The sequence below is a fragment of the Rhinichthys klamathensis genome, unplaced genomic scaffold (assembly GCF_029890125.1).
Source record: "Rhinichthys klamathensis goyatoka isolate OS25496 unplaced genomic scaffold, OSU_Roscu_1.1 h1tg000065l_1, whole genome shotgun sequence".
NCBI classification, from domain to species: domain Eukaryota; kingdom Metazoa; phylum Chordata; class Actinopteri; order Cypriniformes; family Leuciscidae; genus Rhinichthys; species Rhinichthys klamathensis.
The window spans coordinates 3,370,301-3,442,389 of record NW_026606608.1 but is presented as its reverse complement, the minus strand read 5'-3'; the positions used below and the strand labels follow the sequence as shown (position 1 = coordinate 3,442,389).

At 40.9% G+C, this 72,089-nt stretch overlaps 1 protein-coding gene and 2 long non-coding RNA genes across 3 annotated transcripts; 2 read left to right on the top strand and 1 right to left on the bottom strand.

Moving 5' to 3' along the window:
* Nucleotides 1-27,396: 27,396 nt before the first annotated feature.
* Nucleotides 27,397-28,268, top strand: LOC130084480 (uncharacterized). Its single transcript, XR_008806940.1, has 2 exons — nucleotides 27,397-27,453; nucleotides 27,649-28,268. It is a non-coding gene; the product is annotated as an uncharacterized LOC130084480 (long non-coding RNA).
* A 12,602-nt stretch (nucleotides 28,269-40,870) lies between these two features.
* On the bottom strand, nucleotides 40,871-41,553 carry LOC130084479 (uncharacterized). The gene is made up of 3 exons (XR_008806939.1): nucleotides 41,362-41,553; nucleotides 41,137-41,270; nucleotides 40,871-41,054 (listed from the first exon to the last, which is right to left on the bottom strand). It is a non-coding gene; the product is annotated as an uncharacterized LOC130084479 (long non-coding RNA).
* Nucleotides 41,554-53,933: 12,380 nt separating this feature from the next.
* On the top strand, nucleotides 53,934-62,119 carry LOC130084492 (uncharacterized). Its single transcript, XM_056249951.1, has 8 exons — nucleotides 53,934-54,066; nucleotides 54,119-54,258; nucleotides 54,385-54,502; nucleotides 54,615-54,706; nucleotides 54,811-54,925; nucleotides 61,162-61,434; nucleotides 61,577-61,750; nucleotides 61,834-62,119. Exons 1-8 carry the CDS (start codon nucleotides 53,934-53,936, stop codon nucleotides 62,019-62,021), a joined length of 1,233 nt encoding a protein of 410 aa, XP_056105926.1. The 3' UTR covers nucleotides 62,022-62,119.
* The last annotated feature ends 9,970 nt before the right edge of the window (nucleotides 62,120-72,089 follow it).

Below are 72,089 nucleotides of genomic sequence, written 5' to 3'. Positions count from 1 at the left end.
AGTCAATGCTAGGTAGGCATCCATGTTTAGCGATGTCCACATGTCAGAGGTAAGGCTTATAGCCTGAACTTTCTGCAACTGCTCTCTTGCCTTCTCCTTAGCCTCCTTGTACTTATGATCAACCATGACCTTCAAAGCCTGTGGATAGAAATAAATGCAGTTACTCTTACTTTTAACTTCTTAAAAAATGATGAACCACTTTATTAATCACATACCTTTCGAGTTGGGATCGCATAAGTGGGATCCAACACATGCAGGAGCTCCCTAAATCCATCATCATCCACAATGGAAAAGGCTCGGGAGTCCTTGATGACCATGTTCACCAGGGCCTCATTCAACATTTCTTTTTTGGAATCTATAATAAAATAAAATGCAGGTGTATTGTAGGAGCCTAAAACATTATTTAAATAATGTTTTTTAATGATTATTATCAATTACTTTGACTACTGTGTGGATTGTTAATAGTCTGTGCATGCTTGTGCAGTGCTCGATAATGCCTGAGCATAGAGGAGGTGTTATTGCTGTATGTCAGCTCCTTTAGGCACAGCAAGCATTTCACCTTGAAACATAAATGAATAGACATTAAATATAATACAGCCATATAGTGAGGATTATTATATAAAGACAGTAAAATTATAATAATAACAAAAATAATACAAATTGTGTTTGTACCTTATTGTGAGCAACCATTTCAAAAAACTCCCAGACAGGGGAGGATTTCCTCTTTCTTGCTGGCTCCATTACAAGGAAAAAGGAAGAGGTCACAAAAGGCAAACAATTCCAAAAGGGCTATCCAAAACAAAAAGCAGTCCAGTCCAAAATCCAAAAATCCAAAGCAATCCAAATAATCGTATCTAATTAATATAACAATACTATAATATAGCTACTATAATTAATACTAACAATACACTATAACTAATCTAACCTGATATAATGTAATAATATACAGCCCTAACACATATATTGCACAATAACGACGATGAAACAACTCTCTAACTCTAACTCTCTGACTCGCTGACGCTACTACAACTGATTCTACTACTCCTGCAACACCCACAAGGAGGCGCGAGTTTCGAACCCCCTTTATCCGGAAACGACACTCAGACCGAACCGATGACGTATCCACACAAACCGAGGCCTCGTTTGTCATTAGTCACGTGATTTTCACGTTAACAACACAAGCCTCGAATCGCGGCTTCATCTGGCACGCCCCTTTTTGCTCGACACAAGCTCCGACGCCTCGCATCAAATGTCACATCACTAGTGACAGTTATTCAATTGAATATTCAATATTATCAATATTCTTTTAAATCTAAGGCTACGTGTAAGGCAGTGTAGGGAGAAGGATAAAGCCATGCAAGCCAATCAAAATCCTCAGAATCGACAAGAGAGAACCTAAAACCCCGTTTCTCCCAGTTTACACGGCTACACATAACCGGCGTTTTCAGAAATCTCCACTTTGCCCGGAGTTTTTAGAAATAATCGTTTTCTGTGATAAAAACGGCGTTTTCGTGTAAATGAGAGGGCAAAACCCAGAGAAATATCTGCGTTTTCCCATCTTGTAAACGGGGCCTAATTTAGATCTGTGTCTGCCGTTTCATGACACGACAAGCATTAGTAACTGGGTTTTTCTCAGAACTAACTCTGCCACTATTTTGAAGTAAACATTGTTTAAAGTTGGATCCTACCAAATATACACAGATGGGATTTTCATGTCAGTATGGGTCTTAACAGTCTTTGACATTCCTACTAAAGAAAACGTTTCTAATATTTATTCTGCCTTTAGATGTCTTAACAATTATGTCTGTAGCACGTCTTTAATTGACATCTAAACAATGTCCAGAAAAGACGTATAAAAAAACGTTCATTCTGGCTCCTGTGAGGACGTCTTCTGGATGTCTAACAATTACGTCTTTTAGACGTATTCTAGACGACTTTTTGCTCGCTGGGTAATTTCAGGATTTCATGGATCTTTTAATTTCAGCACTACTGGCACATCTTTTTGCAAAAGCAAGCAATGTTTCCATAGCTGGATCGAAAACCAGGGTGCTGTAGGTCTTGGGGTCTACAATCTGAAGCTCTGCTATTGGTGCTGTTGCTATTCCTCGGTCAACATTATGCCGATGGAATGCCTCTGACATGGTGCGAACTTTCCTGAAGGTTTTGAGGACTTGATGGTAGCGGCTGATGACCTCCTCTGGACCTTTAACTTTGCAAAAATAATAAAGAAATATATATTAAATCATTATTAAATGTAAGTAAGTAAGTAAGTAAGTAAATTTTATTTATAAAGCACATTTAACCATAGCGAAGCTATCCAAAGTGCTGAACAAAGTAATGAAAAATAAATAAATAAAAACACAGAAGCATAAAACCAAACAGAAACAAAACAATGAAAACAAAACAATGAAACTGGATATCAAGTATCAAACGCCAGGCGATAGAGATATGTTTTCAATTTTGATTTAAAAGTACAAATGGAAGGTGCAAGGCGGATGTCCAGAGGCAATTTATTCCATAGACGGGGGGCGGCAACTGAGAAAGCTCTGTCTCCCTTAGTTTTTAAACGGGAGCGGGGAACTGATAATAGAGCCTTGTCTGCAGATCTTAATCTGGATGGTGGCAGAGGAGTAAGAAGATCGATAATATAAAATGGAGCATGATTATTAAGAGCTTTAAAAACAAACAACAAGATTTTAAACTGAATTCTAAAACGGATCGGGAGCCAATGAAGGGACGCTAAAATTGGGGTGACATGATCAAATTTCTTTGTCCCGGTCAGCAGCCTTGCAGCTGCATTTTGTACCAACTGGAGTCGAGCAAGTGATGACTGAGGAAGACCCAGATACAAAGAATTACAATAATCTAAGCGTGAGGTAATAAAAGCATGAATAACCTTCTCCAAGTCTTGTGCTGACAGAAACGATTTAATATTTGAGATAATCCGCAATTGATAAAAACTATTCCTAACAACAGAATTTATTTGTTTAGTTAAGCACAATTCTGAGTCCATGATGACGCCAAGGTTCCTAACCTGGGAGGAAACAGAAGGAAAATAATTGCTTAGCTCCATAATAGTACTGCTCCTCAATTTTGGGGAACCAAAAACAATTGTTTCCGTTTTGTCGTCATTAATTTGGAGAAAGTTAAGCGCTAACCATTTCTTAATGTCCCCAATGCATTCCAACAAAGGTTGAATTGAATCACCAGCTTTCAACGGCAGGTACAGCTGTGAATCGTCTGCATAAAAATGAAATGATACATTGTGCTTTCTAATAATATCCCCCAATGGACGCATATACAAATTAAAAAGAATGGGACCCAAAATAGAGCCCTGCGGAACTCCACTAATAATAGGAGCAGACGATGAAGAAAATTTACCCATCTCCACTGAAAAAGACCTGTTTTCAAGATAAGATCTAAACCACTGTAAGGCCGTACCCTTGATACCGAAGTAATGCTCCAAACGCCAAAAAAGAATACTATGGTCTACAGTATCGAAGGCAGCCGTCAGATCAAGTAGGATCAAAACGGCATTTTTACCGGCATCAACTGCGAGTAGAATGTCATTGAACACTTTTAGCAATGCAGACTCTGTGCTGTGATGGGCAGTAAAACCAGATTGAAAAGGTTCAAGTAAGTTTGCAGCATTTAAAAACGAGTGCAATTGAGACAGGACAACTTGTTCTAAAAGTTTTGATAAAAATGATAGCTTAGAGATAGGCCGAAAATTATTAAAGCAACCCTCATCCAAACCTTGTTTCTTAAGCAAAGGCTGAACAACCGCATGCTTGAAACTATTCGGAACTATCCCAGTGTCCAAAGACGAATTAATCAACGCTTGGACACTGGGGCCAATTATAGGAAAAGCCTCTTTTAAAATATCAGAAGGTATTACATCAATTGTGGAGGTAGTTGTTTTCATCTTGTTAACCACTTCACAGAGTTCCATTAAAGAGACATGCGCAAAATTATAAAAGAAAAACGGACTTAACAGCGAATTTGAAGACTGATCTGGAAGCTGTAAAGTGAAAGATGAACGAATAGCTAACACTTTATTAGCAAAAAACGTTAAAAATGTCTCACAACGTTCAGCTGAGGGTTCCCCGCGAAATTGACACCTTGGACTAATTACAGAGTTTATCGCAGAAAATAAAATCTTAGGTCTATGACAGTGTTTATCAATTAAATCAGAGAAATATTTAGATCTAGCTAACTTAGCAGCACTCTGAAACTTAACCAAACACTCCTTGAAAATCTCAAATGATGCAGTTAAACGATCATGCTTCCATTTCCTCTCTGCTTTACGACACGCCTGTCTGAGACAGCGAGTATCATTATCCAGCCAATAGTACGATTTTTGCTTTGGTTGTTTTATCTTAAAAGGGGCAATAGAATCTAAAATATCAGAACAAGATGCATAAAAAAGAGAGATTAAATCGTCGGGCCCGATGGAAGGCTCAGCATTCAAGATCAATCCTTCAATGGCATTAGCTAAATATTCCTCACTAAACTGAGAGGCTGTAAGCGAGTTTATGAAGCGAGAATAAGAGCCTACAGATCTATTCACTGCAACAGAGCTCACAACGGGAATCGTAAAAACAATGGGCTTATGATCAGAAAAGGATTGATTTTCGATACATACATTATCGACAGAGAACCCAGATGACATGATAAGGTCTAGAGTATGGCCAAGGACGTGTGTTGGTTGGTTCATATGTTGAATGAAACCAAATGAGTCCAGGACATTACAAAACTCAGCAACCAGGGGACGCCCGGGGCAGCAAACATGCACATTAAAATCACCTAATAATAACATATAGTCATACAACGGAACAACAGAAGTTAAAAAATCTGAAAAATCATTTACAAAAGCACTGCCCGAATTAGGTGGCCTGTAAATAAGAGCACAGAATAGCGCAAAGGAGGCAGACTGTAATGTAACACACTGTACCTCAAACGACGAGTAGCTCTGAACAGAAACAGTGTTAATTTTAACTGTTTGTTTAAAAATCATAGCAACACCACCACCCCTACCAGCCGATCTTGGGGTACTAATAAAGCAACAGTTTGAAGGACAAAGTTCCTCAAAGACTGACAACTCACCAACGGCGGCCCAGGTCTCCGTCAGGAATAAAATATCCAAGTTACGTCTGGTGAAAAAGTCATTTAGAATAAAAGTTTTGTTGCATATGGACCTAGCATTGACTAGGGCCATGTTCATAGGTGGGTGTGATGACAAAGCCGAATCCCAATGAATCCAGTCCAGTTGACGTAGATTTTGACAGTTCACTCCTCTCTGGCGAATCCGTAAACGCGGGGGAGCAGAGTAGGTAGATGAGTGAGTGAAGGCCGGGAAAACAGGAAGATGAAAAGCATATCTATAATCCCATGAGCGACGCATCAGATGAAGGCCCTCCAAGCTTATAGTAGCCGAGGGAAACTCCAACGTAGATTGTCTGGAAGAAACGATCGCCCGTCTGATTCTCACCCGTACACCACCACGACTACCTCTCTTCCTGCGGCGCTTCCTTGGAGGAACGCAGCAAGGTAGCCGGCGAGCGCACTCAACCACAGGATGGGTGGACGAGGATTGAGAACAAAAATGCAGAGCAGGACAAAATCCACGGCAATCTCCCATGCGGCTTTGAATATTAAATAAGTCTTGACGATCATAAGTCAACACTGAGACTACATGATACCAGTGTAACACTGTGTAAAATACAAACAGTACAGATGTCAGACGAACAGGTACCATAGGTACAACAAACTGAGACAAACGAGAGAGACGGCAAGCCGAGTGCACTGGCGCCATCTTTGATCATCTTCGTGTATATTATGTATATTATGTATATATGTAAATGTATATTAAATAAACATAATTAAATGAAATATATAAAGAAAAACAGTAAACAGAAACACAAAAAGTCTTGCATTTCTTACATATTGTGACGGTAACTGATAATGCAGTTCGTTAGGACTAGTTGTATTTATTTGGAATTAATTTAAAAATGTGAATGCAAAAACACACCCTTGTTTTATATGTAATATCATTTCTTTTCTTTTTTTTAGATCATATATTTCAGAGATAATTTTAGTCAAAAGAATACTAAAAAAATAGATAATAAATGATTTACTCACTCTTATGCTGTTTAACTTGTATATTTCATTTCTTCAGCAAAATCCAAACCATGAAATTTTGATGGAGATGTGATGATATTATTTCTATACAACACAAGTCAAGTCAAGTCAAGTCAAGTCACATTTATTTATATAGCGCTTTTCACAATACAGATTGCATCAAAGCAGCTTCACAGTGATAACATGAAAGTAGTACAACACAGTTCAATAATATTGTTGAATATTAAATATCCCCAACTAAGCAAGCCAAAAGCAAGGCGACAGTGGCAAGGAACCAAAACTCCATCAGATTGGATGGAGAAAAAAACCTTGGGAGAACCCAGGCTAGTCAGGGGCCAGTTCTCCTCTGGCTAACAATCATAGGGTTTTAAAGAAGCTTTACAGTAAGTGCATATCAGAGAGTACCTGGAAAAAATACATTTAGTTAATCATGTAATATTTAGGGGATAACATATCGCCGGCGTTGAGTCGTCTCTTCGCAGGCGTTGAGTCGTCTCTTCACAGGCGTTGGTCTTCTCATCACAGGCGTTGAGGCATCCGAAATCCCCGTGAGAGGCAGGATACCAAACTGGAGCCTACGAACGCCATTTTTCTCGGGACAAGCGGCCCGAGATAACAGCAGAAAGGCAGATGGGAAATAATTAGCATAGCTGATGTTTATAATGATTTCCATTACACGGGAGTAGGTGTTAGAAAACCATAATCTCACAACTCTCCGCAACCCAAACTCACCGCAACCCAACCGCAACCATACGGACCGACCCGTTTGTCTATAAGGCTGTCGAGCCCCACTGGTGCGTTAAGCAGTTTCAGTGGCAAACGGTTCCGTATGGCATAGCAGAGGACTAAAAGGTAAGCATTATGTGAATGCTTGACTAAAGAGACACGTCTTTAGTCTACTTTTAAACTGTGTCAGCGAGTCAGAGCATCGGACCGTATCGGGAAGGCTATTCCAGAGTTTTGGAGCTAAATGCGAGAATGCCCTCCCTCCTTTCGTGGACTTCGATATCCTAGGAATGACCAGAAGCCTTGAATTTAGTGATCTTAGAGAACGCGGTGGATTGTAGGGCGAAAGAAGGTCCGTTAAGTACATAGGAGCTAAACCATTAAGGGCTTTATAGGTCAGTAGTAGTACTTTGTAATTGATACGGAACTTAATAGGTAACCAGTGCAGAGATGATAAAATCGGTGTTATATGATCATATTTTCTTGATCTAGTAAGAACTCTAGCGGCTGCATTTTGCACTAACTGTAGCTTGTTTATTGAGGATGCAGGACAACCAGCTAATAAAGCATTACAGTAATCTAGTCTCGAGGTCATGAATGCATGAACTAACTTTTCTGCATCAGAAACAGATAGCAGTTACGTAATTTAGCAATGTTTCTAAGGTGGAAAAAGGCTGTTCTTGTAACAGATGAAATATGATTTTCGAAAGACAAGTTGCGGTCTAGTATAACACCCAGGTCTTTTACTGTAGTGGAAAAAGTAACAGGGCATCCTTCTATATTAAAGTCGTATTGTAAGAGGTTTTGTGTGTAGTTTTTTGGACCAATAAGTAATACCTCCGTTTTATCTGAATTTAATAGCAGGAAATTACGCGTCATCCAGCATTTTATATCTTTGAGACATTCTGTCAATTTAGATGAGGTAATGTTTTCATCTGGTCGTGATGAAATATATAATTGAGTGTCGTCAGCATAACAGTGGAAATTAATTCCATGTTTTCTTATAATATTACCAAGTGGCAGCATATATATTGAGAATAGCAGAGGGCCTAGCACCGATCCTTGCGGTACTCCGTAGTCTACTGACGTTAACTTTGATTTTCCCCCGTGTAAAGAGACAAAATGATAACGGTCAGATAAGTACGATCTAAACCAGCAAGTCAATGAGTACTAAAACTTTAAAACCCCAAAAAGAATATTAAGGCAGTAGAAAACGATTTTGTTCAGTACGTCTCAAGTAATTTAATCCATATGGTATCTGGTGTAGGTTGCAGTCTCCTAGTTGGATCATTAATTGAAACTCACGTACAACTGCCTCATACTTAATCCATGCATTGTGCTAAGAACACTGTAGAATTTATAATGTTTGCAAAAACACTGGCGATGTCAAGAAGGAAAGTGTTTCTCAACCAACTCCAATCACATTTCTTCAGAAGAAATGACTTGAACCACTTATTCTAACCTGTATGATGTAGTGTTGTCACGATACTAGAATTTCTAACTTCGATACGATACCTTGAAAAATATCGATATTCGATACAATTTTCGATACCACAGAGAAAAAAACTGCCACAATATTAAGGGGGTATTTTTTTTATATAAAGCTAAATATAACAAGTCTAGAACATGACAATGAGGTATATTTTACATGAACAAAAATGTCCTGAGGTATATTTGGTTAATATTTTTTAATTGGACCAGAGCTAACATGATGTATTTTTATTACCTACTGTTATCAAATATTAAAATATACTGTACAAAAAAATCACTTAACAGTATCAAATTGGAGGATAGAGTGTCAGTAATGTATAATAATAAGATTAAACATTCAATTTTCAGTTAAAGGCATTTCATTATTGAATTCAGAGATGCCATTGTCTAGCTGTTTAGTTTAATTAATATCTGTGTAATCAAATTGATGATAATCGCTAATGAAAGCAAATTGCAGAATTAAATAATAATTTTTGAATAATAGGCACAAGTTAATTTACATTTGACCACAGTTACAATATTTACTTGTCTAAGATTCCTCAGTCAGATTATGTTAACTTTAAGAATTACGGTGAAAAAAAAGAGACAACACAGAGTCATACATTAAAGGTTGGGTAGGTCGTTTTTGGTCTAAAAAACTTTTTCCCAAATTTGTTTAAACTTTCTATATATATCAATGCATAATTAAAATGTAAGTACTCTGATAAAAAGAGTATAAAAATCGAGTGACTCTAGACCGTTTAATCTGCACTAAACACAGCTCATTATTTCCTTCCGGGACGAAACAAAGGATTGGCTTAGGCGACTGTCACTCTCTCGCAACCATGGCAACACCCCCGCTGCTACATGCGCTGCCCACATGCGCGCACTCGTTTGACTCGAGGAGGGTAAGAGACTAGTAAGAGACACAATTACATGCAAAACACGGCGTCTATGTTATGAATCTTACACAAAATTCACCTTCATCACAGTGTAACTGATTGTAATGGGAAAACGTGTATCAATGCAACCTGTTTTTAGCTTTGCTTTATGTTACTAGCTCGTTAACGAATCAAACTCAATATATTTTAAACTTTAACAGTATCGATATGCTAGCTTGATAGTGAGTATTAACAGCCATGTTAGTTGTTTATATTCATAATGATAAAGTTAGGTATTTTATTACATGTGAGTCTGACATGATGTCACTACATGCACTGCTCCTCTCCGCTCGGCGCTGGTAAGCGCGTCCTCCAGCTGTGAGCTGTCGGCATCGCACGTTCATGTGTTTTGGGGGCGTGGTTTTGGAAGGAGCCCAGAATGGAGGGGGTGGAAGTGAATGGAGATAAGTAGCTGTGTTTATTACAGCCCTGAGAGGACTACAGACACTCGATTTTTATACTCTCTTTTCCAGAGTACTTACATTTTAATTATGCATTGATATATATAGAAAGTTTAAACAAATTTGGCAAAAAGTTTTAAAAAAAAATTCTACCTACAATACCTTTAAAGGTGCCCTAGAATTGTGAAATTGAATTTATTTTGGCATTGTTAAATAACAAGAGTTCAGTAGATGGACATGACACACAGTAAGTCTCAAACACCATTGTTTTCTCCTTCTTATTTAAATCTCGTTTTTGAAAAACACCCCTGAAAAATAGGCGAATCTCCACATAACACGACTGTGACGTGTTATTGAATTTATTTTGGCATAGTTAAATAACAAGAGTTCAGTACATGGACATGACACACAGTGAGTCTCAAACACCATTGTTTTCTCCTTCTTATTTAAATCTCGTTTTTTGAAAAACACCCCTGAAAAATAGGCGAATCTCCACATAACACGACTGTGACAAGAGTTCAGTACATGGACATGACACACAGTGAGTCTCAAACCCCATTGTTTTCTCCTTCTTATTTAAATCTCGTTTTTGAAAAACACCCCTGAAAAATAGGCGAATCTCCACATAACACCGACTGTGACGCAACAGTCGGGATCATTAATATGTACGCCTCCAAACATTTGCATATGCCAGCCCATGATCAATGACAGGCGGAACTGCGCAGCCGAAGCATAGCAGTTGCTCAGTGTTTGGATGTAGTACACATGAACACAAAAGTATTCTTTAGTTCCTTCATCCGAGCCTCTGAAGAAACAATGGCTTAATTTTATTTTCTCTGGAAATGCGCCGACACAACTCCCAAAGTTGTGTATGGTCCAAACATTTCACCGACGACTGTTTCCTCAACTTGGGCCAAAACAGAGCTGGCCTCGATGAACGTCTGAAAATAAATCGATCGAGCTACCAAGCAACAATTTCTGATGTGTAGCCTAATTGATCAAGTTCAGACAGTTAATCTTTCTCTCAAAATCGTTCAATACTGTTTATGCATCAAGTCAAGCCAGTGACTAAAATCAACTTCACATCGTTTCTTTTAGTAGGATGAAAAAAACTTATTTAATTGTGAATAAATTATATACTGAAAGCGATCAAAGAACAATCTTTCCACACAGCGCGAGTTTATCTAGACAACTCATTATGAAATCAATGACGCACATTACACTGCACAACGAAGCTCTTACTGTATGTACATCATCGTGTTTGCATTGGTGAAAGCATTAGAGAGAGTGCAGAAACTGCGTTGCAAAGATAAGATCTTCATTCTCGCGATCAACACACTGTCATCTGCTTGCTCAATGCTCATTACGGCAACATTGTATGTGATGGGAATAGATCTAAATACTTTAAAACTTCTCACGATTCGTTAATTTCGATAGCTGTAATAGTAGAAACGTATAATAGCAGTAGTAAAAGTATTCGGGAGAGAGTTTCACATGTAATGTAGCTATTTCATATGCAAGCATGTCAGCCAATCACAGCAGTGGCCGCGGTTACACTGAATCCCACAGCAGACACGCCCCTTCAAACAGAGTGTTCAAATCAGAGGCTAAAAGCAGGCTAGGAAAAATGCCTTTTATTTCGAAAAGATGACTATTTTTGATCTAAAAAATATACTAACATTATAAGGGTAACCCAGGAAACATAAAATAATAAAATAACCCCATTCTAGGGCACCTTTAACTCATGATTATCTGTTCATTAGTCAAGTATGAATTAATGCATATCAGTGCACCCGTTGTCACGGGTGGGTGTGTAGATAGGAAGCACAAGGAGACGAGGAAATAACTATGAACAGGAATTTAATGAACAAGGCACTCAGGAGATGCACACATACCATAAGAACGTAACATATACAATAACCGACCAGGAGTGAGGGAGAACACTGGGTTTACATACACAGGGAATGGGTCATGGCAACAAGACACAGCTGGGGCAAATTAACTAGACACAGGTGGAGGAACTGAATACAAACGAGGAGCGGGAAAACTGAGACACAGGACTAAACCAAAACACAGAGACGGGGAAAACTAAGAAACACAGGTCATACTTGTGACATTACTCCCCCCTCCAAAAAAGGCGCGTCCTCGCGCCGTACAATATCCAAAGGGGTGGGAGGGTGGGCGCCCTGGAGGCTGACGAGGGTATAGTTCCACGGGAATAGAAAGCCTCCAGGGCGGACTAGGCTGTGGGTCTTGCCAAGGGGGAGCTGGACATGGACGTGGGCGTGGCCAAGGCGGAGCTGGACGTGGGCGTGGCCAAGGCGGAGCTGGATGTGGGCGTGGCCAAGGCGGAGCTCTCGGGTACCCGGGAGTCCAAGGCGGAGCTGGACGAGGGCATGACCACGGCGGAGCTTTCGGAACCTCTGGAGTCCAAGGCGGAGCTGGACGATGGCGTGACCATGGCGGAGCTTTCGGAACCTCTGGAATCCAAGGCGGAGCTTGACGTGGCCAAGGTGGAGCTTGATGTGGCCGTGACCACGGCGGAGCTTTTGGGACCTCGGGAGTCCAGGGTGGATCTATCCCTTCAGGTGACCATGGCAGTGCTGCCCCTTCGGGTGGCCATGGTGAAGGCGTATAGCCCCCCCCCAAAAATTTTCTTGGGGAGAAGAACGGGTTTCAGCTCAGGCTCAGGAACAGTCTCTGGCTGGGTGATCTCCAGCTGGTTCTCCAGCTGGTTGTGGCAGACGTGAAACACTGTGCCGGACTGGACCAGCGGTGAAGAGGGCTTTGAGCTAAGCAGGACCAGCGGCAAAGGAAACTCAGGGCTAGGTTCATGGGCTGTAGATGTGTGTGCTGCCCACACACACAAAACAGCCACAGACACCACAATGAGCGCCGTGTCTTCCTGAGCAGACTCACGTGCTGCGGTCTCTGGCTGGACGGTCTCTGGCTGGACGGTCTCTGGCTGGACGGTCTCTGGCTGGACGGTCTCTGGCTGGACGGTCTCTGGCTGGACGGTCTCTGGCTGGACGGTCTCTGGCTGGACGGTCTCTGGCTGGACGGTCTCTGGCTGGACGGTCTCTGGCTGGACGGTCTCTGGCTGGACGGTCTCTGGCTGGATTTCGACGGGACGAGGTTTACTTGACTCGGTGGCACTTGACTCTGGGGGGCTGGTCTCGGCGGGACGAGACTCTGGAGGGCTGGTCTCGGCGGGACGAGACTCTGGAGGGCTGGTCTCGGCGGGACGAGACTCTGGAGGGCTGGTCTCGGCGGGACGAGACTCTGGGATAATGGCCCACTTGGCAGCACGTATAGACATCAGCGGGGGTTCGGACACGCTGGAAATCAGCCCTGGATGGCCATAAACGGATCCGGTGTCTGACCTGACAGTTGACACAAGTGCGGCGTTCAGATTCTCAGGCTGGGCGGGCGAGATGTGCACTGGCTCTGGATGGGTGGTTTCCTCTCCGTGAGTGTCGCAGGGCCCGACGGTAAATGGCGACCCATTATGGAGAAGCACCCACTCGACGAAAGTCTCAAAGTTCTCTCGAGGTCCCAAACCGGGTAGGCGTGCCTTAGTCTCTGCATTGAGGCCAGTGTGGAAGAAAACACTCAATGAGCGATCGGGGAAAGAGCTAAGGCATGCCAGGTCGAGATAAGCCGTGGTGTGAGCCTCGAGAGATTGCTGGCCTTGTTCCAGCAACATCAGCTGCATCGAAGCATTCATCGTTGATTTTGGGTCGGTTATTCTGTCACGGGTGGGTGTGTAGATAGGAAGCACAAGGAGACGAGGAAATAACTATGAACAGGAATTTAATGAACAAGGCACTCAGGAGATGCACACATACCATAAGAACGTAACATATACAATAACCGACCAGGAGTGAGGGAGAACACTGGGTTTACATACACAGGGAATGGGTCATGGCAACAAGACACAGCTGGGGCAAATTAACTAGACACAGGTGGAGGAACTGAATACAAACGAGGAGCGGGAAAACTGAGACACAGGACTAAACCAAAACACAGAGACGGGGAAAACTAAGAAACACAGGTCATACTTGTGACACCCGTATTGCAAAGTGTTACCAAATTTGAACACTTTACAATAGTTAACTATAGCATTCTAACAAAAAGTGCATCCTAGCATACAAACCAATGAATGCTTCTCAGGACCAGCTAGCCCTCACCATTAGGTAACGTAGTTCAGACTACTGGCATGAAGTTGGTTGCATCTCTAAAGTTACATGCGGCATTGGTATAAACGTTTCTAACGTCAATAGCATTTGAAGACAATGACTTACAGTCATAAAACACAAAGCTGCTGAACACAAAACGATGAACACTACAGTTGGTTTTATGACCGTAAGACATTGTCTTCAAATGCTATTGAGCTTTAAATAATGTCATATTTTGTGTAAGACCCCATACAGTAGTGAAATACATAGCAATATTTACATATGATTTAACAGTTTATTGTCATTAATATCAAAAATCTAAAAGGTGTGCATCATACTCGACACCTAAATGAACACTTTACAGTTGGTTTTTATGGCTGTAAGTCATTGTCTTTAATGCTAGAAACATCTATATCAATGTCGCATGTAACTTTAGAGACAGTCCTTAAATACGCGAATGTCGAACGTCATACCAACTTCATGCCAGCGTTCAGACTAATGAATTGTCGCATTGTGTGAATCATTCGCTCAAGCTAAATCACCTTCAATTTGCCTAGACACGTTATCGCGTCGCCCAGAGCGAATTTGTGTTGACTTGTATGCAATCGCGTCACCAGAAATATCAGCTTTGTGTTTGGTAACACACTAACACCAACAATTTCCACATTTATAAACACAACTTACCACTTTTTTTGTGTATGGAAACTTCTTCTCCTTCTTTTCCCTTGGTATTTCCTCTCCGTGCATTTGCGCGGGTAAAATGCATGGTACCCGCACTCCCCCCACTGCCAGTGCCAGCTGAGGGGCAGTGTACTGAAGGCGCTTGATCATATCTTGATGCTGAAAAAAAGTGAGATAAAGATATTTTTTCACAAGAATGAAAATAATAAATGACAATATTTCCCAAGGGATTTGATAGGCCCACTTACCATCTCTACAATCAAATGTTCGGACTCGGAGCATACTGCAGAGCAACCTGTAGCTTTAGGCAGTGCTTGGCCTATCAGACTGAAGAAGTGTTCGGTCACGTGTCAACTCTCTGATTCTGATAACATCGTAAGCCAATGAAAAGAAAAGTGCGCCAATTTAAAAAAAAATTTAATCATAAAAACAAAGCATTTATTTCTTACCAGATGTAATGGTTCTTGGACTGGGAGGCAACCATGTTCATTTTATGCCCGCAGTTCTTGCATTTCATTTAGCGTTTCAACAAGCCAATCTTTTGCAACCATTTTATTAACTTTAAAGACGATTTTTTGGTTTCTCTAACATAAACTTTGTTCAAAAGTTTTATCTCCAGTGAATACATCAAGTCAGCAGCTCGAGCCTCGAGCTAGTAATACAGTCTTATGTCCTGAAACTACCAGGGAGTGTCGACGTAAAAGATGTGGACGGTTGAGAAGAAGTGTTCGGACAAATTCACTTTTCTCACAATCACACTGCAGTCTGTTCACATGGATGAAGTATATACATAGGTAAGCAATGCAAATATATTACATAACTACAGTATGTGACATATCACACTTTGTATGGTGTATTTTGAGTCCATATAGCACAATTGCATTACAGCACGTTTTCATAGTTTATGGTGGCATAAAAAAATATGATGATCAATCTATAGCATATCCTATTGGAAAAGTATTTCCTGTAATATACCCCACCATACTTTGCCAGATATCTTACAGTAACCCAAAAACTCTAAAACAAACTATTTTTAAAATTGTATCAAGTTGACTATATTTGGACCATAATTTGAATTAGTATTTAGGATGTCTTATAAAACATCTAACAGAAGCTTCCAACAGAAAATGTTTTCACTGTGATGCTATCAAGTTTAGTCAGTTACTGTACAGCACTACAGTATGTTGTACTGGGCTGCGCTTTCCAAAAGCATCGTAAGCCTAAATTGATCATAGAGACCATTGGTGGCAATTGTTCTACGATCAACTTAAGCTTACGATGCTTTTGGGAAACCCAGCCCTGTTTAGTCAGCTATGTATGTTTGACAGAATGTATTAATATGCTTATGTTTTTTTTATACTTAGTCAATAGTAAAAAAAAAAAAAAAAAAAAACTAGTGTTCAAAATACAGGATACCAGGTACAAATTATGCTTTGTGGCCTGGAGGTTGATAAAGCGCACAATCTCTTTGTGTGAAAATGCAATATTCTGATTTAATGATAATAATTTTTGTTAATCTTTGTAGATTTGCTCAGTTTATATCTACGGCAAGTAGACATGCTTCAAGATGGTATTGCAAAGAGCACAGCAACACTTTCCATGATGTCAAAGAAACTCAGAAGAATTTGTGTACAAAGCCTGGAGAAGCACCGGAAAAAAAGAGATAGAAAGTTGGTGGAGTTAATGTCCTTGTTCACATTGATGAGAGCAAGTTTTGCCACAAACGCAAGGTAGTGTAATCTAAATAAGCAATTTTGACTTTCACTGACATTTATTTTGTTTAACCTAAAGAAGGGTTATCTCATGCTTAAGTAGAATAAAACAGGAATGTGTTCTTAACACAAAAATTAAATGAATATTCAATGTTTAATATAATGGCAAAAATGATCTCAATATTTTGTTACTTGTTTACAATAAATTTTATTAAAGGGTTAGTTCACCCAAAAATGAGAATTCTGAAAAACGTAATAAAAGGGGAATTCGGCACTGGGATATCAAGCAAAACTAAGCGTGAGAATGGGAGAGGATTTGTTTGCAGATCAATGCAGCATTCCCGCTTGTGTCGCGGACCCCGGACGACTGCGAGAGGCGGTGGTATGCGCTACAATCCTTTGTGAATAGGTCTTAGTGAGTTAGGAGTCCTCTCGACTTCTTTTAAAGGTGCCCTAGAATGTTTTTTTTTTGTTTTTTTTTTAATGTTTCCTGGGTTACCCTTATAATGTTAGTATGTTTTTTAGATAAAAAATAATCATAATTTAGAAATAAATGGCATTTTTCCTAGCCTGCTTTTAGCCTCTGATTTGAACACTCTGTTTGAAGGGGCGTGTCTGCTGTGGGATTCAGTGTAACCGCGGCCACTGCTGTGATTGGCTGACATGCTTGCATATGAAATAGCTACGCATTACATGTGAAACTCTCTCCCGAATACTTTTACTACTGCTATTATACGTTTACTTTTTACTATAACAGCTATCGAGATTAACGAATCGTGAGATGTTTTTAAAGTATTTAGATCTATTCCCATCACATAAAATGTTGCCGTAATGAGCATTGAGCAGATGACAGTGTTGATCGCGAGAATGAAGATCTTATCATTGCAAAGCAGTTTCTGCACTCTCTCTGCTTTCACCAATGCAAACACGATGATGTAAATACAGTAAGAGCTTCGTTGTGCAGTAACGTGCGTCATTGATTTCATAACGAGTTTGGCAAGTGTCCAGATAAACTCGCGCTGTGTGGAAAGATTGTTCTTTGATCGCTTTCTGCATATAATTTGTTCACAATTTAAATACGATTATTTTCATCCTACTAAAAGAAACGATGTGAAGCTGATATTTTAGTCACTGGCTTGACTTACTGATGCATAAACAGTATTGAACGATTTTGAGAGAAAGATTACCTGTCTGAACTTGAACAATTACACATCAGAAAGTGTTGCTTGGTCGATCCGAGGCCAGCTCTGTATTGGCCCAAGTTGAGGAAACACTCGGTGAAATGTTTGGAAATTTCCAGAGAAAATAAAATTAACCCATTGTTTCTTCAGAGGCTCAGATGAAGGAACTAAAAAATACTTTTGTGTTCATGTGTACATCCACACTGAGCAACTGCCATGCTTCGGCTGCGCAGTTCCGCCTGGCATTGAGGGCTGGCATTATGCAAATATTTGGAGGCGTACATATTAATGATCCCGACTATTGCGTCACAGTCGGTATTGTGTGGAGAACCGACCATTTTTCAGGGGTGTTTTTCATAAACGTGAATTAAATGAGAACGCGAAAACAGTCCAGTTTGAGATTCACTCTATGTCATGTCCATGCACTGAACTCTTGTTATTTGACTATACCAAGGTAAATTCAATTTTGAATTATAGGTCACCTTTAATATAATCACAATGTCATTTAGACTGATGTAAAAGCTGAATTTTATGTATCATTAGACCTACCCTAGTTTTCGATATCACATGATTCTTCAGAAACCATTATTATTGGTGCTCAGTTAAGAAAGGTTCTTAATTTTGATCAATGTTGATCAACTTTTTATTAATTTATTACTTCCTTGCTATATAAAAGTATTATATTTTAAATCACTTAACCAAAATCTTTGAATTGTTGTATATATTGGTTTTCAGAAGAAGAAAAGAACAACAATAAGCAGCACAACTGTTTTCAACATTGATAATGTTTCTTGAGCATCAAATTCATAACATCCGTAGCTATATAAGAATGTTCCCTTTCGAGGGAGCTCTACACTGCGTCGAGAATCGACACTTTGGGGACGCTCCCTTAGCGTGCACCTCTGAAGTATGAATGAAACTATTCCAATCCTGATTGGTGTTGCGTCATGACGTAACATGTGACGGCATAACCGGATGCATAAAAGCGAAACCGGAACAACACACACTAGCTTTCGCTCTTCAGCAAGCGCTCTCTGTTGTTGTCAGTCTTATTTGGTGTTGTCTGTCTGTGAAAGTGATTTTGAAGGAATGGCGAGTGAACAATTCAAAAAATGTGTGCACCCCTGTCCTAGATTCATCACGGGTGGGGACACGCATAGTTTGTGTGTGGAATGTTTGGGAGTGCAGCACGCCCGGGCAGCTCTTGAGGGAGCTGCTTGCGGTGAATGTGAAGCACTACCTATTAGAGTGCTGCGCTCCCGCCTGGCTTGTTTTGATGAACACGCCCAGGCTCGCGCTCCCCACGGTTCTGGTCCCGCGTCTGTTGAGGCAGCGCGGCGATTGAGATCGTGGGGATCGCAAAAAGATCTTGCAGAGGAGAATGAGACTGCTGAGGCACTTTCTCATTCTTCCTCTGAAGATCATGAGGCTCCTGTTTGTGGTGCAGAATTCCGCGCCGCGGCTTCTTCTGCCCATGATCAGGTCCCGATGCTCGAGCTCTCTGCTTCTGAGGAAGTAGACGTGCTCAGCATCGACGCGGACGATCGTGAATTAGACTCGCCGGTTCACGGTCGTGCGTATGAGGAGCTTATTGAGGTTGTGACTCGTGCTGTGGCCAGACTTAACATCAGCTGGCCACAAGATGAGCAGGAAACGCAAATAAAAAGTAAATTAGATGAGCGTTTCCTGCGGCACAGATCACAGCCTCAGCGCCGGGGTTAACCATTTTTTCCCGATCTTCATAATGAGATTTCGAAATCGTTGGACGCAACGTTCGGTGACGCAGTTACAACTGTCGTCGACAGGTTGCAGGAGACGAAGAAGCAATCTGCGGCGTTCCAGCAGTTCCTCCCCCGACGATCTAGACCCAAATCAAGTAGGGTGGGGCAAAGAGATCAGCCCCAGCCGTCATCAAGCTCCTCATATCGCCAGCAGCAGAGAGAGAGTGTTTCCTCTAGAGCCCCTCCCTTGGGAGCTTGGCAACAGAGGAAACGCTCTCAGGTGAAGTCTTCTGGCCAGAAGGGCGATTTGAGGGACGTCCTTCAGGCTAGGAGGGCTTCGGGAAAGAGGTCCTAACTGGAGTGGTAGGACCTCCGAGGGCTGTCCCCCCCGCTGCAGAGCAACCGAGGTTGTTCTCGCAGCGGAGCCCTCAGGAAATCGATGTCGGGTACCCGCCGTCTCTGACGCTTCGGGCCGCATCAATTTCCAGCGAACACACACCGTGTTGTTCGCGTCAGAAGATAAAAGAGCATCTATTATGGTCACAAAGACCATTGTGACCATAATGATGCATCTGTGCATCATTGCCGGCTATCTTGTGATACATCTATTATGGTCACAAAGACCATCCACCTGATCAGCTCTCAACACTTGATACTAACTGTGCAACTGATACTCTTTTCTCCACTTTAACATCCTGCTTGGACAACTTCTGTCCCCTTTCCTCCAGGCCAGCCCGCGCCACACCCTCTGCCCCCTGGTTAACTGATATTCTTCGCGAACATCGTACTAAACTCAGGGGTGCAGAGAGAAAGTGGCGCAAATCGAAAGATTCGACAGACCTGGGTCTTTATCAATCCCTTCTCTCTTCCTTCTCTGCTAATATCTCTACTGCTAAAATGGCTTACTATCACAACAAAATGTTCAATTCTTCTGACTCTCGCATGCTTTTCAAAACCTTCTCCTCTCTTCTTAACCCTCCTCCTCCTCCTCCTTCATCAACCCTAACAGCTGACGATTTTTCCACATTCTTCATAGAAAAAACAACCACCATCAGCGGCCAATTTACCAATCCACAAACTGACACACACATTTTACCAACAAACGCACACATTCTACCCTCCTTCTCTCTACTTTCAGAGGCGGAAGTCTCTAAACTCCTCCTTTCCAATCGCCCTACTACCTGTCCGCTTGATCCTATCCCCACTAATCTACTTCAAGCCATTTCTTCCTCAGTTGTACCCACACTCACGCACATTATAAACACCTCTCTTCACACTGGTACCTTTCCCACAGCTTTTAAGCAGGCTCGAGTAACCCCACTGCTTAAGAAACCCAATCTAAATCCAGCACATCTAACAAGTTACAGACCGGTATCTCTTCTTCCATTTGTCGCGAAAACACTTGAACGAGTTGTTTTCAACCAGATCTCCTCCTTTCTTACACAGAACAACCTCTTGGACGACAATCAGTCTGGTTTCAAAAGCGGACACTCAACTGAGACTGCCCTGCTCTCAGTAATTGAAGCTCTGAGACTGGCAAGAGCAGCTTCCAAATCCTCAGTCCTCATCCTGCTGGATCTGTCTGCTGCTTTTGACACAGTTAACCACCAGATCCTCCTGTCAATCCTAAAGATGAAGGGCATCTCGGGAACTGCACTCCAATGGTTCGAGTCTTACCTCTCAGGTAGGTCCTTTAGGGTGTCGTGGAGAGGTGTGGCGTCTAAGACCCAACATCTAGCTACTGGGGTGCCTCAGGGCTCAGTGCTTGAACCACTCCTCTTCTCCATCTACATGACATCACTAGGATCTGTGATTCAGAAACATGGCTTTTCCTATCATTGCTACGCTGATGACACGCAACTCTACCTCTCATTCCAGCCTGACGATCCGACGGTAGCTGCTCGTATCTCAGCCTGCCTTACAGACATCTCTGGCTGGATGAAGGACCACCACCTTCAACTAAACCTTGCGAAGACAGAGCTACTTGTGGTCCCGGCTAACCCAACACTTCATCACAACTTCTCCATTCAGCTAGGCTCGTCATCCATAACTCCATCAAGGTCAGCTAAGAACCTTGGGGTTGTAATTGATGATCAGTTGAAATTCACAGACCACATTGCTAGAACTGCCCGGTCCTGCAGATTTGCCTTGCACAACATTAGGAGGATCAGGCCCTTCCTTACAGAGCATGCCACACAACTCCTTGTCCAAGCACTTGTTTTATCCAGACTGGACTATTGTAATGCTCTCCTGGCTGGTCTTCCAGCTTGCTCTGTCAAACCTCTACAATTGATCCAGAATGCTGCAGCCAGAGTAGTCTTCAATGAGCCGAAGAGAGCACACGTCACTCCTCTCCTCACACAATTGCACTGGTTGCCAGTTGCCGCTCGCATTAAATTCAAGGCACTGACGTTTGCCTACAGAACAACCACTGGCACTTCTCCCTCTTACCTAAACTCATTACTTCAGACTTATGTGCCATCCAGAAACCTGCGCTCTGCTAGCGAATGTCGTCTTGTGGTACCATCTCAAAGAGGCACAAAATCTCTTTCTCGGACCTTTACCATGGCTGTTCCCTGTTGGTGGAATGATCTGCCTAACTCAACCAGAGCTTCTGAGTCAGTAGCCACTTTCAAGAAACTGCTGAAGACATATCTTTTTCGGCAGCACTTGATTCAGTAGAATTAAAACTTTCTCTTCTCTTCTATTCTATAAAAAAAAAAAAAAAAAAAAAAACCTGCACTAAAATTAAACTGAGAGGGGTTATAGCACTTACGTATTGTTGTCCTACTGTTAGTTTAACTGCTTCTATTGTTCTCATTTGTAAGTCGCTTTGGATAAAAGCGTCTGCTAAATGAATAAATGTAAATGTAAATGTAATGTAATATCGACTAATTCCTGCCGGTCTTCCGCTTCAGGAAGTCGGGAACAGTGCTTGAGAAACACCCGAGGCCAGCCTCGAGAGGCTGGTTCCCTTAGTAGATTTTGTAGAGGCATGGTGTCATCTTCCCAACATATCTGCATGGGTCCTGCGTATAATAAAAATGGGTTACAGACTGCAGTTCGGTCACCACCCCCCCAGATTCGCTGGGGTGGTGCAGACTGCAGTGGTTCCAGAGCAGGCTCAGGTGATGGAACAAGAAGTACAGTCTCTGCTGTTAAAGGAGGCCATAGAACGTGTTCCTCCTTCAGACAGGGAGTCCGGGTTCTACAGCCGGTACTTTATAGTTCCAAAGAAGGATGGAGGGCTGAGGCCAATTTTAGATCTAAGGCATTTGAACCGTTCTCTGAGGAGATTTCGGTTCAAAATGCTCACTATCCCCATCATCGTGAATCAAATCAGGTCCGAGGACTGGTTTGTCACGATAGATCTAAAAGACGCTTATTTTCATGTATCCATCCTTCCTTGTCACAGGAGGTTCCTGAGGTTCGCTTTCGGGGGCGAAGCGTACCAATATCGGGTTCTTGCCTTCGGCCTAGCACTCTCTCCCCGCACGTTCACCAAATGCATGGATGCAGCACTAGCTCCATTGAGACTTCAGGGCATCCGCATACTGAATTATATCGACGACTGGCTCATTTTGGCCCAGTTTCGAGAAATGGCAGTTCGGCATCGAGATGTCGTCCTTAGCCATATTCAGAGTTTGGGGTTGAGACTCAACACAAAGAAGAGTGTGTTGGAACCATCACAGAGCACAACGTTTCTGGGCGTGGTGTGGGATTCAGTTACGATGCGGGCACGAATGTCTCCCGCACGTATCGAGTCTATTCTGTCGATGGTGTCTGGAATAAGGCTAGGCCAGGCCATCACTGTAAAGCGATTTCAAAGAATGCTGGGCCTCATGGCAGCGGCATCCAACATTATTCCTTTGGGCCTTCTACACATGAGGCCCCTTCAGTGGTGGCTGAAAGCCAAGGGGTTTTCCCCCATGGGGAATCCGTTCCGTATGATCAGAGTAACGCGCAGATGCCTTCGTTCTCTAGTAATATGGAAGAAGCCTTGGTTCCTGTCCCAAGGGCCAGTGTTAGGGGCATCATGTCGCCGGAAGTCCGTTTCGACAGATGCCTCCCTCACGGGTTGGGGCGCGGTCATGGAAGGTATTCCACCCTCGGCCAGAGCTGTGGAAACTGTGGGTCTGGCCCCTGAGGGGGCTCAGTACCTAGATGCTGGTCTATCTGCCGGAGTGGTTGAAACCATACTTAGCTCTAGGGCCCCGTCTACTAGGAGATTATATGGCCTCAAGTGGAATGTTTTTTCCACTTGGTGTAGAGAACAGGAGTTAGATCCAGTTAACTGCCCGGTGGCTTCAGTTCTGGAGTTTCTTCAAGATCGTTTCTCTGCAGGTCTCTCCCCTTCCACACTTAAGGTGTACGTGGCTGCCATTGCGGCTTTCCATGCACCATTGAGTGATGGGCCTCTGGGGAGGCACCAGCTGGTCATTCGTTTTCTCCGTGGTACATGGAGGATGAGACTGACGACCAGGTCCAGGGTTCCTGCCTGGGACCTGGCGGTGGTTCTCGAAGGGTTATCCCTGGCCCCCTTCGAACCTTGCTTGGAGTTTGCCCCTGGCAGAGTTAAAGCATTTTTGCACCCGAGTCCGGGCTACGTGCCTAAAGTTCCTACTGACACGGCTCGGTCAACGGTCCTTCAGGCGTTCCATCCTCCACCTCATGTGTCGGCAGAAGAAGAGAAGCTTCATTTGCTCTGCCCCGTCAGAGCTTTGAGCGTGTACCTTGAGAGGTCCTCTTCTTGGAGAAGGTCGGACCAATTATTAGTATGTTTTGGGTCACCTAAGAAGGGACTCCCGGCATCCAAGCAAACTATTAGTAATTGGATTGTTCAGGCTGTTACTGACGCTTACAAGGTGCGCGGCTTGCCTTCACCTTTAGCCGTGAGGGCTCACTCAACTAGAGGCATGGCTTCCTCTAGGGCCCTTCTTTCGGGAGTACCTCTACAGGAGATCTGTGAGGCAGCCGGTTGGGCTACTCCACATACTTTCATTAGGTTTTACAGTCTCCACCTTCCTAGTACACCTGGCGCACACGTGCTCAGTCCTTGCTGAGTGCCTAATTAGCTTCACTCCGGGACAGACCTATTCGGTGCGTGGCCTAGTGGGCATTCGTTCCCCAAAGTGTCGATTCTCGACGCAGTGTAGAGTTCCCTCGAAAGGGAACGTCTCGGGTTATGACTATAACCCTTGTTCCCTGAGAAGGGAACGAGACACTGCGTCGTTCTGCCACGCCCCTCGAGGTTTGAGAGCGGCTTGCTTCATCGCTAGGCTAGTGTGTGTTGTTCCGGTTTCGCTTTTATGCATCCGGTTATGCCGTCACATGTTACGTCATGACGCAACACCAATCAGGATTGGAATAGTTTCATTCATACTTCAGAGGCGCACGCTAGGGGAGCGTCCCCAAAGTGTCGATTCTCGACGCAGTGTCTCGTTCCCTTCTCTGGGAACAAGGGTTATAGTCATAACCCGAGACGTTTTCTGAAGGATCATGTGACACTGAACTAATGATGCTAAAATTCAGCTTTGATTACAGGAATAAATTACACTTTACTATATATTCACATATAAAACTGCAGTATTACATTGGAATAATATTTCACAATATTACTGTATTTTTGATACAATAAATATAGCCTTAGTGAGCATAAGGGAACATTAAACTTTGAGAAACATTAAAAAATAAACCTTTTAAATCTTTTGACTGGTAGGCTACTGTGTGTGTATTTATGTGTCTGTGTGTATATCATTTAATTACTACTATTATTATTATTATGTATGAGGAAACTCATGACTCAATTAAGTCAAAATGATTTAGCTTTTGAAATTTAATTATGTACTATCGAACATCCATTAACAAAAAAAACAAAAAACGTTAAAAACTTAAACTTAAAAACAATTAATACTGACAAGTTTAAATCTGTCTTCAAACCAAAAGATACCACACAAATTAATAGACTTGAGTGCAAACTTCCATAAAATAGCACACTACTTCCTTCTCCTAACAGGAGTAGGAAAACAAGGGTATGTGGCATACAAAAAGTTCAACCAAAATAATTTAACTTGTAAAATTAAATATAAATAGTGCAATCAGTCTTTTGTGTATAATATAGCATGTGGGCATATTTTGTTTTTATCTGACGCTGCTGTCACTCCACTTCTCAGGTCATCATACATCTCCCAGACACATGGAGACCTCCTGCAGAAGGCCACATAATGCCCAAGAGCATCCTGGGTTAAGCCTCCTCTAAAAGCAATGACTGCCAGCAAAGTAAAGTAAAGTCTCTTTCCCTGGAGCATGAGATTGGAGGGAAATTCACTCAAAGGAAATTCTGTGGAGTTGCTTCCCAGGTCAGTGTCAATCCACATAAGTTCTCCCAGACTGTAACTGTGAGAAACTTTCCCTGCACAGAGGACTTTTTTTGAGGTATCTGGCTTGATTGCAGAGGGACACTGTGACAGACTTTGGATCGACCTGAGGCAGGGGGACTCCGGGAGGTCAAGGCCTTCTTCCACTGCGGTCTGAAGATGAGCCATGCCAGAAGCCTGCAGTACAGCAACAGAAGTACAAACAAATGCAATTTCCCTTGTGACTTGTTTGCGGAGACCACAATACTGTGAAGAGCACTGTTTTGTTAATGAAACACAAGTGCGTTTTGTCATTGACTTTTCAATGATAGTGGAGATGTGGCATTGTGCATCGATTTGGAGAGCACCAGACTTCAGTCGGACAGCTTTGAATATTTCGCTCAGCAGTTCTGCCCTCTGTATGTAGGCCTGTGTATTCAGACCCTTTGTGGTGATGGATTTCACTAGCTGGAGGAGGTTGTAGGAATCCTCATTGCAAACAATATTTTCAAAAGTGACACTATCACAGTAAGCACAACATAAGCATTGACAAAAAGCATCAAATGCACATGTGTTAAGCACAGAGATTCTTGATTTCCTGAATTTAACAGGCTGTTGATTGTTTCCATTTTTCAACAGGTCCACTTTGAGGCTTTTCCCTCTCACAGATGGATCTGCATGGAGCCATTCAGGACAAGGAGAGAGGTATGAACTCCTCTTTCTCTTTTTGGGTGGAACCGCTAAGCCTCACCAGTTTTCAACAGCTTCTTCATCTGTTGGATGGATGTTTGTGACGGTGTCAGACTTCCCAGAGCAGGAAGCATCCATCTCTGGCCTTCCATCTATCCTGCAGGTTGCGGTGGGTAGTGGATTGACTCCTGTGTCGAGCACTGTCGCAACAGCCTCATCCTCTTTACCTTTTTCCACACTCTTTTGTTTTGCAGAAAAAATACGCATGTTGCCTTCAATGAAGGACAGATGTCGAGCAATGAATCGATCCACTCGAATAGGCAAGTGTTCATGCTTGAAAAGGCCGCGTTTGATGTTTTTAAACTCGGCTTCGACATTGGCTGAACTTGCGGTGATGTTGGAGCTCCAGAAGTGAGGGATCATTACCCCTGTCCAGAGAGGTAAGTAATTTGCAAGCCAGATTATGTTTGGAATAATCTCAGGGAGGAAGTGCATATTGTCATGATCACCATTAGATGTGGCAAGTGACCTGCTCTCCTCACATATGTCTGTTACCCACTGCCGCAGGTCTGTCTGTGTTTGGTCACATGGATCCACTTCTTCCAGGTCCGCACCCTCTACATCTGGAATGATGACACGCTCTTCTGCAATTCGGGCTTTTAGGTATTTCTTGCACCTTTCTGAAATGAGGGGGGCTCCAGAGCTGCCACTACCCTCTGTTTCGCTGAGAGCCACAATAGTAATGCATCTTAGTAGCTCTCTTGCATCGTCCATGGATTGTGACATGAGAAGCTGAGCTATTGACCTAACAAAGAAATCTTTAATGCGATGGTTTTTTTTTTTTAAGCAGTCCCACCGGCAGATCATCTTGATGCAGTGTGCAACATCAACCCGCACGAAACAAGGTGGGACTTTTGCTGACTGTCTACCGAGTAAGACACCACAACACTCATTGATGTAGGTCTTAAGATCAGGATGAGAAGTAAAAGCCTTGACCAAAGCTCAGAGCAAAGCCAGAGAAAAGTCACTCACAACCTCTTTTGGAGTAGGTGCACCTGCGCGTATCCATTCTGTCAGCCAATGTGTTATGGCATTAACATCATGTCTCTCTGACAGCATTTGCACCACTGGGACACTTGAGCTCTCACCCCCTGCCACAACACCCTGATATAGGAATATATGGCCAGACTCTACAGAGATTTGGTCTCTGTAGTTTCCTCACCACTGAGCCAGTTGCATCAAAACTCACAGTGGGGTTAGTAGATGTCTTTGATAACGTCTTGTACATATACATTTGTGTTTGACTCCAATAGTGACAGAAAAACTTGTCTAGTCCAATGTCTTTAATGCTACCACTGTGAGGTGCACTGTATTTTAGCATCTGCAATGACAGAATAGGATCCTTGTCGCCTAATTCTAAATCATTTCTCTCTTGCTTTGCTCTGCGCAGGGTGGCCAAATTAGGCAGATGACTTGGCTCAGGATCTCCAAAATCCATCAGCTTTGTTGCCTCTGATGCCCTCCATACATGGGGTTCCTTTCTACCCTCACACAGTTCTTTGGATATCTGCACACGCAAGTTACCAGACATCGCACGCTTGGAACAGCCAGTATGCAGGGAGTCATCAGTGTTTTTAAGTGAACACCTGAACTTCATTGTGCTGTTTATTTCAGGCTTTTTTTCACATTTTATGTGAATGTGGCCACGGCACTCCTTACAGTTGCCTCTGATTACAATATATTTGTCTGTGACTGATGGATAGACCTTGGCTCTTTTAAAAGCAAATGTGCAGGGGCATTTCACTTCTTGCCAAATGTGATGATTTATCACATGCGTCCAGATACCAAGCTTCAAAATTGTGTATTCCCTTTTTTTTGTTTTAGGGAACTTGTTTTTGTATGTTACTGTTTCAGGCATAAATTCAATCCATTTCTGAAATGGAACTTCAAAATCAAAAGTGCAGCAATCTTTTGGACTGGAGGAAAGGGACCCTGGCTCAAAATCAGTGTCATCACTACTGCCACTTGTTTCATGATCACTTTCATGAGTAAACCCTAAAGCAGTCCAGATATTGTGTCTGTTTAATTTAACAAAAGTGTATAGTGCCTTTGCAGTGATCTTGTTGTCTAGCTGTTTACTAAGCTCTGTCCAGATGCTCTGATTAGGAGTAGCTATGTTGCCATTTTGGACTATGGCCTCCTTTGATGAACACAGGACTGTGAAAATGGAATCCCTGTCGACTGCTGGTTTCTTGGGCATCTGGCATAAGCACAACATAATTACCCTCAATTACCCAGGTACAGCATAAATTTGTTTTAATATATTACTGTATTGGTCTGAATATAAGAATAATAGGATAATATAATATAGTAAGGATAATGTAGATGGATAATATATCTTATATTAGGACCAATATGGTAATGTTGACACCTTGCTAACACTAATTTAGCTATGAAATGTTAAATACAGCTGCACATGTGACCCATGGTCGTTTTTTAATACTAAAAGGCAAATTTCTGCAACTGTAATCAGCATTTCATAACTAAATTAGTAATATAAGTGTTATTAATGAGGTTTCTGTTCAATAACAAGTTCTCTTGAATGTTGTACAATTATTCGTGAAGCTATATTGTAACTGACAGTTTTAAAACAATGTATACTTACATTGGCCAGAAATTTGGATTAGTAACGACTTATGTAGTTTGATTTATATCGACCTTTTCTCCACCAACTCTACAGCATTTTATACAAGAGCATTCTTGAACAGAAGTGTCACTTGCCCCTAGTGGTGGCAGTGAAGTGTAGCAGATGAGACTCGTAAAAATAAAATACAATCAGAAGAGACTGAAGTGAAGATAATTGTTTATTGAACAAATTATGTAATGACAGAACGTCTTCGTCAATTCTACTTTAAAAGTGTGCTCACCTCGAGGATAGTTTCGCTATTCTCTTGGCCTCTTGGGGGCTGAGTGACCTCAGAATGACCACCTAATATTATTTTAATATCTAAAAAACTGAAGCAGCTCAAACGAAACATTTTACAGCACAAACGAAGCACAAACGAACGAGACTATTTTGGGTGAATTTGGAGCATGTGGGGGGCTGAGTGACCTCAGAATGACCATCTAATATTATTTTAATATCTAAAAAACCGAAGCAGCTCAAACGAAACTTTTTACAGCACAAACCAGCACAAACGAACGAGACTATTTTGGGTGAATTTGGAGCATGTGAGGGGGCTGGTGACGTCATCGTCTATAATTCAATTTCCGATATTTTAAAACCCAACGCAGCACAAACGGAAATTGTACCGGCACAAACCAGCACAAACGAAGCACAAACGATCGAGACTATTTTGGGTGAATTTGGAGCATGTGGGGGGGCTGAGTGACCTCAGAATTACCTAAAAATATTCATTTAATATCTAAAAAACCGAAACAGCACAAACGAAACTTTTTACAGCACAAACCAGCACAAACGGAGCACAAACGATTTAGCATAGTTTGACGACGTTTTGCGTTTGTTGGGGGGCCAACTTCACGCACGTATTCCAGCCGGGGGCCGGATTTCCGGCTTGAGGGCAGGTCCGGCCTCCGGCGCAGGCAAAATTTATTAATCAGGCTGCAAATTACAGCCGGAGGCACTTTCGGCGCGGACGCGTTTGGAAAAAACGAGTGCGCCGCTTCCATTGTGAGCGCGCATACCGCGCGGCTACATTTGAAACTGGGAACTTGAATGCGGTTTAATATTTTCGAGTCAATTGATTTCACCTACCAATCATATGGGAGGAGCGCAGCTCTAACTAACGTCACAAGCCTATCAGAAGCAGAGCAGGGCGGGTCCTGGGGCACGTTCAAGTTCAAAACTATGCGCAACGTTTTGCTACGGTTTCCGGGTTGAACGTCATGTTTCCTGGAAACGGCGTGCACCGGTGTGCAACAGGGTTTGAGATGCGTTTTCTCTTGTTTGGTGGGTGTGTCAGAACTGCAGTCCAATCAGCAGCAACATGTATATAAAGCACGCGGAATTAAAGTGAACTCACACAATGGGTTCAAGGAAAGTATTTTACAAATGTGTTCGATGCAGCTCGGTTTACGCATCAACTGAGGATATTAGAAGACATGTTTGTCGTAAGTTTTATTGTAAAATATAGGATATCAACATAATGATGTAGTTGTTTAGGCTATATTTTTAGCTTCATTGCAAGTGTATGACATTTGGTATAGAAATAAACAATGGTAATTAAGTGCTTTTCCTAAAAATGAGAAAGAAAATACAGGGTATTAAAACAGTATGAACTACAAATCAAGTCAGTATGTGAGGCTAAATAGATGTTTTAGTCTGAATTAGGTAAGATGTGTGCTTCCATTTCAGTTTCAGCAATCCCTTTGGGACAGGCTAGTGCATCAAATGGGTCTAGTCAACTTCCACTGGGCCTACACATTCCTGCTGCACCACAGAAGTTGGCTCCTGCACCACAAATGATGGCTCCTGCACCACAGAAGTTGGCTCCTGCACCACTGCATTTGCCTCCAGATACTACACCACTTAATTTGTCTGTTGCTGGACCATCACCTGCCTGTGCTCCAAAGTGGGCATCAGTGTCAGACCCAACACATGCCAAAAGGTACATTAAGTTCATTCCTTGCACAACTTTTCTAATGATATATTGTCTGTTACTTATCTATTTAAATGTGTGCTTTAGATCCAAAGCCATGGACGCACAATGCAACATTGCTTTTAATTTCTCTGGCAAAGCAAATAGCTGAAGATTTTCAATCTCCTGTGTTAAAGAAAGTAGAAGTGTGGAAAAAGGTAGCTACACAAATGCAGGCAAAAGGATATGACTTTGGAGCAGAGGCATGTGACAATAAGTTCAGACAGTTAAAACACAGGTTTGTTTTGATACTGGCATTTGCATTATTTTGGGAGTATGGCCACTTGAAGACATTTGCTATTTCTGGGTTTCTCTTAATAGATACAAAACAATAGTGGACAGTAAGAAGAAGACTGGGAGTGGTGCCAGCAGCTGGGTCTTTTTCTCATCAATGGAGGACCTCCTGGCTGATGATCCCAGTGTGGAGCCGGTCCTGGTCATGTCATCTTTTGCTGGTGATTATCTTTTCCATGTTAATTTTTTTTTTGTCCCACATCAACCTTAATTAGCACACCAGATTCAAAGAAAATGTTATTCATGATTTACTAAAAATATTATTATGTAAACATTATTGGATGTTAATTGTAGGTTTTAATTAAATCACTCTGTGATGGTCTCACATTAGCGTCCATGTTGGATACATAGTAGCTCCAATGTTGGCATCTATTTTTACTCCATAACTTGGTAGGGTTGCTAACAGCTTTATTTAAAGGATGTCTATTGTGTGGCTAAGGTAATTAGAATCTGGGTTAACTGGATGTTAATTTCCATTTTAAGAACATAAACATTTTTACACAGATTTCAATCAAGCAACCTTCTGAATTAATAATATATGAGCATAATGATAGGAAACACGACACACTTTCATTCCAGCATCTCATAGTTATAACAATTACATGACTTAGATGTGATCTAAGCAGAATAGACACATACAGGGGTTGTAAACACAATATATAATTATGTTATGTTATATAATTTTGATTATGGGTCAGTCAAGAATTGTTCTGGGATGAGTTTTATGGATTTTGATATGTAAAGTGTGTTGGTGTGTAAAGTTTCTGGGGTTTAAGAAAGACATTCCAGTCTGAGGTCACGGATAGTTCCTGCTGAAGTCTGTTCTGTTCATCTTCTCATGGGACCTTGGTCCTTAAGAAAGACGTAGTCGCAGGGGTCAGGTGACCTCTTGTTAGGGCCTCTTGTTTCACCATTTCTGAACAGATCTGTTCTTGCCAAATTCTAAAACATTGACAACGTTCTTCCTTTAGTTAAACAACAAAAAGTCTTTTGGCTTCAGAGCCTGGGATAATCTGGAATATGTAGCCTCTTGTGTTTGATTATGTATGAAAGCTTAACTTGTGTTTGGTTCATTCTCGTTGCCGCTACATATTTTAGTCGTCTCCATTTCCCCTTTAGAAGGCCAAATGCCCTTTCTATCACAACTCTGGTGGAGCTGTGGACTGTGTTAAATTTTTTCTGTCTTTGGGACAAGTGCCCATAATCTCTGTATGGTGTAATGAGAGATGTGCTGAGTGGGTATGCAGAGTCTCCAAGCAGGTGGTAGTCACTTCTCATCACATCCTGGAGATGGCTATTTAATGGGCAGTTTCGAAACACTCTAGCATCGTGCACAGACCCTGGCCAACCAGTGTACACATCCAGGAACCTCATCTGTGATATACACACTGCATGGAGTTGAATACTTGCATGTCCTTTCCTGTTTATGTAACTGTTTCTATGGAATGTGGGTGCTAGGATGGGAATGTGTGTCCCATCGATTGCTCCAATGACTCCAGGAAAGCCAGTTTTGTCCTGAAAGCCATTTGCCAGGATTGCAAACTCATCCTCTCTGGGCCATTGAATGTATTGGTTACTCAGTGTACAAAGGACCGTGCAAATATCTGAAAAAATATAATGAAGGGTTCCTTTTGACATATCAAACCGGTCTGCAACCCCTGAAGCTCTCTTGGTTTGCCAACAACCAAATAGAGCACAGCAATTTTTTGGGGATGTCCAAGGTTCTGTTTACAAGGAAAGGACCAACTTTCTCACAGAGAGCCTGTAGAAAAGTATATGCAGCATTTATATTAGAAGTTTCTACATCCCTATGATGCTGTAAATAAGATGAGACAAATCTTGCTATGACTGTTGTATACACACTGATGCACATATTGCTTTATACAGAGGAATTTGTAAGTAAATGTAATTAACATCAAAATAAATTCATTAAGAGCAAGTATTTTGTTTGCACATGTTTACTTACATTACAGGCAAAATAACTGAAATAATAAAATCACAGGTATAGATCTGGAACTGTAAGTCTGTCAAAATATTTTGTAATTGCAATGTCTTGTGGTCCTTTCCTTAGGAAGGTTTGCTAAACACTGATTAAACGCTACACATCTCTATATATTTTGCTATTGAATTGTGAAGTGACCATTTCATAAACTTTTCTATACTCCTCTGATTATATTATGGTAAATATTACAATAATATAGCAAAACAACAGTGATCAGGAATAATGATAAGCAATAACAAAACAAGGTCATACAGATCATAACAACTTCTCTCAGAGGTAAGAAGTGGATTATCATTCACCTGAAATGTTTGTCTTTTCATCCTAAAATGCGAGGCAAATGTTGTATCACAATAATTAGGAACCACAGTTTCCACAAATCCGTTCACTCGATTGGGAAGTTCTCTCGTGTTCTGGGCGGCAAGTGCAGTAACTGTAACATCGGGCATATTTTGCAGTACTAAACACATATTTATACCGACTTCATCAGGCTCCGAAAATTCTTCACAAAGAACACAAAGAATGGCCTTCTCAGCTGCCATAGTTGCAACTCTTGCGTCATCAGAACAGTGTGTTCAACGCATCACCGTTTCTGTTTAAAAAACGTTGTGCAACGTTTTGTCGGCGCTGAACGCAGCCCTGGCAACAGTGTGATCCACACCTCACGTACGCCGGGTTTACACCGGACGCTGAACGGAAAATCACGCGCGGTCCGGCGCCTGCCTGTTCACACCAGACGCGTATTCTTCGCGGAGGTCGACAAGCGCTTCTGCTCAGTTGTTGTTTATTCAGAGCTATTTTTTTTACATCATGGGTAAGTAAATAACCTCATAATATAAATACACCATGCTTCTGTAACCAAGAAGTTTGTACACTTCTTTTATTAATCCGTTGTCGAGACACACACGCAGCCAGAGAGAGAATATGGTAGACAGTTATAGGAGTGTATATATACCGTTGAAATATACATCCTCTCTTCAAATTTATTGTGAGGTTCCACAAAAAAAATACAAACTTAACAGGATCGAATGATGTACAACACTTATATGTAAGATCAAAATCAACAGAGTAATTTGAGTCTCTTTTGCACTGATAAGGAAAAAAGGGAGCTGATATCGCCGGCGAGACCGCCGACCCCAGAGGGTTAAATGATCTCAGGTCAGACTTCATTTCGTTTTTCAAATCACTGATTTGCCTGCTAATAGTTTCAAGTCCAACGTAGGCCACAGGCTGTTCGTCCTCGCCTGTTAGCTTAGCTTCCCCCGCATCGCCATCCCTTTCTGGTGAAGTGCCTGCGTCCTCGATTATATTTTGTTCATTCCCTTTTGCTTGATTACTAGAAGTTTTCCGACTTTTCATTCTTCCACCCCCACTCATTTTTTTAAACCAGAATACGAGTTTAGTATTTGAATTTCAGGGGATAAATCTGACTGACTATCGGGAGCTACTGATTACACGACCATTCACGCCGCCATTTCCGAGCAACTATCATCCCATTTCGAAATGTACACCTTTGCTTGACACATACTTGGAAAGGTGAACTTCAGTTGTACCAGGGAAGTTCTTTTCAATAGTCTGTGCTATTTCTTGTTTCAAAAAATCCAGAGGGACTGTTGAGACGTTTGTAACCTCTAGGGATGTTTCTTCAAAACTGGATGATCTCAAGTGATATGAAATCATGAGCTGATGCTTAGTGGCTAGCGAGAGGGGCACATTTTTAAAGCAATTGGTGTGTCGCACAACCTGCTTAAACTGTGTTTGGCCTCAAAACGCATTGTCCAGAGGCACACAAGAGGCCCAAACATCCTTATCAGTTGAGGATAGTGCTCCAAATAATGATGTTTTGGGAGCAGTTGCACACCAGGGAAGAGTTCTTGGTACTTTTGCCTGTGCTCAGAAATTTTGCCTTCAAGATAGGCAATGGACTCATCTGTGTGTGTTGGAGCAACCACAAGCTCTACAATGTCGTTTAAGTCCAACTGTATTTGCCATGCCATTTCACCCTCAGGCACCAGGTGCCCAATTATGAATGGGAGTAGTCTTATTAGAGCCCAATTTTCATGGGCGTTTCCACCTATTTTTGCCCTGGTTGAAAAGGTGTGTGGGATCACATGTGGCCTATTTGTCTTGTCGGCCCACTTGTAAGGGAAGTGCTGGATGGATTTGTTGAGGGTTTGAAGCCTGAAATACTTCGTGGATATAAGCAATACCAAACACTGTGCAAGCTCCACTGGCACTATGCCCTCAAACAGATCGTGCATAATATCTGGAGGATAGCCTGTGTGAACGCTGAAGTGGGCAAGCGTTTTGGTGAGAACACAATGTCTTTTCACCCCAAAACAGCTTGTACCATTCTCCTGAGCTGAGGTCACATGAGAGTCATGGAGTTCTTTTGTCCTAAGGGTGAATGCACCTGATTTTACTTCTTTTGTTTGGATGTCTGTTTTTGTTTCTGTGCAAAATCGGCAGATATACCCAGTGAAAAGCTCTCATTAAAACCTGCAATACTTTGACCCATCAAGTTATCTGCCGCAACAACCTGAATCGTACCTTTAACACATCTGCCAAGCAATGGAATGAAAACTCCGTCTTGCTCCAGAGTTTTCATGTCTTGAAGAAGAGGATATAAGACACGGTCATAACCATACTTATGTACATCAGTGTTACACAACAATGCAAAGTAAATTGATGATAGTGATGAATATGAGCCCTTGAGGCAAATTACTCAGTGTCCAGTAGATTCCACAAAGCTTATGTTTCCGGCGAGAAGTACCCAGAGGATTGCAAACCTCAAAATCATCTATGTATAAACGTAACAATATCCTCATCTCATCCCCTGACAGAAAAATGTTTTGCTGGAAGTGTGAACCATCCTGAGGAGATTTGTAATTGTGGTGTTCACCACTCGCCCTTTTACTCTGCTGTGCTCTGTGGTTTTCATCTACCCTGTCCACAACATCATTCTTAAAGAGTTGCTGCAAAGACTTCAATACAGGAACATACTGATAACTTCTGTTTTCTTTGGCATCAAGAACATATTCAATGGGTTCTACAACGTTAAAGCTTTCTTGATAATACTTTTTGCGGAGATAAGTTGAGCTTCGGGGACCCCCCTTCTCTATGGCTTTGAGCAATGGATTAGAAGTGCAGGTATACAGGCACACAGGCATGAAGCCTGAATTATCTTCTTTTAAATGAAGTAATTTATATAAAAAACAAATTTTCTCATTTTATGTAATCTGTACGAAAAGAGAGAGATGATAGTCGTTCTCGTCTCAGGTCATTAAAGTTAATTTGACCACGCCCACGGAGCGCGCACTCTATTCAAACACAAATGCTCTGAGGCGATCCACGCCCACATCAGCTGGATAACCCACCGAAAGAGACTCAGATTTACGACGCTGTGAGGAATAATAATATCTTAATAATAATCCTGGAAAAAATTACCTCAGAAGTACAGGTAGTTTCATTTGGAGGAGCAACGGATCCAGCTGAGGAATAGGTAGGCTACATTCTTTATTTTCAAGTGCTTTGTTCTAATCGCGATATGAAATAGTGTCTGTAAACAAAAAGACTGTTTGAATATGAATCGCATTTTTTTTGCCATTCTTCCAGTGTCTCATGGACTTTTACCTTGCGACTAGGTGTAGAGACTATGCTGGAGGAGGATGCCTGTGATGCTGGTTGGTATAGATTATTTCTGCTGTGTCTTCGGAAAGACACATCTCTGATTTTTTGCTGCCCAGTATTGCTTTCCAGCAATTCTGCACATCAGTGCAGGCAAGCCCTGTCTTCCCTTGCCTTACAGCATTTTCTACCTGCAGACAGATAGAAACAAAATCACACACTTTTTAAATAATGGTTTGAGCATCACAGCACAATTGACTTCTTTTAGAGACAACATTTTGTAAATCAAAATAACAAGGGTATGATGAAGGTAGATCGTTTTTGTTACTTTTCAAAACAATTAATGAGCTGGGCCTGCAGCCATCAACATCAATGTTTAACCCCTTAATGCCTGCATTTATTTAGACTTATATAAAACAAATCTGGAAAAATATGAAAAGAATAATAAAAGAATAAAAGAAAATATAATTAAATATTAAATAAATAAATAACATTTAATAAAGTGATAAATGATAAGTGAGTAATATAAAAAAAATGAGTAAAAGCAAATAGATAAATAAAATAAATCAGTTTGATAAAAATAAATAAAATAAACAAAAGCCAGAAAGAGTTTGTTGCAAATTTGCCCATTTCATACGGATTACACCGTTTTCTTTTGTTTTGATTTGTTCTGTTTAAAAGTATCGTTCCTAGTGTTTGTTTTATATTGGTCTGTGATTGGTTCACACACCAACCGCATTATATATCATTAGATAGGCTGAAGTAACATTTCTCTGTTTTGCGGTAAAATGCTAGGGATTTGCACTCAAATACGGAAGGCTTATCATTCGCGGAAGTCAACACAGTCTACTCATTATTACGCAGATTAACACACGGATACATACAAACATCTTAACACAAGCATAAGATGGGCTAACGTACCTTCCAAAGCACGGAGGCTGCATGGCTACTAGAGGTCTGCTACCCGACCCGAGCCCGACGGGTCCCGAAAAATGTGCGGGTTTCGGGTCGGGTTCGGGTTAATGTTTAATGAACAGCCTCGGGTTTGGGTTTAACTAAGAAAAACTAAATAGGCTATATAGTTTGCATGCCGTGTGCTTTGCCTGCTTGCTGTGTTGTGGTGACCGGCACGCGAGAGAGAGAAAGTACATACGTGCGCAGATGTGCAATATGTGCATACACACAGTCAGACACACAGGCTCTCTCTCTCAAATATAATGATAATGATAATTATATATATATATTAGGGCTGTCAGTTAAACGCGTTATTAACGTCGTTAACGCAAACCCATTTTAACGGCGTTAATTTTTTTATCGCGCGATTAACGGTCTTTTTGGCCTAGCAAACTTTGTAGTTTTTTTTTCACATGCTTTTGCAACAGGACGGCATGCGGGCCGCTGGGCTATGAAACCCATTCATTTCAATGGCTTGCGGCGTGCGAGGACGTTTTGAAAGCGCAAGCAGATCTAGCTAGACCGGAAACAAAACAACAGGCACGCCGCACACACTTGTTTGGGCTTGCGAGCCGGATGCGCGAGCGCGAATCTCTCTGCTCGAGTCGCGCGCGCTCTCAGATACACGCTGCTCTTGTAAGAATTTTCTCTGGGCTCCTTCAGAGAATATGCCTGCACTTAAAACGTGTTCAGTGCAATCGCGAATCTCTCCTCTTCCCCAGCTAACAATTTTAGGTTATAAGAATGTTTTCATAACGTTCCCATTAAGTTATAAAAACGTTATTTCTGAATGTTATAGGAACGTTCAAAACGTCCAGTTTTGAGTGGATGACGAGCGTGAGACGCCGAAATGGATGCCAATAAGATTCTGAATGGAAAGTTTACTTTTAAAAAGTTGCCAAATGGTTCCATTGACAAGACCAAAGTGATCTGTGTGTTTTGTCGTTGTGAACTGAGCTATCATCATCGCAGCACGTCCAGTCTGAATACTACTTGATGATGGCCAGCACACACACACACACACACACACACAGCTGATGCGAATTCTCCGCCCCCTCGTCAATATCAGGACCTCGTCAGTATTTATTTCACCCTTTTATTGATGGACAGTGTTATATTGTGTGAGAGATTATTTGCTCCAAGTGATAATGTTTTAGTGTGAAATTGAACAGTATATGCCAATATTGTTTTCAATAAAAAACATTTGCACAAAGCAAGCCGATCCACTTTTCCATGTTGATAAGAGCATTAAAATGAGAAAAAAATAATGGGACAAAAAGAAATCAAGAGACATTTAGAATAGATAAAAATGTGCGATTAAATGCGATTAATCGCGAGTTAACTATGACATTAATGCGATTAATCGCGATTAAATATTTTAATCGTTTGACAGCACTAATATATATATATATATATAAATATAAACATATATTTTTTTTTAATTATTTGTTTTATTTTATCATATCATTTATATTACAAAACTGTTTTGCGCATGTGCTACCGCTCTCGCGCGTATTTGCTGTGAGAAACAGAATGGACCTCGGGTTCGGGTCGGGTTCGGGCTTAATATGTAAATGTAATTGTCGGGTCGGGTCAGGTCGGGTTAAATGATCGCGGGTACGGGCTGGGTTCGGGCTTCAGTTTAAAGCCCGTGCAGACCTCTAATGGCTACAGGAACGTCCAGGTCCGGCGATACAGGTACAGCCTGCAGTCTCCACATCTCCCATCTTGGTAACCAAAACCCAGGCGTTATGCGCTGAATTGTTAACGGACTGGCTTGGTTGAACATCGGCCTTTAGGTAAATTAAACTGCCCATATGGTGTAAAAGTACACAGCCCACTTTGTCGGAATGGAGGTACTGAAACGCCTCTGAGCTTTTCAGGTTATTAATTGCATTCCCATCCACCGCCATGGAATCAATAAAATAAGAAAAGATCTTGGATGTTGTGATGCTGGGCCATATCGACATGTTGTCCGCCCATGATGTTACCTTACTTGGATGCGGAATGGTCAAAACACCATTTTTAACAAGATTTTCGGTCGAATGTTGCCATTCCAAAGCCATGTTTACACCACTACTCACTGAAGAGACCACAAATGCTGCCCATTGCATGATTGCAAAAGGCCTGGATGCAAAAGTGGAGATAAATGAAAATGGAGTGTGTTTGGTTCCACCCGATACAAGCACACAATCTCACAGAGTTGACTTGGTGATGCATAATTGCGATTGCAAAATATTCCACTGTGGATCTGTGTGCAAACACTTAATTTTCTCACAAACCATTGCAGAGAAACAAGGACTTGTAATTCAAGACCTTAGGGCAGAAGCAGCAAGAAAAATTGTTGACAGTGAATCCTATTTCGCAGATAATGAAGACCTCACTGTATATCATTTTGATGAGAGTGTAGGAATTGTACGTCGTAAAAGGGCCAAATTTTGCACATGCATTGCAAATAGCTATGGAGAGGTGTGTGTATGTATCTTAGTTCATAACATTATCCACACAACATCCTGTGAGAACATATCTGAGGATTCACACTGCTCAAAATCCAGTGAGAAAAAAAAGTAACACTGCAACACATGCTCACAGATCTTCATGAGTGGAGCCAATCAGAAAAATTTCACGAGGATAAGGAAGTGCACAGTTTAGTACAGAGAGCACACAAATTCGTTTTTTTCACAGTTTAGCAAACTATCAAGAAAAAGAAAAGTGACTGCACTTCATAATTATCGTAAAAGGGTCAAAAAAGCAAAAGATGCAGTCACTTACACGGTCAAAAAGAAGAAAAAACGTAGTTGATCTTGTAGAGAGATAAGAAATGTTTCATTGATGAAACAATGACTATATGCTCTGCCTAGCCAACATGCCTAGTTTTGGTCAATGAGTGTTGTACAGATGCTTTGTATAAGAACAAAATAAAGGAACACATGGTGATTGTAAATAATTCACAAAATAATGCTTTTATTGAATGATCTTTTGCTTTAACATTACAATAAAATATTGAATACTTTACTTTTGTATTAAGGAACAAAATTGAATTACAAATGTGATTACAAATTACAAAACAATTAAAAAAATAAAGTGGATTATAGGTATCTATAAAACACAGCAACATTACAACAGAAAGGTATTATTAAACAGCTGTACCTTAACTAGTTCACATCTTTCGTAGAGGATTTAAGTGTTTTAATTTTTTCTTTGAGGCACGAGTCAATGAACTCGAATGTGCCCACCATTAAACCAGGCCCAAGCCCATGGGTTGCCTGTTCAAACGTCTCCCAGTTTCTCCCTAAAGTCACCAGAAGTGTTTGTAAGGTCTTCCTGCAATTGAAGTACATAAAGCTTTTGGTTTCAATTTAAAGTAAAACATTAAAAACATTCAGCATAATAAAATGTACTTTACCTGCAGGCTTCAGTTTTGGAAATTGCATCCTAATTGGACATCCTCATTTTCACACATTTCCTGGACCACTTTTCTTTGTGGAGTAAACTTTGCTGCCAGGAACATTACGTCACTGACCAGCTCACTGCATTCATCTGAAATGAAACGATGTAAACAAATAGCATTATTAAAAAAATATAATACCCAACCTAAAAAGACACTTAACAATCACTTAAAATGTTTTACCTTCACACAGTTTAGTGCACAGTGAAGTCAGTTTGGTCCGCTTGGTGGGCTGCACACCCATGCCAGTCAGCTTTTCCTCTATGGTTTTTTTCTGTGCCTTTGCTTTTCGCAAATAAGAAACCACAGTGTTGCTGGAGTAACACTCAGGTGGTGAGCATCTCCTCTTTAATTCACTTGTACAGACCAGATATCTGTAATATTAAATTAAAGGAGCTTAAGTAGTGGTCCTATAGGAACAGCAGTGACTTCCCTGGCCTAAAGCCCTGTCCATTCTCCGCCTTAAATCGCGGGGGGATCAGGAGGCTTCTCTCTAGGCACTGGAAGGTGGCAGCACTAGTGGCGTTTTCAATGGTTGATCCCCATTCAGTCAACATCGACTACGTCCGACGTTCTCGACTGAAAGGGAACATCCTGGTTGCATACAACCCATCAAAAGCAACAAATTATCAAAATTAGATTCTAAATGTCACGTAAATGTGTGCACGACATATCTGATTTTTGACTATTTTATTTTGGTTGAGATCAGTGAGCATGTAAAAGAACTGGGTGACTGAAAGAAAGTAGTCTGTAAAATGTGGTGTGCAATGTCACATTGATTTTCTCCTACACTAATCCTGTTGCATTACCTCTTTGCCTGGTGAAAGTCTGACACTTTCAGTACGCTTTACATGTTCTCAAAGGGTACCACAAATGAAACCCCAGTTCAAACAAAAACTACACGATTTTTTCATGTGTCTCTACATACTGGAGACATGACATTTGTATAGATAATCAATTAATTAAATTATTTATTTATTGTTGTGTTGGAGTTAAGGTAAGTGAGTTGATATCACACAATGATTACCAAAGTTGCCAACCCCTGTTTTAATCTAATATATTATAACCAACACGTGCTACTCTGAGTAAATGCTAATTAATAATCTGTTTGTAGGGGCCGGGTCATCAGCATCAACATATGTTTTTAATCCAATGAGTAAATAAAAACAGCAATGTAAACACCTTATATGACTTTATATAAACACCAAAATAGACTCAAAACAAAGAAACAATATTCAAACGGTGTTAATACAAAAACACCCAGCACACAAAAATGGATATGGTTCTGTATATGAGTTGAAGTTCCAGCAATACTTTCAGTCTTTATAACGTTCACCATTGTAGAAAGTTAAGGTGTAAGTGTGAAAGTCAGATGCAAGTCTTAACTGTCTTTAAGGAGTCAAATGATGTGGAGGTTTGATGGTAAATGAAATCCAACGAAGTATGACCTGAGTCTGTTACAATATTTATGTCCTTAAATCCAAGCGAAACAATTTCTCCTCTATTGCACTAAGAAATCTCTAATACTTTCTAAGAATAATTATTGGCTTAACCTCTTTCCACCACTTCCTCATCTAGGTGTTTGGCGGTCTCTGCAAAGATAATGTAGACAAAATACAAATAACTACAGTTTTGGAACGACGAATGGAAATAATAATAAATAAAATTTAAAAAAAATATATATATATATATACATATATATACACTCACCGGCCACTTTATTAGGTACAGCTGTCCAACTGCTCGTTAACACTTAATTTCTAAGCAGCCAATCACATGGCGGCAACTCAGTGCATTTAGGCATGTAGACATGGTCAAGACAATCTCCTGCAGTTCAAACCGAGCATCAGTATGGGGAAGAAAGTTGATTTGAGTGACTTTGAACGTGGCATGATTGTTGGTGCCAGAAGGGCTGGTCTGAGTATTTCAGAAACTGCTAATCTACTGGAATTTTCACGCACAACCATCTCTAGGGTTTACAGAGAATGGTCCGAAAAAGAAAAAACATCCAGTGAGCGGCAGTTCTGTGGGCGGAAATGCCTTGTTGATGCCAGAGGTCAGAGGAGAATGGCCAGACTGGTTCGAGCTGATAGAAGGGCAACAGTGACTGAAATAACCACTCGTTACAACCGAGGTATGCAGCAAAGCATTTGTGAAGCCACAACACGCACAACCTTGAGGCGGATGGGCTACAACAGCAGAAGACTCCACCGGGTACCACTCATCTCCACTACAAATAGGAAAAAGAGGCTACAATTTGCAAGAGCTCACCAAAATTGAACAGTTGAAGACTGGAAAAATGTTGCCTGGTCTGATGAGTCTCGATTTCTGTTGAGACATTCAGATGTTAGAGTCAGAATTTGGCGTAAACAGAATGAGAACATGGAACCATCATGCCTTGTTACCACTGTGCAGGCTGGTGGTGGTGGTGTAATGGTGTGGGGGATGTTTTCCTGGCACACTTTAGGCCCCTTAGTGCCAATTGGGCATCGTTTAAATGCCACGGCCTACCTGAGCATTGTTTCTGACCATGTCCATCCCTTTATGGCCACCATGTACCCATCCTCTGATGGCTACTTCCACCATGTCACAAAGCTCTAATCATTTCAAATTGGTTTCTTGAACATGACAATGAGTTCACTGTACTAAAATGGCCTCCACAGTCACCAGATCTCAACCCAATAGAGCATCTTTGGGATGTGGTGGAACGGGAGATTCGCATCATGGATGTGCAGCCGACAAATCTGCGGCAACTGTGTGATGCCATCATGTCAATATGGACCAAACTCCCTGAGGAATGCTTCCAGCACCTTGTTGAATCTATGCCACGAAGAATTGAGGCAGTTCTGAAGCCAAAAGGGGGTCCAACCCGTTACTAGCATGGGGTACCTAATAAAGTGGCCGGTGAGTGTATATTCCAATGTCTATGTTATGTCTATTACAGGGCTCTTCAACTATTTTCTTTGAATGGTGAGATTGTCCCAATGAAAATAATAGTGGGGCCCAAAATTTTTAGGGCAGTTATCAGACTCTTTCATTATTAGCATGACAAAATAAACGTTATCTTTTTAGTTTTGTTGGGTAATAGACATTATTCAAAGCAGCGCCATGACAGAAAGCGAGGCTGTGAGGTATAGACTTATTTTCAATGGCATCTGTTGTAAAACACTGGATAAAGTGCCTAGATCACTTAGAATTTTCCACAGCTCATGTTGTCTGGAGTTTTTGTCTACTTAAATTTCTTGGAAAGACTTTTTTGCATTGTTTTACCAGCAGAAAAGTCCAAAAAAACATGAAATAACACTACAACCCACTGAAGAGATGCATGTCTATCCCTCAAAGCCTCAAAGATGGTGCTACTGTTAATATATGACATCTCAGCCCAAACTAAAGAAGCTTTGCATACATCTGCAGACTAGGAAAGTGAACAGACATTTTCAACATTCTCACTCTAGTCTGTTAACTGAATATTGTTGTGCGCTCTCAAACTCACAGCTAGGTGTGCATTAAAGAGCACTCTGTAAAAAACATTGCATTGCCTAAAACAGCATAGTCTTACTGTGCGTTCACACCACACGCGAATACCGCGTCAAATACGCGCCTACCGTGTCTAGTTATACGCTTGAACACTTTGAATCCATTCGTGCTTCAAGAGCGAAATTGACGCGTGTAAAAAACAAATGTTTGAAGCGAAATTTACGCACGTCGGAATCGAAACCCGTTGGCGGCCATCTTTTTTATGTTGATCGAGCATTCATCGAGAGAGTCACCACTCTGTATTTCATCTGGAGAGCAGAACGACGGCGTAGGGGTCATCGTCGCCGTATTTGTGTCCACCAGACCCTTCGGAGGCGAACCCAGTTTGGAGAGTTTAACCATTTGCTCGCTCCAGGGGCTGCGCCTGGATGACGGGCGCTTTCAGCGGTACTTCCGCCTGTCCCGCGCCCAGTTTGATGTCCTGTTGTCCCGCATCGGAGCGAGGATCACCCTCGCCCTCACCCACCTAATATGTCATTTATTTTTGTTTTGATGATAAATGGAGCCAGCCTCCACCGCGCTGCACTCTACACCTCATTCGCGCCAACGCTCAACACTTTGCATTGACTTAACATTGAATTCACTCGCGCCAGACGCTATATTCACGTCTGGTGTGAACGCACCATAACGGTGCGTGTCCACTACAGCGGCAAAACTCCACTCAGTGCCGTTGGCAACGCTATTATGCCTCCGCTTTGGGGCGTGTGAGTAAATTTACCGTGGAGCACGCCTCCGAAACGAATGTCTCCACCTTTTGCGTTTCCTCTTCTTTTAATGGTGGTTCGCAAACCAAGTACTTTATTAGCGCCATCTATCATCTAAAGTTCAAACTGATGAAACAATTCATCAGCAAATGTTCAAGACAGACCTAAATAAAACACATGAGTAACTAAATAAAAAAAAAATTTAGGGTATAATTTATGATTGTTTAAATAAACATTCAACTGACACATTTTCCAGCTTATTTGATATTTGCAAATTTCGTAGATAAAAAAAAAAATAAGAAAAAACTTGCGAATGTATTGACTAGAGCTAAACTACAATCTGAACAAATGATTGAATGCCAAATAATTTAATAACATCAAATAAATAAAATAAAGCACTACTGACAAATAATCGGCATGTAAAATATGCTTTTATTCTGGAATTAGGTAATGCTGGGTTATAAAATGGTATCCAGCAATGTTTGCCAGTTGTCATCATGGACTATCGAACGAAGATTGTCATTATCACCCTACTTTACATGCAAAGGAGACGGCGCCATAGGTTTTGGGTACACCCTATACGCCAGTACCGCAGATCACACAGTGAGTACTACCGTTTGGTACAGGAGCTTCGTTTTGACGATGTCTTGTTTCAGCGTTATTTCAGACTGAACAAGACCGAGTTTGATAAGCTGCTGACCATACTGGCACCTAGGATAACGATGCAGAACACATCGTTTCGTCTGGCAATTCCCCAGCCGAGCACCTTGCCATTTGCCTACGGCGATTATTTATAGGATTTTTAATGTCATGTTTGCATTATAGGCCTTTTACATGTTTATTTAAAAACATAGTTCTCACGTTTAACTTGGGAGAGTAATTAAATAATTATTTTTAAATAATAATAAGAAGAAGAATATAGTTAACTTTATAGATTTTCCCAGTAGCACCTCAATGCAGTACATGAGATCCACGGGGAGGAGTCGGATCAAGATCCAAGGGGTGGAGATGGGTAGGATTAGGGGTGGGTTTAGGGATCAGGGGGCGGAGATGGGTAGGTTTGGTATATGTAAGGTGGGAGGAGTTGGATCTGGATCCGACTCCTCCCCGTGGATTTCATGTTCTGCAGTGAGGACCATCTCGATTTTCTTGCAAGATGAGAAAATGGAGAATTGTTGTTATTTCTTTTAAATGATGTATTATGTTGGTATTTAAACGTGTCTCTGTTACCTTAAATTATACGTTTATCTCTGTAAAGCTGCTTTGAAACAATCTACATTGTTAAAAGCGCTATATAAATAAAGATGATTTGACAGGTTAGTGAGGTGGGAATCTTGTGATGGGTCTGTTTTGAAAACCAATTTCTTAAAAAAAAAACTTCTTTTTTGTTATTGTAGCCACAATTGATTTGTTTAACATTAATTTTCTTATAAATACCACACAGCTTTTTTTTTTTACAGTCTACCTTTGTTGTTGCAGCTACCTTGCCACTGGTGATTCATTCACAACAATAAGTTACAGCTACCGTGTGGGTGTCTGCACAGTGGCACGCATTGTTGGGGCAGTGTCCCAGGCTATATGGGAGTGCCTGTTGGATGACTATATGCCTGAGCCATCAAAGCAGGACTGGAGCAACATTGCTGCAGGTTTTCTAGAGCAATGGAACTTCCCAAACTGCTTGGGTTCCATCGATGGCAAACGTGTTGTCATCCAAGCCCCTCCAAACTCAGGGTCTCTGTTTCATAACTACAAGGGGACCTTCTCTCTTCTCGCCAAATATCTGTTCCGTATAATAGATGTTGGTGGATATGGACGTAACAGTGATGGCGGGACCCTGGCCAACTCTGCCTTTGGTGAAGCCCTGAGGAATGGCAACCTTGATCTCCCAGATGACTGTGTATTGCCAGGATCACAGCGCTGTACTCCACTGCCACATGTGTTTGTGGGGGATGAAGCCTTTCCCCTCCAAAGAAACCTCCTGCGTCCCTTTCCTGGGTGCAATTTTCTCCTAGGAAAAACGTGTTTTCAACTATCGTCTCAGTCGTGCCAGGTTGTCTGTGGTGTGCCTTTGGCATACTAACAAGCCAATGGCGTATGTACCGTGTGTGAAGACCACCTGCATCCTCCACAACTTTCTTAGGATGTCCAGAAGAGGGACCAGAAACCACCTATGTGTCTCTTCTTGCCAGAGAGAGGGGCCGGCGGCACTCCAGGAGGCTCCAAGACTGAGAAGCAACAATGCTGCACGTGTTGCCATTCGCATCAGGGATACGTTCTCTGCTTATTTCTGTACAGAGGGTGCTGTAGCTAAAACCCCAATTCCAGAAAAGTTGGGACATTTTGACAAAAAACAATAAAATCAACAATCTGTGATTTATTTATTATCTTGAACCTTTATTTAACTGATGGAAACACAAGAAAAAAATTATATCTTTTCACTGACCAATTTAATTGTATTTTGTATAAAAAAATATTTTGATGGCTGCAACATACTCCAAAAAAGTTAGAACAGTGGCAAAATAAAAGTGAAAAGATGATCAAAGTTAAGTGTTTTGTCCACAATAAGTAGGTGAACTGGTAATAGCTGAGGCTATTTGTAAGCGAAGATGGGTCATGGCTCACCACTTTGTGCAAAATACCATGAGAGAATCGTCAAACAATTGAAAAATCACAATTAGTATGTCACAAGTATTTATGTCTTTCACCATCTACCACACATAATATTGTGAAAAGATTCAGGGAATCCAGAGAAATATCAGTCTGTGTACAGCAAAGCAGGAGACCTCTGTTAAATGTGCATGACCTTTGTGCCCTCATGGCACTGAATGAAGCAAACATACAGTATATCATTGTATGGAGGTACATCAGTGCAAACGGCAAGTGGGACTTGCATTTGTGTGAAGGTTTCGCTGACATGGAGGCATATATTTGGATTGTACAGAGACATAAACTGCCATCAACGTGACATCTTTTCTGGTAAGCAAGACAATGCCAGGCCTCATTCTGCACATGCTAAAACTGAGTGGTTTCTAGACACTTCTGCACCGTAGAAGAGATGTGCCTGATGTCTGCAGACCAGAGCTGTCTCTTACTGAAAATGTATGAAAAGGAGAATCCCATCATGAAAAGGAGAATCAGACAACAATGACCATGGACTGCTGAGCATATATTCAGAAGAGATTGGGCAAAAATTCAACTTGCAAACTTCAAGAATTAGTATCCTCAATTCACAAACTATTAAAAAGTGTAATTAAAAGGAAATGTAATGTGACACAGTTGCAAACATGTCTCTGTCCCAACTTATTTGGAGTGTGTTGCAGCCATAAAATTAAAAATGTGTGTATATGTACAAAATACAGTTAATTTGGTCAGTGAAAACATTGAAAATATTTTCTTTGTACTTTTGTCAGTTTAATAAAGGTTAAAGAGAATTAATAAATCATAGATTCTTGATTTTATTGCATTTAACAAAATGTCCCAACTTTTCTGGAAATGGGGTTGTAATTGAAAAGCATACATTATTTTCATGTGTAAAGGAAGTACTTCCCACAGACATAAATACTTCTATATCTTTACTAATTCTCATGTCATTCCAAACACTTATGTTCAGAAACATTTCTTCTGTTTGATCTCCTTTTTTTGACCATATAATCTTACTACCAAAGTTTCACTTTTATATTATGTTTTTTCAAAGTTATATTCAACAATACCAATGTACTCAGTTTTTATATTATTAACCATTATGGTATGGTTTTAACCATTGATTGTACTGATTACTGTACTGATTGAAGAAGTTACCATTTTCATAGAGTGTATGTTCACTCAAAAAAAGGAAATTAGCTGGTTATTACATTTAAAAAAGCATAACGTGTAATTTTAACTAAATAATTTCATGTTTCAAAGGTGAACGTGATAAAATCATGTAGGTTAAGCATGAAATGCAACAAATTAACATTAGTTAAATTCAGTCATGTTGAGATAACGTGATTCAATATAGTCAGACTGATCTTGCACCGAAGATGGAGAAGCGAGATCACGCGAGATGACAAACCGCATGCCCAGGAAAATAACGAGACTATCACATGAAGAACTTGCCTGGCGTTCATTTGGAAAAGGTAAGATAAAATCTGTTTTCATCCATAAATGCAAACAAAACAATGTGTATAAAGGCATCAACAGACTGTCCATCATTTTTAGCAATATTTGGTCATGCTTGTTTGTTATTTTTGTAGGCTACTCAGGCCGTTAATGTCAGCAGCAAAATAGACTTAAAATACTCCGTCATTATTGGTCATACATACTTAAGAAATATGAAAAATAAACTGTTAAATGTCTTCTTTTCATGTGTCCACTTACAATCGAAATAAAACATTGTGCTTTTGTAAAATAAAGAAAATAAACGGTGTGCTTTCGGGCTCTCCGTCACCGTGAACTTCTTTTTTGGAGCACGTCTCAAAACTTAAACAAAACGCAGCGAATACTATTCACCCAGGCATGAACTATATATCTTTATAATCATTTAAGTGTCTACTTTTAAATTATCTGATTCATAACAATGTAATCTGTATGAAAAGAGAGAGATATCAGTCGTTCTCATTTCAGCTCATTATAGCTTATTATCTTTTAATGTGATTGTGACCACGCCCACGGAGAGCGCGGGCTATTCAAATGCAAATGATCTGAGGCGATCCATGCAAACGTGTCAACGCCCCCACATCAACTCGATAAAACACAACAAGTTTAATCAGATTACAGTACTTTACGTCGTCTTGCGAGGCTATGAGGAATAATCCTGGGAAATGTACCTCCAAAGTGCTGGTTTAAATTAATTTCGAGGAGCAACTGAATAGTAAGTTTTTTATTATTAAGTGCTTTGTTCTAATCGCGATATGGAATAATTACCTAACCCTAAAGCAAAAAGACTGTTTTATGAATCGCGTCTGTGTGTGAATTAATGAACAGCTTTTACCAAACTATAATGCTATACTGAGATGAGTAAAAATCGACTGAAATATGTTTGAAATAAAATGTCTTTGCATAAGCAACGTATTAAACTGCAAATTAACATTTATATGCCCTCAAATATTATAAAAACAACACGATATGCCTATGTTACAGGCAAAATATGAAAGACAACATTTCGTTGACAAGTTTTGGATTGATTATAATTTTTTTACTGTAAAATAGACTACTGCCACATCAAATAAGCTTTTGTTCGCCAATTTTTGCTCATGTTAAATATATATATTATGTTTTGTCAAAAATAAAGTCATCAACTAAGATGTTATTATAGTGTTGGTTCCAATGTAGGCTTTATTCAAACTAATGAATCCTTAACTTTGAAATGCGTATGATAAAATGTATATTTTAGTTTTGAATACAAAATACATAAATATTTTAATGGTTGTAAATTAAATATTTTAATGGTTGTACATTTATCGGATCTCTTTCAGAACGTCACTTGTGTGCCATCCAACCACATGAGTACTGGTGAAGGGGGTCATCGGCCATCATCAAGTTTGTGATTTCAATGGTTATTTGTAAGTTTTGCCAGACCTGAATAGTTTTGGCCTAAAACAGTGAATTTGTCTTACTGACTGATTCCAATGTTGACATGCTTATGATGCTAGGGTCCAGCTAAACCTGTATTTGCCCAGTTTGTTTAGATTTATTTTTCTATTGGAGTGGGGGTGTGGGAGGGATGTGGAAGTGTAAGGCATGTAGTCTATCTCTGTCTGGTAGATATGACCTACTAAAACATTTTAGACTTCAGCACCGGCATATGCTGAAGTCTAAAACTTGAATTATATCAAACTTCCATCCATCCATCCATCTTCTTCCGCTTATCCGGGGCCGGGTCGCGGGGGCAGCAGTCTAAGCAGAGATGCCCAGACTTCCCTCTCCCTGGACACTTCCTCCAGCTCTTCCGGGGGGACACCGAGGCGTTCCCAGGCCAGCCGGGAGACATAGTCTCTCCAGCGTGTCCTAGGTCTTCCCCGGGGTCTCCTCCCAGTGGGACGTGCCCGGAACACCTCCCCGGGAAGGCGTCCAGGAAGCATCCGAAACAGATGCCCGAGCCACCTCAGCTGACCCCTCTCGATGTGGAGGAGCAGCGGCTCTACTCTGAGCTCCTCCCGAGTGACCGAGCTTCTCACCCTATCTCTAAGGGATCGCCCAGCCACCCTGCGGAGAAAGCTCATTTCGGCCGCCTGTATCCGGGATCTTGTCCTTTCGGTCATGACCCAAAGCTCATGACCATAGGTGAGAGTAGGAACGTAGATTGACCGGTAAATCGAGAGCTTTGCCTTACGGCTCAGCTCTTTCTTCACCACAACAGACCGGTACATCGACCGCATTACTGCAGAAGCTGCACCGATCCGTCTGTCAATCTCCCGTTCCATCCTTCCCTCACTCGTGAACAAAACCCCAAGATACTTAAACTCCTCCACTTGAGGAAGGATCTCTCCACCAACCTGAAGTGAGCAAGCCGCCCTTTTCCGACTGAGGACCATGGCCTCGGATTTGGAGGCGCTGATTCTAATCCCAGCCGCTTCACACTCGGCTGCAAACCGTCCCAGTGCATGCTGAAGGTCCTGGTGTGAGGGGGCCAACACGACAACATCATCCGCAAAGAGCAGAGACGAAATCGCGTGGTCCCCAAACCTGACACCCTCCGGCCCCTGGCTGCGCCTAGAAATTCTGTCCATAAAAATTATGAACAGAACCGGCGACAAAGGGCAGCCCTGCCGGAGTCCAACATGCACCGGGAAGAAGTCTGACTTACTACCGGCAATGCGAACCAAGCTCCTGCTTCGGTCATACAGGGACCGGACAGCCCTTAGCAAAGGACCCGGGACCCCATACTCCCGGAGCACCCTCCACAGGCCGCCTCGGGGGACACAGTCGAATGCCTTCTCCAAATCCACAAAGCACATGTGGACTGGTTGGGCAAACTCCCATGAACCCTCCAGCACCCTGTAGAGGGTATAGAGCTGGTCCAGTGTTCCACGGCCTGGACGAAAACCGCACTGTTCCTCCTGAATCCGAGGTTCCACTATCGGCCGTATTCTCCTCTCCAGTACCCTGGCATAGACTTTCCCAGGGAGGCTGAGAAGTGTGATCCCCCTGCAGTTGGAACACACCCTCCGGTCCCCCTTCTTAAAAAGAGGGACCACCACCCCGGTCTGCCATCCCAGAGGCACTGTCCCCGACCGCCACGCGATGCTGCAGAGGCGTGTCAGCCAAGACAGCCCCACAACATACAGAGACTTGAGGTACTCAGGGCGGATCTCATCCACCCCCGGTGCCTTGCCACCGAGGAGTTTCTTGACTACCTCGGTGACCTCAGCTACGGTGATGGACGAGTCCACCTCTGAGCCCTCAGCCTCTGCTTCCTCAATAGAAGACGTGACGGCGGGATTGAGGAGATCCTCGAAGTATTCCTTCCACCGTCCGACGACATCCCCAGTTGAGGTCAACAGCTGCCCACCTCCACTGTAAACAGCGTTGGTAGGGCACTGTTTCCCTCTCCTGAGGCGCCGGACAGTTTGCCAGAATCTCTTCGAGGCCAGCCGATAGTCCTTCTCCATGGCCTCACCGAACTCCTCCCAGGCCCGAGTTTTTGCCTCCACAACCACCCGGGCTGCAGTCCGCTTGGCCTGCCGGTACCTGTCAGCTGCCTCAGGAGTCCCACAAGCCAACCAGGCCCGATAGGACTCCTTCTTCAGCTTGACGGCATCCTTTACTTCCGGTGTCCACCACCGGGTTCGGGGATTGCCGCCTCGACAGGCACCGGAGACCTTACGGCCACAGCTCCGAGCCGCCGCTTCGACAATGGAGGCGGAGAACATGGTCCACTCAGACTCAATATCTCCAGCCTCCCTCGGGATCCGGTCGTGGCTCTGCCGGAGGTGGGAGTTGAAGATCTCTCTGACAGGAGATTCGGCCAAACGTTCCCAGCAAACCCTTACAGTACGCTTGGGTCTGCCGTGTCTGTCCAGCTTCCTCCCCCGCCATCGGATCCAACTCACCACCAGGTGGTGATCAGTTGACAGCTCCGCCCCTCTCTTCACCCGAGTGTCCAAGACATACGGCCGCAGGTCAGATGAAACGACCACAAAGTTGATCATCGACCTACGACCTAGGGTGTCCTGGTGCCACGTGCACTGATGGACACCCTTATGCTTGAACATGGTGTTCGTTATGGACAAACTGTAACTAGCACAGAAGTCCAATAACTGAACACCGCTCGGGTTCAGGTCGGGGGGGGCCGTTCCTCCCAATCACGCCCCTCCAGGTGTCACTGTCGCTGCCCACGTGAGCGTTGAAGTCCCCCAGTAGAACGACGGAGTCCCCAGTCGGAGCACTTTCCAGCACTCCTCCCAGAGACCCCAAGAAGGCCGGGTACTCTGCACTGCCGTTCGGCCCGTAGGCACACACGACAGTGAGAGACCTATCCCCGACCCGTAGGCGCAGGGAAACGACCCTCTCGTTCACCGGGGTAAACTCCAGCACATGGCGGCTGAGCTGGGGGGCTATATGCAAACCCACACCAGCCCGTCGCCTCTCACCATGGGCAACTCCAGAGTGGTGAAGAGTCCATCCTCTCTCAAGGAGTGTGGTTCCAGAGCCCAAGCCATGCGTAGAGGTGATCCCGACTATCTCTAGTCGGAACCTCTCAACCTCACGCACGATCTCAGGCTCCTTCCCCGCCAGCGAGGTGATGTTCCACGTCCCTAAGGCTAGTTTCCGTGTCCAGGAATCGGGTCGTCGAGGCCCCCGCCTTCGACTGCCGCCCGATCCTCTCTGCACCGGCCCCTTACGGCTCTTCCTGCAGGTGGTGAGCCCACGGGAAGGCGGTCCCACGTCGCTCCTTCGGGCTGAGCCCGGCCGGACCCCGTGGGGAGAGTTATATCAAACTTGAATTATATATATGTTGGCAGCTTTTAAGTATTTTCTTCAATAGGTTAAATGGAGTAGAGCTTACCAGCAAGGGGTCGGATTGACACTTGGGGAGGAGGTTGAGCAGTGTAACGCCTTCCTCTCTAGGATTGCTGTGACCACGAAGCACATGTCCAAAGCAGGTAAGATAACCACACACTGCACTACTTAGATTGAAAGTGTTACAAAAAAATTGTAGCCAGTGAGGGACATGTGGTACAACACAGATTAGTATATTTTTTTTCTTTTTTGCAGGACGTACAGATATGCTTACACTGATGGCCATGCGCTGGAATCAGCAAAAGTTTAATAACTTGGCTGCTTCACTTTCCTGCCGATATCAGAAGGTAGAGATGAGTATTGTTATTTTCTTATATTGTAAATACCTTCTATTGTATATTTTTGTAGGTATAACATTTTTCTTTCGTTTGCTTTTTTTTGTTATTTGAAGGCCACAAAACGCCTGGAAAGCCAACTTCAGGACCTGGAAAGCATGAGAATCCAGCTGGCAGTGACACAGGTTGAAATTGAGGGCTGGGTCACTGGTATTAAGGAGTGGGCAGAAGGTGATAGTTATACTATTATTTCAATGTCTCAGTTCTGCAGAATAATGGGAGACATGCTTCTGCAAGTAATTACTATTTTAAAATGAAATCATACATACACTGTTTTCTTGGTCATGTACTTGTGCGATTAAAATGCCAAATTTTAGTATGTAGTGCATGCACACTGGAAATCATGTCAAAACAAAGTGCCCTGAAAGTTCCTGAATGGTGCACAGTCCAAAAGTTGCCAGATGCTTTATGTGTCAGAACAGGCAAAATAGTTGCCTGCCTCTTTATTTTTCATTCCAGTTGGAAGGGTACGCTGGCGTGTTTTGGCTGCCGCTCCTTTCTCCCGTTTGTTTGTTTTTATTATTATTATCGATGAGCATTCATTAAGAGTTTTGGAGTATGCGAAGAATGCCTATTTTATCGTGAGGAGGAATTAAGCTTCATCCGTTGGATTACTGCTTCTATGATGTGGAATTACGTTTCACTCTTTGGATTACTGCTTTTATCACCGACTGTTCTTCGCTGGAATCGCCGCTTCTGCTGTCCCTCCCAGGATTTGCACCACTGTGAAGTCCCGGCTGGTGTGGACTTCTCCAACATGGCCCTAAGCTACACTGTTCGCCAACTGTCGAACCTTAAGGGTAACTTTTATCTGGCGAATGACACATACACTCTCTGCAGTCATGCTGGAATACTACGACCGACACGTTATATACATCGCTCTTCAAGACGCAGCTTTTCATTCTCAGCTGTTACTACTGTTGCTTGTCCTGCATTTCTGCGCAAATCTCAAACACTGTGTAGGCTTAGGGGGGTTAATTCCAACAACTTGTTGTTTCCCAAGCGCGAGGTTGCTTCTCTGGTTTCAACTGCTCCCCGTCTGGTGAACTCGGTGCTTTTCAATACACGATCTGTCAATAACAAGGCTATGATACTATCTGACATTATTACAGAACGTAAACTCGATCTTGTGTGTTTAACGGAAACCTGGCACAAAGAGTCAGATGGTGTTCTTTTTAATGAACTTACTCCTGCTGGATATGGCTTATTTGATCTCCCGCGGTCCTCTGGAAGAGGTGGGGGCATTATTGTGCTATATAATAACCAACTCAGCTTGAGTCCTGTGGTTGTTCCACAGTTTAACTCATTTGAATGTCTTGTTTTGAGTGTATCTGCCCACATTTCCACTGCCATAGCTACAGTCTACAGGCCTCCTAAGAAAAATAAAGACTTTCTATCTGAATTTGCAGATATGTTGTCCTTGCTATGCCTCAAATTTGAGAGAACTTTAATTTTGGGGGACTTTAACATCCATCTGGAAAAAAAAGATTCCACAACAACAAAATAATTTTTATCTTTATTGGAGTGCTTCGATTTGAACCAGCTCGTGGACTGTCCTACACATAATAAAGGCCATACTCTTGATTTGGTGATTTTAAACGGCTCATTTGTGTCACAGTTGTACACCTCTGACTTGGGGCTGTCTGATCATCTGTCTATCTTTTTTAATATTGAACTGCCTGATATAAACACTACCTCTTCTCGCATTATTAACTATCGCAAATGGAGATCGATTGAACCCTCTGAATTCTCAGATTTTATTGGTTCTTCCTTGAGCGCATTTACTTCATCTGATGCACTGCAGGACAAAGTTCTCATGTTAAACTCTGTTCTCTCGTCTGGCCTGGACTTATTTGCGCCTTTGAAATCACGTCTGGTTTCTTTTGGTCGACCCTCTCCTTGGTACAATGAAAACCTGCGTGCTATGAAGACATCCTGTCGTACAATGGAGCGTAGGTGGCGTATGTCCGGCTTGACTGTCTTTCACCAGGCTTGGAAAGATCACTTACTTGAATATAAGACCCAAATTGCATCGGCCAGATCTGCTTATTTTGCACAGATAATCGATAACAATCAGAACCACCCAAGACAATTGTTTTATTCTATTAACAAACTTCTTAAAGGGATAGTTCGGCCAAAAATGATATTAAACACATGCATTACTCACCCTCAAGCCGTTCGAGATGCATATGTCAATCTTGTTTCAGACGAACACATTTTCAGTTATTTTAGAAAATGTCCTAGACCCTTTAGTGGATATAATGTGAAGCAATGGGGTCCACCTTCTTCAAGTCCCAAAATGTGCATACATCCTTCACAAAAGTAATCCATCCGGCTCCAGGGGCATAAACGAAGGCCTTCTGAGGGTAATCCGTGTGGTTTTGTCGTAAAAATATACATATTTAAAACTTTATAAATGAAAATATCTGACTTCCGGCAACGATCGACGCGCGTTCACGGGTGAACTGAGTGTAGTTTTGTTTTGCTCTGCACTCTGGCTGCGCAGGCGCGTTCGTTCTACGTCACGACGGTTCCTACGCTACGTCATACCTCGTACGCCGACTTCCATCACCCGTGAACGCGCGTCGATCGTGATTTCTCGATGATTTTCGATGATTCTCTGTGCACTGGTGTGGTGCCAGCAACATTTAAAACTGCTGCTTTGACTCCTGTACCAAAAAAAAAGACACAAACGTTGACAATCTAAATAATTTCCGTCCCATTTCCAATCTTCCCTTTCTTGCCAAAATTTTAGAGCGAATTGTTGCTACCCAATTGCACTCCCATCAAGCTGCAAATAATCTCTATGAGCCCCTTCAATCAGGATTCCGTAAACTACACAGCACTGAGACAGCATTAGTTAAGGTTAAATGACTTGTTAATCGCTTCTGATTCCGGCAACCTTTCTATTTTAATTCTTCTTGATCTTAGTGCCGCTTTCGACACTGTTGATCATAATATTTTACTTACTCGGTTAGAATCTGTTTTTGGTGTTTCTGACACTGCACTAAGCTGGTTTAAGTCCTATCTTTCTGATAGAAAGCAGTTTGTTGCTATGGGTGGTTTCAGGTCTGCTATTGGTGTAGTGCATTCTGGTGTCCCTCAAGGTTCTATCCTGGGCCCTATACTTTTTAACATATACGTTTATCCTCTTGGTCAACTTTTAAGATCACTTGGTCTCAGTTTTCACTTCTATGCAGATGACACCCAGGTTTATATACATTCAAAACCCGATGTAAATGTGGCTGTGTCTCATCTTTCCTTTTGTATTTCTGAGGTAAAAGATTGGATGTCTAGAAATCTTTTATGTCTAAACAGTGATAAGACGGAAGTAATGCTCATTGGTTCACCTCACCAGCTACGGAAGGCTGGTTCCCCCACTTTTAGTGTAGAAGGTTCTACACTTAATTTTCAGACTAAATTAAAAAATCTGGGGGTTATATTTGATAATAATTTGACATTTGTTCCTCATGTTCAGAGCACTGTCAGGACATCATTTTTTCATCTCAAAAATATAGCCAGATTGCGTCCTATGTTGTCACTCCCAGTGGCTGAAAAGCTAATTAACATTTTTGTATTTTCTCGTATTGATTACTGTAATGCTCTGTTGGCTGGGGTTTCAAAAGCTACCATAAACAAACTGCAGTTGGTACAAAATTCTGCCGCTCGAATTCTATCCAACATGACATCATGACTTTGCGTAAACATACACGCCACTTTCAAGTCAAGTGGCGTGTTATCTATACGCATTTTGAGCTATCCGCGTGTATGTCCACGCCGAAACGAACCATCATCTTTTGCGTGTATGTCTACGCCGTTAAATGTCCGAGTGATTCCGCGTGTATGTACACGCCGTTAAATGTCCGAGCGAAACAAAGCAAAATGTAGATCTACATCTGGGGAGCGATATTTTTTTCCCTAGGATGGTAGGGGAAGACTCATAAATGGTATTATCCCCAGTGACGGGTAGGTTTAGGGACGGGGTTGGGGTAGGTCATATATTTATATATACAGTAATATAACGTTTATGTCAACGGCGTTGATAAACACGCTGAAAAGCGATTATGCGTGTTGATAGCACGCCAAAAATGGAAATACGAATTGGCGTGTCATACATACGCCATTTCATGAGATCAGACTGTTCTATCTGGAAACAGGACAAGGGACCATATTTGTCCGGTACTTGAATCTTTACACTGGCTCCCTGTCAGATTCTTCCTGTGTTGATTTTAAAATCTTAATGCTTACTTATAAGACCTTGCATGGACTGACACCTCATTATCTAACTGAACTTTTAACACCCTACACACCAGCACGTGATCTCCGCTCTTTGGAAGCTGGCCTTTTAATTGTTCCGCATACCCGACTAAAATCCATGGGTGATAGGGCCTTCTCGTCGAATGCTCCAAAACTTTGGAATTCCCTGCCTATTGAGATTAGGCAAGCCAAATCTCTTGGTGTTTTTAAAACATCACTTAAAACTTATTTGTTTAGGGTAGCTTTTACATAATTGTTTATAATTGTCTTATTATTATTAATCCTATATTTCATAATGTTTTTATTTTTTTGTATTTTATTAAGTTTTTCTGTCAGAAATGCATAGTTTGTTTAATTGTATGTTTTATGTTTTTATTCTTGTGAAGCGCTTTGAGATACTTTTTAAAGGCACTATATAAAATAAAGTTTATTATTATTATATAAAAGTTGGAACATTGGACATTTCGGTCACACTTTATTTTAAGGTGTCCTTCTTACAGTGTAATTATACATTTAAGTACGGAGTAATATTAATTAACTACATGTACTTACTATAGGGTTAGGGTAGGATTAGGATTTGGTTGAGGGTTAGTAACATGTAATTATGCATAATTTATTGTTTTTACTATTTTAAGTTCATGTAACATATGTAACAAGTAGGGATGTCCCGATCAGGTTTTTTTGCCCTCGAGTCCGAGTCCGAGTCATTTGATTTTGAGTATCTACCGATACCGAGTCCCGATCCGATACTTATATAATACATAAAAAAATAAGGAACATCCAGGATGTTCCTTATTTTTTTATTTAATTCACCTTATTTTAACATTCAACAACTCAACAAACAGAGCATTTCTGTGAGGTTGCTTGAACAATCAAGTAATAAATAACATAAAATCTTCACTTTTGGACTTTAGTGCAACAGTAAATATAGAAAAAGTCTAATATAAAAACAAATAGCACCTCAACTTAAAATACCCAGCAGGCATGTAAACAAAAAATAAAAATGTTTTAAAAGTGTATAACAAAATAATGAGAATATATATACATTAGGGGTGTAACAGTTCACAAAATTTGCGGTTCGATACGATACAGCAAAAAGAAAGAAATGCCAGAGAAATTTCCTATTTATTAAAAGAAAAACTATTTTTAAATAAGTGTGAGTTTTCCTACATCTTGAAACTTTCAGGTTTATAAATGGGGGTAATCTTTGAAGGATGAACAAATAATGTTTCGGTAATCACATTAAAAATAACATTTAAATATATATTTATATAATATTTGAGTTTTGAAGTGCAACATTAAATCCATGTTCATTCACGGCACAATGTTTCTCCTGGTTCCCACGTCAGCGCTGTTTGATCTAATAGAGATCTACGGTTAATAACGGAGAAATGTGAATGCTTCTCACTAGATCTCGCAGCGATGTTATTACTTCAGTGGCGAATTCAAATGTTTTCCTCTCTGGATCTCTTAGCACAGTGTCGCTTGATCTCGCGCTGCACAGATGTTGCTGGTCCGAACTGAAATGGTCCGTTAAGCACAATATAATGAGAAGCGAGGTTTCGTTCCGCTTTCATTACGTTTGCCATTTGATGTTGCGCAAGGTTGTGGTGGTCGCGCCAGCGCGGATTTTGTCTGCAGGAAAAATGGTCCTAGGAATCGTTCGGTTTGTATGCGTACCGAAATGGTTCAATAATTACGAATACATGTACCGTTACACCCCTAATTTACATATATCCGAGTCCTGATCGGGAGGTAACGTCCGATTCCGATCGAGTCTGAAACCACGTGATCGGGCCCGATTTCCGATCGCGTGATCGGATCGGGACATCCCTAGTAACAAGGACACCGTAAAATAAAGTGTTTCCGACATTTCTTGCAGTTAGTGGATCCCATCTTGGCTACATTGCCATTTTCTTTGGTACCCTGTTACATACTTCCTATACACGCTAATAAATATGAAATGATTATTGAGACTCACCTGTCCTTCCTCCAGGAGCTTTTTTTTTTTATATAAAGGAAAAAAAAGAAGCAAAGATGGATAATCCTTATGACTTCCCTGTGGCGTTCTGTTACACTGAGACACTGAGCTCGTTTCAGTTACTGCCATGAAAATGTAAGTGAAATGTTTACACTTCTTTTCTTCTCAGCAACAACATCCCAAAAGAATGCCGATCTTGACGCGGTGACCAGTAGAATGGAGGTGCTGGTGGCCAGCATTAAAAGAAGGTCCCAGCGCCTTTACAAAGACACCGATGGCAGCAAAGATCGGGCCCGGATTCGGCGCAAAATCAGAGAGGAGAAAGCCATTCTTAGCTCTGTCGTTGAAAAATACAACAGTATGGTTCCAGACACAGAAAGAATCGTCTTTGACATCATTCTCTCTGACGAGACAGTTTGGCCATGGCAACTTTCACATGGTGGTATGTACACAAATCTGTTGACAATTTTGTTTGATTCACATAGTAGCACAAAACCAATTATGCCTTATCCCAGATTATTTCAAATATTATTTGAAAAATAATCATACTTACAATTTACTTATTTTCCACAACTGTATCCCAGACGCTGTAGATTTGAAAACCAAGAGGAAGGCGTTTGATGTTGTGATGGCAATAAGGAGACTTGAGGAGAAGAAGATTGTTCTTTCTGAGATGGCAAAGCATTGGAAATCTCTCTCCACTCGTGCAGACACACTCAAGGAGATGTCATCCCAGCTTTCCAGTGAGGCATTGCAAAGTACGTATTTAAGTAATGTGTTGTAATACTATACTCTACATTGTAGTTTTTTTTCTGATAATTTTTTGTTTTACTCCCATTAGGTGAGCTGTGGGCTCTAAATGAAGAAGGAATCAAGGATTTCCTCAGTTTAACATTGAGAAAGAAACAAGAAGTCACCAGAATGATGAAGCATGCAAGAGACTGTTATGCTCAAGTTTTGACTGGAACAAGTATGGACTTCCAGAATGATTGGGATGGATACGACAGTGATTCTGAACTGTCAGATTGAGGACTGTCAGTTTGAGGAGCTCTCAAAGTGATAAATGACCATTAACTCACTTTTGGTTTGATTTCTTATATTTGTCAGTGTTTCCTTTGTTTGTTTGTTTTTAGCATTTAACATTAATAAAGTGGTTTTAGAAAAAAACCCGAGCTTCTAAGTCCACCTGGAGCGTGTTATTTGTTTTGCAAAAATCCACAGCTCCAGGATCATCGGGTCCAATCAGCGCAGGGGGGGGTGTGTGAGATCTGACTGTCAATCAAAGATCGGGCTCACGCCGCCCCTCGCGCACGTTACAATCACATGCACACGCCTGAAGTTCGCGCAGTAACGACGAATGATGGCGGAAAAGATTCCATTTCCTCGGACACTAACAAATTAAGTAAGCTCATTTAGAGTATAAATGACGTTAGCAATTGCAATCTATCGGTAGATTAGCCAGGACAGCATACCTCCAAATAATCCATGGTGTTGATGGATGCTGATGAGACGGGCGCGTTCACTGAAAATCTGATGCACACGCACTGACGAGCATGAACTCGGTGGGAGGGTATCCGTTGATAGTGGGGGAGGGGCATGAGAGTTGTAAACATTCAAAATTTTGCCTAAGTCCACTAAATCTGCCAGACTTGCCGACTGCAGCTTTAACTTAATTAAAATTTACAAGACCAGGCTTAAATGAACTTAAAACATAAGTTATATGACTTACGGTTCTCAAGGAAGTACACACACAATCTCAACTGGTTTATCATCCGAACAGCATCTCTTTTTACTTTTTCTGCTGAGTGATGGCGTGCCTGCTTGCGGTGTGAAGTGTGTGTCCGCGCGATTCTCCGACATGCACTAACAATGCAGCCCTATTTCTGATACCGTAGGGGGCAGCAGGGGCGGACTGGCCATCTGGAGAACCGGGACTTTTCCCGGTGGGCCGCTGGTCAATGTGGGCCGGCCCGGTACACAAATATATAAAAAAAATATATATATAAAAACATGACGGAAATCATAATATTACATTTCTTTTCTACGCAAATGGATGAGGGAATCGATCGGGCGGGAGCGGCCGACAAGGAGTGTGTTTCGTGAGTATGTGAGTGTTTTGCCCTCCCTCCCTGTTAGTTAGTGAAACACGCCCTCTTTCACGTCCTGGAAACACACCAAGCCAACGCCGATGAACTAGCGCAGATGAAAGCCGACTGTGTTGTCGCCTCGCGTCGCCTGTGTCGCGGGAAAAAAGCTGCACTTGTACACACCGAGATTACTACCGACTGTTAGCTAGAATGCGCGTTCTGCGCCTGCGTGTAAATGAGGCAACTGTCTATTTCTGCAGATATATTCGTCATTCAAAAAGAGAAACCGACGATACACATAACGTAAACAAAGCAGTGCGCGCTTACTGTTGTGAATATCAATCCTGCTAAACACTTTCTTTATTCCACTCCGCTCATGTTAATATTTAAATATTCGCCAAGGAACACTCAGGTAATATGACGTAACATTAAAACAGCCTTCTATCTGTGCTGCTTTGACTTTTTTGCTCGCTGTTTTGCTAATATCTCAAAGACTCGTTCACTAAGCTGAACAGCCAATCAGAGTTCCCTCTTTCACCGACATGTCGAATCGGCCGAAAAAAAGCCAATTTCAGCCGACGGTGTGGAACACACTGAGAAAACTTAGTCGGCCGACGCACTAAAACTGGCCGACCGTCGGCTTGGTGTGTTCCAGGCTTAATTTACAGAGAGAGAGAGATTGATCCTTTACATCGAAAGCATTAGAGGCAGATGCTGTGAAATGCTTCAAATTAACAGATTATACATTTGGCGCGAAGAGTAGCAGTTCAGCAGGCTCTGACGACTCTAGCTCCCCCTGACTAGCTAATGTTGTGTGTCTTAATGTTCTTCTGTTTGTTTGCCTTTGGTTTTACAAATATGACCTAATATATGTTGTGTTACTTAAAATAAATGTTTAAATAGCATTTATTTTTGTATTGTGTTATATTTTTATGCTATAAGTTTTGTTAAAAAATATTCTGCACATTAATGGGCCAATGTGTTGTGATGTGGGATGTGGTGGACTGCTGTGGGCCAGAAAAGTTTACAGGAAGGTGTAAATATGTGTATTGTACTAATAATAATAAACATAATTCCACTGATGTCATCTGCTGTGGCAAATCTGAGTTTTCTGACAGTTTAACATGGGCACACAACCCCATTTTCTTCTGAATTTTTCTGAATTCTGAATACAGAAGGTCCAGTTCGCGTACCCCGAAGTGATAAAATAAAATTCTGTATCAAATTTATAGGCAAGACAAGTAGTTTGTTTAGGCATGGTTTGTTGGGAAATTACAAACCTGCACACACATATTCAAACGAATATAACTATAGAATCAATTTTTAATGCGCATGTGAACGCCATCAGGTCACAGGTTCGCGTTTAAAGTCTGTTTAGAGAGAACGCCGTCGTCTTAGTGGCCCCTAATGTAATAACAAATGATAATTTTGCTGGAAGTGAATCAATCAAAACCAACTTTAGCCGGAAATAACATTATTCAAAATCGCTATAAAGCCAAAACAATCTCTGTTACCGTAAATTGTATGTTTATCTCTGTAAAGCTGCTTTGAAACAATCTCCATTGTTAAAAGCGCTATATAAATGAAGATGACTTGACTTGACTTGACTCTCTGAAAGCATCCTTGACAGGACTTATTCAGCTGCTTCTCATGTGCAGTGAAGGTACATAGAGGTTCAACAAATGCAAAAACTGGCCCAAAACTTGAAAATGTGACTTAATTATAGACACTATAGTGGTTATTATATACACACACAAACCAATTTTTCTGAATTTGGATGTTTAATAGGGAAGTGTCGTTGAATTACTTCAAGATTTGCTTTAATAACTACATTTCCTGACCTAAGCACTTTGATTTGCCTTATATACTACATAAAAAAAAAAACTACAGTCGAGTGTTTAAAAATACAGCCTAATGGCTTGTTTGATTAATTTGGATTTGTTGTAACTTGTACTGTTGTGAAAAACAAAAAAATAAACTATAAAAAGAGGCATTTTTATTTATTTTATTTTCCATGCATAGTTATTTAAAAAAGCAATTTTGTGGTTGATAAATGTTAATAGCAGAGACTAAAGGGGAAAAAACATGAGCATATTTATGGGTGGGACTTTGATTTAAAATCACACTGCATTATTAGTTGTTTTAAAATTTAAATGAATGACTTTTTTTGAAATTTCAATTTATGGGTTAGGGTTAGTGTACATACAGTATACAACATGTGTTTTGGCATTTTTGGCACACTTCTTCCTCAGCTTACAGCATACAGACACAACTCACACATCTCATTCAACCATTTCACAAGTTGATGAAAGGGTCTTGACATGGGTCAGAAGGTATCAGAAGTCATAAATGATGAACCAATCCATCAGCTCTGCTCCTACAGGCACCTTGGGGTGTATATGGACAATACCTTTGGCTGGAAGGCCAGTGTTGTAAGTGGGTGTTATCATTTAGAGCAAACACTCACAGTGAATCAGAGGGTTTAATGTTATAAAAGGCTGCATTACAGAGTATTTTAATATGACTGTCATGAAGGTTGTGGAGAAGAATAGAAACCAGACTCTCCAGGCAAGCATAAAGAATGTGGTCTGATCCATCTTTATTCTCCATACCAAGTATGAGCTCTTATCCTCTGGCAGAAGATATGGGTACCCCAATCTAAACTTAACATTTCTAAACTATAGCACAATTTGGACCTACCTCAATTAAAACTGTAAATAATGTTGTTTGAGGCTGATTGTGTAATAGCTTCATGATGTAATGCAAATGGTTGTGTGTTGCTCTTGTCACTGTTTGTGAAAGATGAGCAATAGATTGTTGTTGTGTGATGTGCTTCAGACTGACTACATATCACTTTGTTTATGTTTTTTTTGTAAATGTCAGCTGTATGATAAAACAATAAGTCACGTGTTATGTGTGAAGCATTTGACCTCAAGGTAAATATCCCTCTGGGGACAATAAAGGAGGCTATCGCCCAAAGTGGATCATCTGCAAACCATGATATGTAAAAATTTAAACGTTGTTCTAGGACTATAGCAAACACATCGTTGGAAAGGTCTCAACCTGAAGAGTAACATATTTCAGTCTGAAGAGGATACATTACTCCTGCTTTGAAATATTGACCTCTGAACCAACAGAAGGTGCTAAACACATAAGACCAGCATTTATAGAAAGCTCTGGGCCTCTGCTGTCATGTAGATATGGTCACCAAAGTTTGCCCACTGTAAGCACTGTCAAATATGGAAACAAGCTATTTTACCTATTTAACGATTACATTTTTGAAATCTGATAACACCAGTGTGTTCCCCATCCCAATTAAACACAGGGTGTATCCAAAATTTTACACTTTTAACTTCTAATTGTAAGAAATATACCAATATACTTTAAAACTACAACTCCGATAAGAGACACGCCACATAAGCTGTTACAAAGCGTGTGCTTATGTGTAGTTATTCCCGGGTGGGGGTGGAGGGACATGTTCGTGCCGTCTATCAGAGTAACTATATGGCCGTGAATGGGCTTCATTCCATTTCAGATTGCCGCCGGCCGACGAGCACACAATACATGAGACAAATACATTAAACTGTATTTTATTATTATTGTTATCTTTATTGTGTAAATCCTCAAATACAACGTTATACAAAAACATCAATATTACGAATACTGTGTATTTTTTTTTACCTTTTTTTATTCAAGAAATGTTTTACAATAGTGCAAAAACACATTTCTTAGAAATCTAGAACATTTCCAAAAAAAGCATATATAAAAAAAATTAAGTCAATTTTGCACAAATGTATTTTTTTTTTAATCTTCTTCACATACTACGTCACTTCCGGAGTCTTCGGTCGAGCAACCTGTTGTTGCTGGTGACAACCAATGATTGTATATGTACATTAAAGCAATACTGGCGTTAAAGACCAGCTGATCGCTGTCCGATTCTGTGAATGAATGCCCGCATTGCATTGTGAAATCTTTGCGTCTAGCCCGGACCATATGTTCTGTATTACAGCATACTGTAATATTTCACCGTTATATAAATGCGAAATATTAAAATAAATAAATACCATGATAACATCTAAATAAATATTGACAGTTTTAAAAATATAAACAAGAAACCCAGCTTGGCCCATATAGACTGAAATAACAAAAGTAATAAAAAATTAAAGCTGCAAGCAGCCTTACGGGGCCAAGCCTTCAATGGTTCCATGGGTTCAAAAGGTACTTAAAAATACTTTGCTTTCAAAACTTTAAAAGAAACTTTAATAACCAAAGTGTTCTTACTCATTAACTTCTTACCTCACAAAAGAAATGAGATCATCCAGCTGCCGAGGTTCAGTAGTAAAAAAGAGAATGAACTCAAAATAAAGACTTTGCATATAAATGAAACACACGTTGTATTTAATAGGAAGAAAGAATAGTACAATGCTTTTCAGTATGATAAAGAAATTGAAATGACACAACTTTATAAAGTTGTAAGACAAAGGACTTGAACCCACAATCTCTGGGTCATATGCCTGTCACTCATTGAGCCCCTGGGAAGTCATGTGTTTCCATAGATGTAGAAGTTCCATAGTTCAAATGAGAATCAACTCAAAATGAAGATTTAGTATTTAAATGGACAGCATGTTACGTTTAATGAGTTTAGTTGATATTATTGTGATTCACTGTTAGGTGGTTGTCCTGCACCTTTAACAAATAAAGTTAGTCCAAGATGCAGTATATAGATCAATAAAATATTATTTTACAACATTAAGATTAACAGGTTCTTGTAAGAATCTTACAATTCTGGACTTTTGGTACTACTTAGGATATTGAACTGCACTAAAGGAGAGAATGTTTTGTTTTTGCATGTGGGTCCTAAAGTCTGGAGCAGGTTTCCTGATAATATTCACTATTCTGTCAAACATTCCTAGTTTAATTGTAGATTAAACACTTCTCTTTAAACAAGAATTCACGCAATGCATTTTATAATCTTGTAATTTTGTTATATTAGATCTAATACATATTTTTATGTTCTATTTTCAGTTTCTAAATTGTCATGGGCATATTAGATATTAGTTCATTAAGTTAATATTCAGAAAAAATACAAGTACTCCACAGCAACTCTAGGGGTCACTGTTTGACAAATGGAAATTTTGCATGGTGTGTCTTTGATGTAATACAACACTATTAACTAAAGCTTAAAACAATTATTGAACCTGGTCTTTAAACTGTAGAAGTTTGTCAGTTTATAAATCCATTAACACCATATACCTAGCCTCCCTTTGTTCTACTAATGGTCACAATTGTGACCTGACGAATAATCAAGTTTTTTGTATGGATTTTGAGATATATTTTTGACGTAATTGTTAAAGATTGTTTAATATCCTTATGTATTCATACATGTTATCTCAGGGAAAAGAAATTGGAATTACATGGGTTAACTGCCATATGCAACTGTAACCTATATTTTTGCTACAAGTACATTACTTTGACAGTCATCTTTGATAATGTCTTGTACAATTAAGTTTTTTTTTTTATGCTGCCTAGAAACAATATTGTGAGAGGTGATAAAAATGTGAATTAAAAATAACTATTATTTTTAGTTTAAATACCATTTAGCACATTGGATAAAGTAAGCAAATTAGAGGGGGCCTTTGAAGTGATTTTAAAGCACCATTGTTGCATATTTAAATCTTTACAGAACAGAATACCAACCGTTTCTTTAGTTATTCACAATGACACTTATGGTTACACTACTTGCTTTTCCCAGTATGGTTTGTGAAACTAAACTTAGTGCCTAGTTAAGAATGGCTAGAAGAATGCACGCAACTTTCCAAATGTAAGATAAGCCCATGCAATAAAGGTCACATATTCCAAGAATTGACACACATTTGTTTTAATAAAAAAAAAAAAATACATTAAACAACATTTAACAAAGCTTTGCCATAAAAATGAAATAAAAATCAATCAGTAGCATTTCAGAACATAATGGACAAAATTAACCTAATTTCAATAGAAAACATGACTTAAATCAATATTTGCCATTCATTAAAAAAAAAAAAAAAAAAAAAAACACCAATACCATCATTTCAATATATATACACACACACACACAACCATCTTAGTTGTGCATTTCAATACAAAGTCATTTTTGTATTATTTTTACAGCACTCTTCTTAGTCAAAGGTTTTTTAGCTGGTGTAATAGGAGGCGTTGTTGGCTCAGATGGTCTTTTAACTGGAGACTTGGGTTCTGGAGTGCTTTGTGTCTCTGTGACACAGAGGACAGGGTTGATTTCATCGATATTCACTTCAAATACATCCTCATCACTGGGATGAGCGGATGAAGCGTTTTCAATATTGGTGACTTCCAAACAGTTATTATATGTTAAAGTCAGTTCATCGGAGGATAGAAAGAGTTCTTCTATATCTTGTGAATCACAAGTTGACAGTTCAAGTTCTGGTGCTATGAATTTTGACAAAGTTGAGTTCGAAACCGTAAGAGAAGTTATTTGACTGTCTTGATTTATCTCAATTATTCCATTGCATTTTGTTATATAGCTTTTTGTGTTCCGTAGAATTTTGCAAGTCGGGCAACGGTGAAATTGCTGTTTGATGTTGAATTGTTCTTGTGATTTGTGGCATTTTGGACATTGTTTTTTAATGTTTATTTGCACCCCTATTGGCTTTTGTTTCACCACTGTATTAGGTAGAGAGGGTTCTTTACTGATTTTAGGGCCTTGACCAGGTGGGAAAACTTGGTCCTGTGCAATAGGTTCCATGGTTGTTTTCAGGGTTGTTGTGAGGCTCTTAAGGCTGTTGTACAGTCTAGTTTTAAGATTGGTAAAGGTGTAGGAGTTACCTAGTTGCAGTTTTGAAACTTGGTTTTCCCAAAGAGTAAGTTGAATTTCTCCAGATGGATCTTGCAAGGAACATTCTTGGATCTCACAGTCTGTACCCCAGGCCTTTACAGTAGTTGCGTTGTTTAGCTTGCATACTGTTGCAGATATTTTAGTGATCTGAAAATTTAAAGAAAATCGTACATGTACAATCAAAAATATACATCAATAAACATGATTACAAGGGAAATGTATACAACTGCTGTTGTGGTCATAAGAAGAGGAAATAGCCAAACTTTTCCACACATTAACCAATTTGAAACGCATTAATCATGTTTGTAAAGCATCTAGCAAAGATAACTGAGAAGCAGAGTAATCTTTGCCTGTGCATCTGAAAAATCTTTCACATTTTAGCATTTTTTTGAACGTCAGGCTACTTTAAAATGTTTTTCTCCCCATAAAAACGATTTTGCACAATCTACAGAGGGCTAATATATGTGATTGTACTACTCTCCAGAGCATTACTACAACAAGTAAACAACCCTGTAGGCTATTTACACAGTGAGAAGGTTGAAAAAAAAACAGCTTACCAATTGTCGTGATCCCAGAGTTTTTGCTTCTTCTACAGTGAGTTTTTCTATCTCTTTTGGTGGTTTGTGGGGAAATGTAGATGTTGCGACTTCCACAGCAGTACTCCGATCACACTGAATGAAATATTCAGAATTATTGAGGCCTAAAGAATGAAAAAAGTGAGAATTGATATGGGCTTGTTTGTACAATGAATTTGAAAGGAATACGATTACTGAAAGTTTATCAGATAGAAAACAGGATTAAATAGCTAGACTACCACTTACTTGGCTTTTTTGTTATGTTTGACAGTTTAACCGCTGTCCGATTTAATGCTAATGTTGTCCAAGTTTGATGTTTTTCGTGCGCAAAGATGACAGCTTGGTGATATTCACTGCGACCTGTTTGCAAAGTTGCATTAAAAAACTTTGAGTTTGTTCTAGACAGTTGCACTCTGGAAACTGCATGAATGTAAACATAAATGCAGTTGTCAGATTCACTGGTCTCTGGTCCATTTAAATATTTGTTCATTTTTGCTGTTGCATGAAAAAAGAGGTTTGCAAGTGGTGTGATTTATAGTAGATTAGGCCTACTAGAACAGAAATTGACAATGCTTGGTATGCAATTAACAAACGATTCAATTAGGGTGATTGCAGGAATTAGTAATACATTCATCAAATTGCTGAGTTAATCATTTTAGAATTGGGAAGCTTGGTTTAGTGGAGGCAAGAAATGGATCTGAAAGTCTGCTGGAAATAATTGAAAGGTAAATTTACTTGTATAATGCCTTTTAGGGATGGAGAAATGAAGCCTCTTGAACTTAATTAAGCTTTACTCTGATTGTTTTGGGAAAATATTCAAAGCATCAGGAGCAGCAATAAACCTGGAGTGCAGCTTTGTGTATAATGATAGTGTATTGTTTGATGTGTAATGATATTTTGTTGCTTATTTGAGAATAAATAATTGTATACATTATGTAAATTCTTTAGGTTAGCTTTTACTAGTCTTTTTGGCAATATACCTCAACTAATTGATGTTGATCCAAATAATGTACTGTTAGAATAGTAACTATTTGTAATTTAACATTCATGTAGTAACTAATTAACTTCTATTTACAATTACAATTTATTTTTTAAAACAATTCTTAATGTTAGATAATACAAAAATGTTCATGTATTTTAATGTGATTTTATGGTTTACTATTATGATAAAATTACTTTTATTTATTGTCCACATGACGAGAAGGAAAAACTGATATTCAAGTCACTAAGTAAGTCTAATGTTTATGGGACTTAAAATAATTAAAAGATATGCATATGTACACATTCAAATGTTTAATGTCAGATCAGTTAATATTGTGGAGTTGGTCAAACCATTTCTTGTATGGAATTGAAAGTATTCTTTACTATATACTTTGCAATAAAATGTTGCCAGTGGTTGATCAATTGAATAGGCATTTGTGTTCTGTTTGAAGCTTTATGTATTTAACTTGAAATGTAAAAAAGGCAGCACAATTTAAAAAAATAGAGGTTTACCTAGACCACCACAAACATCTTATCATACCCTTCTGCTCTCCAGTTCACTACTTTACACACAATGCACAAACACATATATGAAGTTGAG

Coding starts and splice junctions, on each gene's coding strand:
- LOC130084492 (XM_056249951.1), top strand. CDS start 53,934: ATGGCGGCTGAGCTGGGGGGCTATATGCAAACCCACACCAGCCCGTCG. Junction 54,067..54,118: donor AGCCCAAGCCATGCGTAGAG/GTGATCCCGACT, acceptor GCACGATCTCAG/GCTCCTTCCCCGCCAGCGAG. Junction 61,435..61,576: donor ATGGCAACTTTCACATGGTG/GTATGTACACAA, acceptor ACTGTATCCCAG/ACGCTGTAGATTTGAAAACC.